The 70,985-nt window shown below is 33.6% G+C and overlaps 4 protein-coding genes across 5 annotated transcripts in view; 2 read left to right on the top strand and 2 right to left on the bottom strand.

Moving 5' to 3' along the window:
- LOC140982964 (uncharacterized) overlaps window positions 1-885 on the bottom strand; it is a 1,002-nt gene extending 117 nt beyond the window's left edge. Inside the window, exons 1-2 of the mRNA XM_073449767.1 lie at window positions 687-885; window positions 1-617 (exon numbers count right to left, since the gene is read on the bottom strand). The exon at window positions 1-617 is cut by the window's left edge and continues 117 nt beyond it. Coding sequence (XP_073305868.1) covers window positions 1-617; window positions 687-885 — 816 coding nt within the window. The remainder of the gene's footprint in view (window positions 618-686) is intronic.
- A 33,266-nt stretch (window positions 886-34,151) lies between these two features.
- Window positions 34,152-35,855, top strand: LOC140982317 (uncharacterized). Its single transcript, XM_073448793.1, has one exon. It carries the CDS (start codon window positions 34,388-34,390, stop codon window positions 35,663-35,665), a length of 1,278 nt encoding a protein of 425 aa, XP_073304894.1. The 5' UTR covers window positions 34,152-34,387; the 3' UTR covers window positions 35,666-35,855.
- Window positions 35,856-55,310: 19,455 nt separating this feature from the next.
- On the bottom strand, window positions 55,311-61,495 carry LOC140982802 (protein decapping 5-like). Of its 2 annotated transcripts, XM_073449516.1 has the most exons (8): window positions 61,183-61,494; window positions 60,075-60,175; window positions 59,698-59,769; window positions 58,668-59,618; window positions 57,140-57,202; window positions 56,177-56,377; window positions 55,969-56,082; window positions 55,311-55,739 (listed from the first exon to the last, which is right to left on the bottom strand). In XM_073449516.1, the coding sequence occupies exons 1-8, from the start codon at window positions 61,352-61,354 to the stop codon at window positions 55,587-55,589; spliced, it is 1,827 nt and encodes a 608-aa protein (XP_073305617.1). In that variant the 5' UTR covers window positions 61,355-61,494; the 3' UTR covers window positions 55,311-55,586. The 2 variants fall into 2 exon arrangements, with proteins under 2 accessions (XP_073305617.1, XP_073305618.1); XM_073449517.1 differs by lacking the exon at window positions 57,140-57,202 and having other exon boundaries at window positions 61,183-61,495.
- A 1,319-nt stretch (window positions 61,496-62,814) lies between these two features.
- LOC140982291 (nuclear matrix constituent protein 1-like) lies at window positions 62,815-70,820 on the top strand. The gene is made up of 8 exons (XM_073448757.1): window positions 62,815-63,378; window positions 64,481-64,690; window positions 66,198-66,451; window positions 66,529-66,799; window positions 66,881-66,964; window positions 67,552-69,539; window positions 70,024-70,219; window positions 70,310-70,820. Exons 1-8 carry the CDS (start codon window positions 63,073-63,075, stop codon window positions 70,538-70,540), a joined length of 3,540 nt encoding a protein of 1,179 aa, XP_073304858.1. The 5' UTR covers window positions 62,815-63,072; the 3' UTR covers window positions 70,541-70,820.
- The last annotated feature ends 165 nt before the right edge of the window (window positions 70,821-70,985 follow it).

Below are 70,985 nucleotides of genomic sequence, written 5' to 3'. Positions count from 1 at the left end.
TGGATTTTGATTTTTAGGAACATCCTTGTATGCTCTTCCATTCTGCCCCTTCCTATTGTTGTTAGCTTTGTACAGCTTGTGACCCGGAGGATATCCAACAAGTTTGTAACAAAATTCCTTGGTGTGACCGTTCCATTGAAAATAGTCACATGTTAAGGTATCTCTTTTCTGATTATTCATCTTGCCTTGTACTGAGAAAAGGGCTGTTGATGGCAATTCAACTGTAGAGAGTGACCTATGTGATTCCTCTTGGAATATAATAGAGAATGCTTGTCCTACAGAAGGCAGAGGGCTCATGATCAAGATTTGGCTTCGAATTTGAGCATAACCGTCGTTTAGTCCCATCAAAAATTGTAGAAGCTTGTGTTGCTGATCATGTGCAATGTATTGTCTCGCAGTATCACATTCACACGACGGGAGCGCGACGAATGATGAATATTCATCCCACAACTGCTTCAACCTACAATAATAACGCGATACAGTATTGCTACCCTGCGTTAAGCGTCCAATTTCCCGGTGCAGAGCAAAAATCCGTGAACCATTGACTTTATTGTATTGATCCTTGAGATCATTCCAAACAGCAAATGCATCAATTGCGTAAACAATGCCCCCAAAAACTTATTTCGAAACTGAATTCATGATCCACGCCAACACTAATGCATTGCATCTCTCCCATTGATGCAAACCTGGTTGTTCAAGAGTAGGCTTTCTACATGTACCATCGATAAATCCAGTCTTATTTTTAGCACGCAATGCGATAAGCATTGCTCGGTTCCACACCCCATAAATTTCAGCCCCTGTCAAGTGATCATTAACAAGGCACATACCAGGAGTGTCGGATGGATGAATGTAGAGTGGATCGTTGAATCCAATATTATTCGCCATTGAAGATACTCGTAGATAGAGAAATCTCAACCGAAACTCCAGAAAAGAAGAATTGAAATTGCCGTTCACAGATCCTCAAATCTGTGCTGTTACAGAGCAATTCTTTGAAAAAAAAATTCAAACGAACAATTCAAATAAGGATCAGCAACCTTTGCTCTGATATCATTTTAAGACTCATAAGAACTTTTCTCAGAAAAGGAGAAGTAGCATTGTTCAGCTTACAGTGAGAAGATGAGCTTAAAACTGTATCCAAAGGAAGAAAAGGAACTATTTATACTAAACTAAAAATAGGAAAAATGTGTTTTACTAAAAGCGTGTTTTGTGAATCTTATTCCACTAACAATAACATTTCATGAATGACCTCAATCTGCAAAACTAAGAATTAAGGATTGCTATTAATAGTCTAGCCAAATTGTGTGGATGCTATTAAAATCACAGTTAAATGTATGCCAACAAGGATTAAAAAATATAAATACAACTATTCATAGATTATACTTAAGAAAAACAAAATTCTTATTTCTATATTTAATCTCCAGAGTAGTACCTTCCTTTTCTCAAGACCAAACCTTTAACCAGATCATGACCACAGCAGAGGCTATGAGAAAACGATAAAGCAACAAGTTGAAAATTTATGACCTGTAATACAATATTTATTCAATAACAAACACAAATAACAGCAACACAAGATTAGAATAAACACATTGTTTATAAATGTCATGAAAAAAGAATGTAAAAAAATATAGTAACAGCACAGATTCTTACATCATTCTGATCTGTCCAACTGTTATCTTGTGGACATGGTTTATTAGATTGTATGAAAATCAGATAATTACCAATACATTGCACACAAATAATATTAGATTATATGAAAATCAGATAATTACCAATAGATACACAAAAAAGATGAGATAATCGTTTTTTTTAAAAATTAATTTAGATAAAGTGAAATTTCACATACCTCAATTAAATGATCCATGTGGGATGAAATAATTGGTAGCGAAAACTCTTTAAACAAGAAGTTGCAGTCAAAGGGCATTGCCACATATTCCTGAAAACGGAAAACCATAACCAACTCCATGGTTATTTTGAATTATGAATTATTGGTTATCTACGATTTCAGTTTTGAAACTTCCTCCTATCAAAACAGCATGGCGATCCCGGATAGTTTTTCGTTTTCTGATTTCTTCTGTAGTTGGCCCATTATATACGGCCTAGTTGCAAATCTTTTCAGCAATTAAAAAAAAGGGGGGAAAATCATTATTTTACATCAACAACATACACAAATGAGCAATTACCTGCAAACATTTAAGCATGTTGTCATATGGAACTATGACACTAATAACGGGAAAGGATTTCAAGCATCTGATCACCTCATGCGCTTCCAATGCTCTATGCGTACTTATACGGTATCTAGTTTTACGGTATTTACGTGGCTATAAAAAAGATTATTGATTAAATGCATTGTTACATAAATTTAAAACACAATAATTTCTTACCTTTTCTCTGTCAGTGTCAAAGTCTGATATGGCCATCAAGTTCTTTTCCTGTGGATTTCTACAAGATGAACATGTAGCAAACCTTTTTCGGCAATAAATAAAAGAACATGTGGTATTCTTGTTCCTTTAAGACCCATCGTTTTGAGTTGTTTTTCTTGAGCATTTGGGTATGACTTGTATAAATGATCAAAACTATCGGTGATATAAAAAAAGAACGCGTCTGAGCAACCACAAATGTTTATATTCAAGATTCTATAAAGCATTTCAGTGCAAGCTACTGCTTGAACATATAAGCATGCACTCAAACCTCTCTGGTTTCTGACAAGAGATAAACTCTTGTGGAAAAAATTAAATTCTGTGATTTATGTACCAACATCTATAAAATATTCCTCGATCCGAAAATACATATCATCAAAGATAGTGCTGTACGTAAACAAAAACAACACATCGTTAGAGATAGTGCTACATATCATCACATGGAAATTCACATTTTGAACAAAATACGAAAAGCAAAAAAATAATATAATATTCATGGAAATATTGCACCACTCTTTAACACATACACAAAAAACCAAACTATCAATTTTTTTAAAAAGAAAATAATAATAAAAATAAATAAATAATAGTTGGGTGTATTGGTGTGTTGGAGAGCCATGATTTGGGCTTAAAAAACTAAAAGAGAGTGGTGTATTATTTTGAAATAACATTGTAGTACCTGAGTTGGATTGCAATCCTTGTAGAAGTCGACCGGTTCTAAAACGAAGGAGAACAAACCAAGTTTAACGAAACTGTAATAAAAAAGATATGGTTAGATATTATTATGAAGTAACGTTAATTTCGTTACCATTTTCTGCACTAAAACGAGAAGCGTGAAAGAAGAATTTCTCAAATTATGGTGATGGAAGACGTGGGTTGTGAGTGAGTTGTTTGGCTAGAAAACCAAATTTGGAATAACCTCCGTAGATAATGTTAAAACTAAAAGCAAATTGAAAAGCATTTTCGGAGATTTTGCAAGCCGAAGTTCTGTCTATTTTCAAGTGATATATTCAGGTCATGATTCTTTCCAAATCCGATCTTCACCGTTCAGAACACACTATCAAATGTTTTGAACATCATATCCAAAATTTAGCAAAATCCAACGGTTAGTTATGTATATAGTCTTCGCAAAAAAACTGCTCAGATTTTAAGCATAAAACAACATATCTACGGTTTTTTGTCCGTAAACAGTGAAAATGAGTTCCAGATAAGATTTCCACCGTTCATAATTTAGTTGATGTAAATTTGAATGTAGTGTGAAGTTTGAGCCCGATCCAACGATACAATAAGTCACAAATAATTCTGCAAGACGACTGATTTTTCGGTCGAAGTATTACTGCGTTTTGGAAGTCCTGTTTGCATGATTCTTCTTCTATTTTCGAATTTTTCAAACAATACTAAGGTAAGTTTAAAAGTATAATTTTGTTTATAAATTATTTCGTTTTTCGAAAATTACGATCGAGTGTAATTCTCTGCCATCCCTTCTTGATACGATTATTGATTGTTTTATGTTTTAGCACTGTGAGGATTCAATTGGAAATGGGTGAAAATCTCAATATAAAATATGTTTATAGCCCTTACACGGTGGGATTGTAAAAGTTATACGGTCTCGTCACCTTAGAGGAGTAAAAATCAGGGACTAATATCAATGGACTTTAGAAAGTAGAGAAATCTTATTGCCTCAGCCAAAATTATGCTTATGGTTATGATGATGACATGTTATGAGAATCATGTTATGCATGATATAATACGTGGTTTTCGAAATTCATATGTATTTGTTATGTATGTGCTCGAACGACTCTCACTTACTGAGTGACAACCATATCATTTACCTCTTACTCTACTCGCCCCAGATAAGTTAGAAGAAGAATAGAGGAAGAAGAATCAGACACCAGTTTTTGGGTTGATAGTGGACGCATGAAAAAGTTTAATTAAATTTTTGTTCTTTTAAGTTTTTAATTTAAGTTGTAAACGCTTCTGTATATTTTTATCGTTTTAAAAATATACGTTGAAAAAATAATTTTATTATTGTTTATGAGTAATAAACTGGTTTTTGGTTTATTTTTTAAATATAATATTCTACAAATTAAATTAATTGTGATATGAGATGATATGCAGCACTATCTTTGACGATATGTGTTTTTTGTTTACGTGCAACACTATCTTTGATGATATGTATTTTCGGATCGGGGAATATTTTATAGATGTTGGAACAGAAATCACAGAATTTAATTTTTTTCACAAGAGTTTATCTCTTGTCAGAAACTAGAGAGGTTTGGGTGCATGTTCATATGTTCAAGGAGTAGCTTGCATTGAAATGCTTTATAGAATCTTAAATATAAACGTTCGTGGTTGGTCAGACACGTTCTTTTTTGACATCAGCGATTGTTTTGATCATTTATACGAGTCATACCCAGACCTTCCAAATGCTCAAGCAAAACAACTCGAAACGATGGGTCTTAAAAGCACAAGAATACCATATGTTCTTTTATTTATTGCCGAAAAAGGTTTGCTACCATGTTCATCTTGTAGAGATCCACAGGAAAGGAACTTGATGGCCATAACAAACTTTGACACTGACAGGTAAGAAATTATTGTGTTTTAAATTTATGCATTTAAGCAATAATATTTTTTATAGTCATGTAAATACCGTAAAACTAGATACGGTATAAGTACGCATAGAGCATTGGAAGCGCATGAGGTGATCATATGCTTGAAATCCTTTCCCGTTATTGGTGTCATAGTTGCCTATGGCAGCATGCTTAAATGTTTGCAGGTAATTGCTCACTTGTGTATGTTAATGTTAATAATGACTTTTTTACCCGTTTATTAAATTGCTGAAAAGATTTGCAACTAGGCCGTATATAATGGGCCAACTGGAGAAGAAATCGAAAATAACCATGGAGTTGGTTATGGTTTTCCGTTTTCAGGGATATGTGGCAATGCCCTTTGACTGCAACTTCTTGTTTAAAGAGTTTTGGCTACCAATTATTTCACCCCACATGGATCATTTAATTGAGGTATGTGAAATTTCTCTTTATCTAAATTAATTTTTTTAAAAAAACAATTATCTTATCGTTTTTGTGTATCTATTGGTAATTATCTGATTTTCATACAATCTAATATTATTTGTGTTGAATAAACCATGTCCACAAGATAACAGTTGGACAGATCAGAATGATGTAAGAATCTGTGTTGTTACTATATTTTTTTACATTCTTTTTTCATGACCTTTATAAACAATGTGTTTATTCTAATCTTATGTTGCGCTGTTATTTGTGTTTGTTATTGAATAAATATTGTATCACAGGTCATAAATTTTCAACTTGTTGCTTTATCGTTTTCTCGTTTCCTCTATAGTGATCATGATCTGGTTAAAGGTTTGGTCTTGAGACAAGGAAGGTATTACTCTGGAGATTAAATATAGAAATAAGAATTTTGTTTTCTCTTACACCTTGACACTAACAACAAAATGTTCTATCAAGAATATTTTCATTTTTATCCTTGTGACAATTGCGTCTTCTAATGTTGAAACCGACCACCCTTACATAGTCATTATAAAAGTTATATGCTGCTTCTTCACTATCAAATTCCATAGCAATTTGCGGAATTATTGTATCGAAATATTGGTATGACAATCATTATTTAAATTTTCACTAACTTCTTGTTGGATATTAATTATATCTTCGTAAAGATTAACCGACGTATTATTTTCTTGTTCAAAGTTCAATGTACGAGATATAAGATTGTCTTCTATGATAATATTTTTGTCCATCACCTATCACTTGTTCGATATCTAATAAGAACTTTAATTAGTTATATATGTGTTGGAATTTATGAGTTTCAGAGTTTGACAAACTAATCCGCAAGAGAACTGAAGAACCAAACTGATCGAATGTAACTAAGAGAACGTAACTGAAAAAAGACTTATCGGATTTAAATATATTAAGAACTGAAGTTCTTATAAGTATAAATAAGTCGTAAAACCGATGACTCGAAGATCAGTAAACTGATTGGAAATTATAAATAAAGACTTCGCAAAACTGAACTGAAAAGACCTATATCAACTGAAGTGTTCAAAACTTAGAAGACATCAGCTAGAGCTGATATTGTCCAGCTAAATTGATATGTCGACTAGCTAGACTCCTGATCAGTTAGTCACGTCATCAGTTGTATCAACCGACAAACTGAAAATCTGTACCAAATCAGAACAGATGAATAAAAAAAGTTTGATACTTTGTACGGCTGTCAGATAAATTCATCTACATGTACTAAACGATGATTCAACGTATATTAGTCATTAAATACATTCAATATGACCGTTGGAATCAAACACTATATATAACTGATCGATTCAGTTGAAGAAAGGTGGTAAAAAACTCTGAACGAACTTTGTACAATCATCAACCAGTTGCGATACATTCTCTGCCATGCCCCGGGCCCGCGCCCGCATGACTGCACAATGGGCCCCTATAGCAACTACTTCGTATTCGTTCTCGTTTTACGAAAATGATTAACCCAAGTTGCTATAAAAGTCCATTGTAGTCCATTGTAAACTCATTTTAAATCTTTAATTTTTACCATGTGGGACAAGAGGTATCACAATCACCACTCTTTCAGAACGCGACATCGATGTCCTTGTCGCGACCTGATCCCTCGATTCACGAGTGCCGAGAATCTAGAGGTGGCTGCTATAGGTTCAAGAGGTGGCTTCCTTCATGTAGTACTTTGTCTCGCAGGTTTAAGAGGTGGCTCTAATGCACGTAGTACTTTCACCGCATAGCAATTATTTCTCGGTGTTCCTGACCAGTGACCAACTCTGATACCATTCTATCACGCCTCGAGCCCGAGCCCACGCACGCGTGACTGCACAATGAGTCCCTATAGAAACTACTTCGTATTCGTCTTCGCTTTACGAAAATGATTAACCCAAGTTACTATAAAAGTCCTTTGTAGTCCACTTTAAACTCATTTTAAATCTTTAGTTTTTACCATGTGAGACAAGAGGTATCACATTCTCAAGAATTTTCAGTTTATAAATCACACACTTCAGGTCTCACTTCATTGGATTTATTCGTAGCATTCAGGCTACTTGTTAAAGCTATTCAGTTATCTATTGTAAATTGTGGAAAAGCTAAGAGTTTCAGTTTGGCAGTGTATAAGTCCAATTGAAGTAGATTATTATAATCTATTGTAATACATCAAAATCTTTTACTAAAAAAACCTATTCATGAGATAGAATGGGTGACATTGGAGCATTTGAAGTCTCTGGAAATCCACAAAAACGGTGTGTTCTATTATGTTGTTTATTCAGTTTTCTTAGTGCCACAGTCTTAAGTATTCAATCTATATCTCAGTCTAATTCCGCATTTTCATTAGTTCACTGACTTATATTGACAAACAAGATTTCAGAATCAGTTCAATAAAAAACTGATTCACATCCAAAAAGATTTCAAAAAGTCAGAATGTTTATTCAAACACCCCTTCTAAAAATTCCAACAGCATTAACCGATCCTAACAAGTGGTATCAGAACAGTTAATCTTGTCTTGAATACCTTCATGCGCTCAAACTGATAACCATGTCTTCGTTCAACAAAATTCTCATGTTCTCCAAAGAAGAGTTCGACGATTGAAAAATCAGGATGTAGACTCATTTAGCTACTCAGGACGATGCATTTGGTACGTCATAACTAACAGACCCATAAAGATCATGAAAGCAAACATGGCTGTTGCTCTTACTGACGGAGCACCACATCGTATAGAAAAACAACGAGATGAGTGGACCTCAGAAGATAAAAGGAAGGAAAACTTGGAAAATGTTGCCAGGGATATTATGTACAAGACGTTGGATAAAAACACATTCAGCAAAATCAAAATGTACAAATCAGCTAAGGAAATTTGAGAGAAGCTGATTCAGTTGTGTGAAGGAAATGAGCAGACTAAGGAAAACAAAATTTCAATTGCTGTTCAGAAGTTCGATAACATTAAGATGAAAGCAAGAGAATCAATGAATGAATTCGATGAAAGATTAAGATGCATCATAAACTGTAAGAATTATAATTTCGGAGTTTGACAAGCTGAGCGTGAAAAAATGGAAGAACTAATCAAGACAACTGAAGATAAATGAACTGAAAATATTTAACTGATAGTTGCCTGAACTGAAGATTAATGCGCAAATTATTAAAAGCAACTGAAGTGTTCGAAGCTAATTGAAGCTGTATAGTCAACTGGACTATCAGTTAAGACTGATTAGTTAACACAGCAATCAGTTACTCCTATCAGCTATAAAGAGTCAACTGATAAATCAGCTAGACACGTCATCAGTTATGAAACATAGCTATCAAGAGACAATTTGTACATAAGCAGACTGCAACATGTAATGAGAATGTCGCATTTCAAAAGAGCTACAGTGTACGGTTGTCAGAAGAATGTTGACGTGTCTAACGGATATAAAGTTTCAAAATGCATTCAATATTACCGTTGGAAGCAAAGCCTATAAATAACCGAGAAGTTCAGCTGATAAACAGTTACCGAATCATCCAGTTACTAAGTTAGCAAGAACTCTGTGCATATTCATCCTCAGTTAAACTTCAAGTAAAAGCTCTCAAAATCTTACGCTTATCATAAATATCCATAGCTTTCAGGCTATAATTTGAGCTTAAGCACAAACACTTATTGTTGTAATATTCGATCATTTTGAGATCACTTGTGCTTAGAAATTGCGTCAGTTGAGTACTGATAAAATTGTAGTGATACTAAGAGTTTCAGTTTTGACAGTATTAAGTCCAAATTGAGGTGGGTTTGTACAAAAGTTGTATAGATCAAAGCCTTTTAGTAACAGATCCTCGAGTTAGAAGGGATGACATAGGAGCATTTAAAGTCTCCGAGCATCCATAAATCTTGCGTCTTTTATTCTATCTGTCATTTCGTTTATTTCTGCACTTTCATTATTTAACTGATTAACATTGACAACAAGATTCCTCATCGAAAATTAGTTGAAAATTGTCAAGTGTTTATTCAACCCCCTTCTAAACACTTTATCACACCCAACCGATCCTAACAAGTGGTATCAGAGCAGTTGAATCTTGTTTCTGAATATTTCCATCCTTATATCTGAATACCATGTCTTCCTTCAATAAGATTTCAATGTTCTCCAGAGAAGATTTTGATAATTAGAAGATAAGAATGCAGGCTCATTTAGCTGCACAAGACGATGTTATATGGTACGTCATAACTGACGGACCAATGAGAATAATGAAAGCAAATACTGTTGTTGCCATAACTGATGGTGCATCACACCGCATCGACAAACCACGTGAAGAGTGGGCAGCAGAAGATAAAAGAAAAGACAATTTGGTCAATGTGGCCAAAGATATTCTGTACAAGACACTGGATAAAATTACTTTCAGTAAAATAAATATGTGCAGAATAGCGAAAGAGATTTGGGAGAAGCTGATCCAGTTGTGCGAATGAAATGAGCAGACAAAAGAAAATAAACTCTCAGTTGCTGTTCAATAGTTTGAAAATATTAAAATGAAGACTGGAGAGTCCAAGAACGAGTACGATGAAAGAGTCAGCATCATTATAATGAACTGAATGCACTTGAAAAAGTGTATTCAAACAAAGAAGTTGCCTGAAATTGGTTCGAGATCTTCCCAAGAAATGGGATGTCAAGACCATGACTATGAGAGAGTCAAAGGACTTGAACAAAGTTGAAGTGCATGACTTATTTGCTGATCTCAAAGATTATGAGTTCGAGCTACATACGAGAGAAGGAGAACCTTCTACACCAACAGTTACAACTGCTCTTAGTGCTCACAAACTGGAACCAACTGGTTCAATTGAGAAAACTGTAGATCAGCTGAGTAATGATGGCATGTCATTATTTGTGAAGAAATTTGGTAAATTCATGAGAAGAAACCAAGGTTCATTCCAACGACATTATCAGAAGAACAATTCTAAGGAAGAACCAAACTCTTGCTTCAACTCAGAAAGTAAGGGCACTTCATTGCTGACTGTCCAAAACCAAAGAAAGACAATAAACATTCAATTGAAAAAAAAGAAGAAATCAGTTGAATACAAAAGAAGAGATATGAATGATAAAAGATCATTCAAGAAGAAGCATGAAGTCCTGCTAGTTGAAGAAAGCAAATCAAAATGGGCAGAGACTGACAGTGAAAAGTCAGAATCAGAGAGCTCAAGCACCTCCAGTGATGATGAAGAAGAAGTTAAGTGCTTGATGGCAAATGATGCAGAACTGGAGTCAAAAAATGAACAGGTATTTGACATAGCTCTACTGATTTTACACGAGAAGAACTCAATGCCACTTTGCATGACATGGTGAATGAGTATAACAAACTTGATCGCTCTTTCGAAAAAAGCCAAAGCTGAGCAAACTGATCCCAGAAACAACAAAACTGAAACTGATGAGTCGGTTGAACTGTTGAGTCTGAAAAAGAAGATTGCAAAGCAAAAAGCTGAAATGATCGAGAATCAATCCTTGATTCATCAGTTGAAAAATGAGATTTCAAAACAAACTGACTTGATTCAGGCTTGGAATAAGTCATAAGTCAATCTGACTGAAATGCAGAATTTGCAAAAAATCAGTTGCTGATAAAACTGGTTTGGGCTTCAATAGCATTGATGTAACCTCTGTAAGTGATACACTGCCAATAATTCAATATTATGATAATATTCATATATAATAAATCAAGATATTCACTTTAAATTGTTGATAATATCTAACTAATATTTAAGTAGTACCAAGAATTTGGTATAACATATAGCATCAATACTTCGGACAAAACAGGATATCAGTACATCAGACAGTTTTCCTTAAAACTCTACACGCAAAACTAGTTAATTTTCGATGTGGCTGTTTCCTATCAGATTTGGTAAATGTCAAATTGTTAATTAATTAAATTGTATGATATATAAGGAAAAGACGGAGACATCAGTTGAATGAAGATATGCAAGATGATGGATCGGTTCTGACACATGCGAGGGTGCTTCAAACACAATATTCTCAATGAGCTTCAATAGCTCGTATTCAAAGAATGTAAACACCGATGAATTAAATCGAGTTTGGTTTAAAATCAAGCGAAAGACACTCGAAATAATCATTTGTTAAGAAAGCTGACCAATTTGAAAATCTTTTAACTTGTGTAAACTGAATAACTGAAATAAGGAGAATCATTTCTTGCATATATCAGTTCAGTTATGGTGAGAACTGAACTGATAATTGCTCGAACTGATTAAATCAGTTTGAAAACAATAGTCAAATAGTTAAGTACACAAGATATGTTTATAGATGTTCGGAGACTTCAACTGCTCCTACGTCAACCCTTCTACCACATCGGGTAGGATTCACTAGAAGACTTTGATTTATACAATGCTTTGTAAAAATTCACTCATCTTAGAACTTACCCTACTACCTAACTGAACTCCTAGTCTAAACTGAATGCAACACCTTTCAGCCAACACTTGTTTAAAGTCTATGTAAGGTCCAGGAATTTAATTCACGTAACCTGAATGCATGCAATCTAGGATTTTTGTTTAAATTATGTGTTTAATTATTCTTATGCATTTAATGCATAATTCATGCATGATAGGATTTATTTCATGAAATTTTAAAAGTTCATCTTTTAGGGTTTCTAGATGCATTTCACGCTCGAACGAGGAACGGAGACCGAAGAATTTTCAGGAAAATTATTTTAATTACACGATTTATTTTTATAAATTAATATAATATGTTTTAAAGATATTTTTCAAAAAATGAGATTTTATTGGGTATTTTTACCTGTAGGATTTCTATTTTTAACGGTACTCAAATTTTATCGAATCGGGGGATTTTTTGAGGGTTCGACTAATATTTTCAAAATCTTTCCAACACGAATTATTTTTCGGGAGTGTGTTTGGATTTAATGGGCTACTTTTAAGCTTGTTGGGCTTAAAACCCTTTTTCAAACCTTTGAGTGACATTTTAGGGCCCATTAATTGATTGATTAATCATGTAATATTATATATTAAACCCTAAACCTATTTTAACCCTTCCACACCAGCCGACACTCTCATTTTCAGAACCCTTCCCCTCGGTTTCATCACCCTAGCAGCTGAAAGCATCGGTTTTCCACTTGTTCTTGCAAAGAAAACTTCATCCGGGTTCCCTCACATCGTTTTTCTCTCCAAACATCTCAAGACACGCAAGTATTCTCCTTCTTGTATCATTCACGCCATATGTAGGTTAAATGTGTGTAATATCATGTAAAAGCTTTCGATCTAACAGCTGCACACAAAGATTTATCGGTTTTGTTTTGTTTATGCATTTTCATCTATCACCACTCACGTTTTTCTGAATTTTGTGCAAGGGGCTGCGATCCTTGTGTGTTTAGGGGCTACTGGTGGTGTAAAGATGTTGGCTTGGGGTTTAGTTCTGCTGTTGGATGCTGCAAGGGAAGGGCCGAGTCGAGGGTTTCTTTGAGGGGGCTCGGTTTGTGAGTTGTTAGTGTGCAAGGGTCGTCTGGCTGCGCAAGGGCCTAGCCGAGCCTTAGACCAGACCCTGGTTGGTCTGAGACAAGGCTCGGAAGGGCTTGACACGCGCTGAAACCACCTGGGTGAGTAGATCGCATGCGTGGAGAGAGGAGCTTGCGTGGGAGAGACTTTGGGTTCTTGGGTTCGGGTTCGGGTTCGACGTGTAGGCTGCATGGGGTCAGTGGCGTGGGTTCAGTAGGTTCTTTGGGGTATGGGCTAGGTCCTAAAGGGCTTGGATCGGGGCTGGTGCGAGCTGGTGTAAGTCGGGAGTGCTAGTGATCGTGTGTGGCCATGGGAGTTTTGGGAAGGGAAGTAGTTGCGGTCCAGCAGCTTGTAGGACTTGGCCGAGCGATCTAAGTGACTGGTCATGAGGTTTTAGAGCATTTTAGGTGTTTATTAGGTGTGTAATAAAGTTGGAAAATTTTGATTAGGTTTCGATTCGATTCGGGTTAAAACCGGGACCCCGGCCCAAGTTTTAAAACGAATCGGTTAGGTTGAGAATTTGGCTCGAGTTTACGTCTAGGAATATTTATAAAAATGTTTTGGAACATTTAAAGTAGTTTGATAAGCTTCGGGTCAATTTTAGAGGTCCAGGGATAAAATGGTAATTTTTGGATTTCCAAGGGCAAAATGGTCATTTTGCACCCGGGGTGAGATTTTGGTCATGTCAGCGCCCTGAGCACAAATTTATTGTATTTTAAATATTTATACATCATGTTTACGATTTTTACGTAATTATGATAAATACGGTGTATGCTTGGTTTAAAGGAAAAATTACGTATATGCATGCTTTTATTTAAGTGATGAATATGATGACACGTTTTGAAGGAAGTGATTTAGCTGTGACTAACACGATGAGACGATGACACGATGACATGTAGGCCGGGACTCAGTGGGCGGGTAGTGCTGTAGTTGATGATCCTCACCACCGGGTACCGCGGTTACACGTAGATGAATCCATCGAGTGACATGATGATACGAAAGTCACAGATAATGAACGGAATTCAAATTCAGAAATTTAACACATATATGCTGATATGATGTTACATGCTATGATCATTACCATGTTTTGACAGGACACGTTTACGTATACGATTTTTACTGCAGACATGAAATGTATGTTGATTATGCTATTTTTCGATGTTGTGTGTTACGTATACGTACTTGTTATTACTGGTACAAATGTGTTGAGTCTTTAGACTCACTAGACGTGTGTGATGCAGGTGAGCATTTTGAGCAGGAGCTAGGAGATGCCTTCGTGTTCTGCAAACTGGTCGGTTCCTAACTGATGTCCTGAACTGGTCATGAATTGGTTTGGTGAAATCAGCTGGCTCGTCAGCTGAACTGATTTTACTGCTTCAGTCGAACTGGTCAGTTGGGCTCTTCATCAGTTGAGCTCTTCATCAGCTGGCCGGGCTTCTGAAGGTCTTCTGCTGAACTACCTATCAGCCGGTCAATCAGTTGAACTGGTTCAGTTTTGGGCAATCAGTTGACGCTTTCATTTTGCGTTTCGAAAGCTTCAGTTTTGGCTCGGTAGCTTTCTGCGCACTTAGGTAAATTTATTAGAAACAAAATAACAAGTTTTTTTTAACATCAAAATCAAGATTGCAATATGAAATGTTCTAACACAAGATGAACTATATATAAAGGATGCCAAGAAGAGAGAACAATAACGAGAGCTTTACACACTTGAAGCATCTATGAAAAGATTTCTGGCATTCTTACTACTCAAAAGATATACATTGCCCAACAGCTCACTCATCAAGAACATTCATCATATCTTCAAGGATCTTTAAAGGCTTTTGTCAACTCACTCGCCCGTTTTTCCAAAGATCGTTTGAGGATTTTTTGGCATATTTATTCGAATGAGTCACTACTTTACTTCATTCATGTTGAATTATTTGTTAGAATGTGAGTCTCAACCTTTGTGAGAATATTAGGAGTTTTGATTTAGGTAGTGGATAAGTTCTAAGATTGAAGTAGGTTGTTAAAAAATGTTATAAAACCAAATTCTTCTAATGAAATCCTTCCTAAGTGGAAGAAAGGGTGACGTAAGAGTTTGAATATCTGATGATCCATAAAAATACTTGTGTCATTTCTTTATCGTAGTTATTTATCTTATTAATCCAATATATTTGAGTATATAATCTTCATAAGAACCATCGAACCGTTTGCCACATAAATTTGTGACCCGACTGTTTATTATAGTTTCAAAAAAATTAAGCTTTGTATAGTTAACACTAACGAGACTGGTCGTATTCTTTGACATATTTTAAAGAAAATTTTAAAAAGAATTTATTTATTTTTCTCTAAACTCTAACCTGATCTGGTCCCACATAAGCAACAATGGATAGATTTATTGGTTTCGAGCGAAAAAACGACAAAAAATATAAATTATTGAATGAAAATCAAATATTAATAAATTAAATTACAAAAAATAAAAACATATTAACAAAAAAGATTAAAATTGGAATTTTTCATATATATTTGGGGTCGGTTAGAAATTAAATGAAACACGGTTTTCATGAAATAAGACAAAATATATATAAATACCATTAACCCTATTATAATCTGGCCCATCATCTGTTATTTAGGTATCTATCAAATATGGTGTATCATACTTTGGACACGCAGGAAAGAAAAGGATGTTTTCGATTATTCGGCAACACATTTACATCATATTAATTATATGTTGTGAGAAAAATCACAGAAAACAATGTATACTCATCAAAATAATTCTTATTTGTGCCACACAAAAAAAAAAACAAGTAAATCATATATATTAAATTAAAGGTTTTTAGAAGATAAACCACACATGCCCCACTATTTTGCATGATTTTTACACTTGATTTTTTATATATAAAAAAAAAACTTGTGGTTTTAGAATATCATTAATTTCTTATAAGAGGTTATGTGTTGTTCTTGTTCATGAAAATAAAAATAATTATGGGACCGAGTTCGTAGCCCAATAGTTTCACTTGACACCAAGTTTAGTGGCGAGTCCTGTCCCCTTCCCATGTCAATTTTTTAAAAATTATTTTTGACTTATATAATCACATTTATTTTAGTATTATATTGCTTCATCATTAATTTTTTTTTAAAAAAAAAATCTATTTTACATTCATAATTCATCATGAATGCTCATATAAATCATAATTCTTATTATTTACTTAATAAAATATTAACTCGAATANTTTAGGCATGACGATTAATACAGTCGATAGAGTATTAATTAAATAAATGGTACCTTCTAATATTAATTATATCATTAGCTGGTAAAATAAAAAATACATATATATTGTAACTAATCATTATTAAGGGACCGTAATTAAGGATTCTTTAATAATATAGCAAGAAATTTTGGTTGTCCACCAAGTACCTAGCTAGTTAGAATTTTAAACAGTAATATCTATAAGAGTTAATCCATGCTCTCCATCGCGAGCGATTTTTCCAATTTCTCAACGCACCAATATTCGATTACTTAGGTTCTCATACATCAGTAGAAGTTGACATCATATGTTGATGATCGAATTTATACAATTTCACCACATCATAGAGAAAAAAAACACTCTAAATACAAGTTAGAAATATATGATTTATGAGAACCTCGGAACGCTGAGCTTTAAGTATCTTCATTATTATATTTTACCAATTTTATTATCATTCAACTAATTAGATTTAGCTTTTTTTTTTTAGGTTGAGGAGAACTTTGTTATAATTGAGTTCAAAACTTGTTATATGATTCGGTGCTAAATGAACTATAAGTCATCGAGGATTAACATTTCTAATCCTATAGAAATGTCATGATTATATAATAAAACGACTGTTAAAATATGTGAATATGAGATGGAGGTAAAATATTAAGTTTTATATACTGAAAACGACAGTCAATGAAACATGGTCTTAAATGAAAATAAAGGAAATTAATTACTGCAGACTGTAGGCGTGGGGGGACACCTACACATCCTTCCATATCATTTCCCTAGGAGCTTTAATAATCTGTCAAAGGGTTCCACACTAGGTCTATTATCTCTTGCTTTTGTTTATAGTTTTATTATCTAAAAATCATAATATTTCTTATTAATTGGTGACATAATTAATATATAATTATTGGAAAATCATAAGTTCCTTAATAGCTTCTTTCAAAAGGGCTTATGCATTTTATTTTATAGAAAAAAAGAAATCGAAATATTTCATGATTTTATTGACCTTCATTTGGTAGTGAATATCCTAACGATCGATATACTACATTCATCCCAAATATATAAGTTGTATTTCCTTTTTCGGTTGTCTAAAATATATAATCTAAGTTTCTATATTTAATAATATTATATATATATATATATATATATAACACAAAAATATGATTTTGAGGATTTTCATGGAAACATGGTTAGATTCGAAAATTTTGATATGATATTATATGTCGTAGAGTAAAATAATTCATATAATATAAAATAAGTTCCTAGAAAATGGGGTTAACATTGTTCACAGAGTTAAATTGAATCTTTTTTTAAAAAAAAATAATCAAATGGAGTGTATTACTATCATTTATTTGTTTGACTGTGTTAAATAAATAAATGGAAGTCTTTGGAATCCAGTCAAGAAGTTAAATTTTACAAAACTAAATGAAAGATAGAATGCATTGAGAGTTTGAATAACTAAATAGTGGTAATAAATTATTTTAGTCATTGCATGCTCGAGAATGCTAAGATTTATTTTATATATATTTAGTCAAACTTTATTTAAGGAGGTTCAAATATCTTTAAATTCAAGTCAAAGACAAATTTTCCAGAAAAAAACAGTAACTTCTTTTAAATGATCTTATGAATTATTGTCTTATTTTTTTTATCAAATTATTGAGGCATATTAATATATAATTCTTTAATTACTTTCCAAATAAGAAAGCATTCTATTTTATTTTATAAATCTACTCCCTTGGTGGTAACTAGCAAGAAACATTGAATGGCGCTCTTTGGGAAAAAAATGTCCGTACGTAAAACCAACTTAAACTCAGGACTTGTTATTTTATTTGGAATTTTCAGGGAATAAGGCATATATATCTTAATTGATTTTTGGAAATATAATTATTATTTTAGATATCGAATCATAACAACATTCTTTGATAAAATTATAAGAAATATTTAAAACCCATGATTATACAAGATTATAAAAATGAAGAAAATATATCTTGAGTAAAAAAATGCAATAATGTTAGGATCGGAAATATGTTTAGAGGAGGTGAATAATTACTTTAAAATTTTCTCTAAAATACTGCCAATATATGCGACCGGTCTTGATAGGATTAACTATGCAAGACCTGATTATCTAACACTTCATAAATGGTTGGACCACAAATAATACGGAAAATAGGTCCGATGATTCTTATTAGGATTATATACTTAAATGTGGTAAATCAGCCAAATAAATAAGTGCAGTAAAGGAAATAACAGAAGTATTTATGGATGATCGGAGACTCAAGCTCCTATGTCATCATTTCTTCCAATTAGGAAGATTTTTACTAGAAGACTTTGATTTTACAACATGCTTGAGCTTTCGGACTTATCTACTGCCTAAATCGAAACTCCTAGTTCAATTTTTACGACTGGTTGAGATACACAATCAAAGAACCAATACAATACTAATGTAACAATATAATGAATCCTCATATTCAAACTATCGTTCAACTCTTCAAACATTATAGACATAAACAATGGAGTTTTTTTTGAAAGGAACCATTGATAATCTGATAAAAGTTTTTTGAAGTGAGAGTTGTTGAGCAGTAGTTTATGAGAGTGGAAAAGTGCTCAAAAATCTCTTAAAAATTCAAGCTTAGATGTTCGTTGTTTGCGTGTAAAATTTCTTTGTTGACGCACTTCAGTTCTTCTTGTTATTCTCTATTTATAGTATTTTCTTCATCTTCACGTTTAACTTTCTATTATAGCTTAATAAATGAGCATTAATGCAATAATAATGTTATCGCCGTCATTTCTTGATTTATTGTACACTTCAATTAATGATAATTTTGAAATTTACCAAATGTGAGAGGAAACGACATCTGATAGTAAAAAGTGACTAGTTACGCACTATGTTTTTTTAGGGGAACAATCCAATATTCTGATATCTTTTTGTGGTGCATTATCAGTCCTCCTCCATGATGGTCTTGAACAGGACCGATGTGCGATGTTCAAATCATCCGTCAAAATCTTCATTTTCTTGGCCACATCCTTCAACATTTGAGACAGTGTCAGAGCAAAATCTGTCTAAATGGCTATAAGAGTCTTGGATGGAGGTTGTACATTCCTCTTTCCCTTATCCTTGGGGTCGATTGGGGAACAATAGAGGCAGTTGAAGGTGCAACTCCTTCAGATATGTGGATGCCAACCACTAGTCGAGCGGGCTGGACTTGTGGGATCGGCTCCGGTTGATTCACCTCGGATACCAGCTTGATCTTCTTCTTTTTGGGCTCCTTATTGTCCTTCGACCTCTTTGGGTCAACAACATCCAACCGTTTGGATGTAACGGTAAGTGTTTTGGTTTTGGTGAAGACTTTTTTTATAGAGATGTTCTCTTGAATGTCCTCTTCATCGGTCTCAGAGTAGACCATTTTTAACTTCACTAGTGCCTTAACCGGTACCTTTTTCTACTTCTGAGCCTCTTGCTCAACATCTTTCACCACCTTGATCTTCAATAAATCATCCCCGGTGGTATTATTCTTCTTCAGAAATTCTGCAACAGTCGCATCATTGAACCGTTTCTTAGAATGTAGTTGTTCATTAATACCAAATGTTACCTTCAATGGTCCACACAGATAGCAGACATGCAAAGTGAACCCTACATGTTGACCTTTACCCTTAGTCGTTTTGCCGAAAGCCCTGAACAGGATGTCAAACCAGTTGACGTCAATCTTTGATGCGGTCGGTGCCATGTATAGGAACTTCTCCTATGTGATCTTGTTATAATCTCCTGATTTGGCCAATAGGGCTTTGGCGACAATGGTGGCCAAAAAACGGAATTCAACATTCAGATTATGCTTCTCTGCCAAAATAGAGAAGGCTTCCATCCAGAGAGAACCAAGCACTCCAGATATTTGCGTTTCCACCTGGAAGATCTGAAACTTTCGCATAACCAGTTGTAGGCAGTTCCAGGCCATCTCCGAAGAACTGTTGAGAGATGATGTTGTTCGATCCACTGATGGTGTAGATGATTCTTCCATGATCCACCATTGCAGAACCGAAGAACCGTTTAACCACAGAAATATTTAGAATAAACGTGTGTGATTAAAATAAATGTTTGTGATTAATGACTTTAATCACGTGATAAGTTCACAAAAACGACATAAGGTAAACAAGATAAACATGAACCTCATTTCTCTCCAATCAATATTTAAATATAATAACGAAAATATTATGTATCATCGGTCGGATGAAGTCAAAGTTTTCAAAATTCATTCAACTGTTTTGAATGAAAAATTGTGTATCAGCATGATGATTTTTTTATTGATCTTGAAACATTTGTACTTCATTATGATCCGAAATGTCAAGAAGTATTCTCCCTAAACATATGCACTAAGGTAAATCTACCAAACCAAGAATATTTCTAAAATAAGAAAATTTAGCATCCTATAGCGGTTTGGTAAGAATATATATTGTTTGTTGATCGGTTGAGATGTATTCAAGTCGAATCTCCTTCTTCATGACATGATCCATTATAAAGTGATATGTAATATCAATATTCTTTGTTCTAGAATTCATCACGGGATTTTATGTTATGACAATAGTACTTGTGTTGTCACAGAAACTGGGAGCTTCATTCGATCGGATCCCCTAATCTCTGAGTTCTTGTTGAATCCATAGGATTTGTGAACTACAACTTCCAATCGCAAGATATTTTGCTTCAACAGTTGTAGTGGCTATGGATATATGCTTCTTGATGAACCAGGAGATCAGTCTGTCTTCAAGTAATTTACTTGATTTGCTGGTGCTTTTTTTTTATTTATCAAACTTGAAACATGGATAATCTTATCAATCTTGCAACATGCGTAATCTTGACCGGACTTGAATATTCTGTTTCATTGTAAAGCTACATGTTAACTTGACCCTATGAAACTGCGATACATTGTTAACTTTACTGGAATTCTCCCTTTATCTTTATTGAACTTGATTGATACGCTCAAGGGGGTTGAAGCAATCGAGGAGTTGTTCATTCCAAACTTCTCGATGAGCTCTTTAATGTACTTGGATTGATTGATGATAATTTATTTTTCAACTTGTTTGACTTGCGATCCAAAGAAAAATATAAGCTCGTCAATCATGCTCATCTCAAATTTCCGATGCATAAGCTTAGAGAATTTCTCGCATAATTTGGTTAGTGTAACAAAATATAATCTCATAAACATAAATTTGAACTAACAAGATATGATCTTCTTTAGTAAATTTGAACAAGGTATTATCAACCATTCCTATCACAAAATCATGATCAAGTAAAAATTTAAAGAAAGTGTCATATCAAGCTCGAGGTATCTGCTTTAATTCATATAGAGCTTTATCTAATTTAAAAACATAATAAGATAAAAAAATATTGATAAAACCTTAAGGTTATTCAACATAAACTTACTATTGCAGGAGATCGCTTAGGCATGCTAATTTTATATCCATTCGATATACTTTGAAATCTTTGAAAGCAGCATAGCATGGAAGATTCAGACAGCCTCAAGTATTGCAACGTATGAAAATGACTCATAAAAGTCAATACCTTCTTCTTGCATGTATTCTTGGGCATAGGACGAGCCTTATTCCTTACCACTGTTCTATTCTCATCCAGTTTGTTTATGAAACTTCATCAAGTATTTTCTAATGCTTCATCAACCTTATTTGGCTCAAGATAAGAGATAAAAGTTGCATCCAAAAACTCATTAATCATTTTCTTTTTAATTCTAAGAGGTGTAGAAAAATGTTACCAATGACCAAATTGGGTAGATGATTTCTGATCCACCTGTTGTTTGGCCTAGAGGATGTGGATCTTGTTGGAGTTGATATTCTTTTTCGATGATAACATCTTCCTGGATCATTCTCTACAACTAGTTCCACGAGCTCTTGATCTAGACCGGTAGGATTATTTTTTGTGATTATAGGACCGATTTCAGGAATCCCTTCATTGTGTTTTCTTATATTAATTTCACCGGTTCAGTGCGATACATGAACATGATAAGCCCGAAATCAAAGCAGACCAGAAAGTACTCTGTGATAACAAGGCTAAGCATAAAGGACTGAAATACGTTGAACCTCAGGACTCTAATTCTAGGAAGAGCTGGCTAAAACCAAGACCAAATGAGAATGAATAGGGTAACCGGTCAAATCCTAATCAGTCTTGGAATAGGCCATTTCTGCCTAGACAAAGTGTTTCAAAGGGGAAATTAAGATAGTAGTACTATAACTGTAGGTCAGTTCAAAAGAGGTACATATTGAATGGTAAGGACAAACAACCTAAACAACATTTTGTTAATTCTAGAACACATAGCACATCAAACAACTTTACTCGACCGCTTGAGTTTCTGTACACACACAGAGCTAAGCTCATAAGAGTAATTCAAGTGTGAGTCCCAAAAAAGATTAAACAAATCTGGATCCAACTAGATGTGGGTTCGACAAGTTTTTTGTATTGTTGACAGGTACAGAAGACAAAAATGATTGAAGAGTCAACCTAGTACCTTGACAGTGGATAATCAGTACTTTGTTAATTCAAAAATCGTCGCTAAATTACTTTTATAATTTAATAAATTTTTTAAAAAAAACTTGCAATCTGATTATGCTAACGATATTCATGATCTTAACTAACACTTAAAAATAACCAAAAATTGAAACGAAAAAAAGTATTCTAAATCGAATGAAAATCGTTTAAAAGATAAAAATTTTAAGTTTTGTGAAGTGGTGTGGAGGAAAATGGATCGAAAATGAGAATATTTAAAGACAATTTGCGACAGTTTTTGGTATAACCGTCGCTAATAGCGACTGTTTTTTATTAAACTGTCGCGCGTATCAACGGTTGTTTATTAAACCGTCGCTATTTGCGATAGTTGTTAATACGACTATTAGCGACGGTTGAGTTAAAACCGTCGCTATTACGGTTTTCGAAAACCGTCGCGAAATGTAGCGACGGTTTTAAAAAACTGTCGCTAATTTAAAAATTGCGACAGTTTTATTAAAACGTCGCTAAATAATTGGGCGCCCATTTTTCGCAGCGTGCTAATATGCATGACATGAGTAATAATATTGACGGCGTGCGATTAATGTACTCCGTTAATGTCTAGACACAATTTTTTTAAAAAAAATGATTTACTATTAACAACGCACATAAACATGTACGCTGTTAATAATACTATTAACGGCGTGCCTTTATTATGCGCTGTGAAAATTGCATAAGTTATTAACAGCTCACATAAACTGCACGTTTTCGTTTATATAATTTATTAACAGCACACATAAATGCATACTGCAGATATTACTAACCGCAGCGTGTTTTTAATGCACGCCGTTATTTCTGTCAAGTGAAACAATATTAACCGTGCACATATGGGTGCACGCTGTTAAAAGTAATATTCGCAGCGTGCTTTTAATGCACGCTGTTGATGATGTGCTGCGGAAAATCATTTTTCTTGTATTACTTACTCAGCCGTTTATAAATGTACTTCGATAAAGTGAACACTTCAGTAATCCTTATGTCACAGACTTGTATGCTTGAGCGTTGAGTAGATCAAAGACGTTGCTGATGATAAAATTGTTGGATAGCTTTGCATCTTGAGACTCGTTGAACTATTTCTTCTGAATTTTTAACGGGTGGTCGAGTACCTGTAATACATTGCAAAAAAATTTGATCTAATATAATAAATTATTATTTGGTATCATCAAAACTTAAAAATTTAACAAATAATAACTTTTATTTTAATTTTCATTGACAAAAAAATAATCAACGAAAAGAAGAAAAAAAAACGAGTGGGTGTCAATGGTATGATCTTTCCCAATCCGTACCTACTCTTGCAGAAGCTCCACAATTAAAATCTCTGCATCTTCATTCACTGCTCTCAGAAATTTCAAATATGTTAGAACTTAGATATCGACAAAATAATTCTTAAATTTTTAAATAAAATAGATATTTTTGGGGGCAAAAGTAACTCTTTTAATGAGCTAGACATGTAAAAATATTAAATATTGCAGATTTGAAGGATACATATGAAGACATTTTTTAAGCTTATTTTGGCGTTGTCTTTCTTCTTTTTTTAAAAAATAATAATAATTTCTTTTGGCGTTGTCTTTCGATTTTTAGTACTAGCTGCCATATGATATGTCACATATATTGTGGGATATATTTTTTAAACATTGTAGTATATTATTCTATTATGGTTTAAACCAAAGTCAATCTGAAAATAAATAACGCATATTGAACCAAAAATTTTGATCGATTTTGGTTCAAATCAAGTTTTTCGGTTTTTTTTAATTTTTTTTTTAAAAATAAGTAAAATAATCGAATACCTTTTGAAAATTTTATCAACTTTTCATTAAAAAAAGTTAGATAATAAAAAGAGTGGGTCTCATGTGAGACCGTCTCACGGATCTTAATTTGTGAGACGGGTCAACCCTACCCATATTCACAATAAAAAGTAATAATCTTAGCATAAAAAGTAATACTTTTTCATGGATGATCCAAATAAGAGATCCGTCTCACAAATACTATCCGTGATATCGTCTCAAACAAGTTTTTATCTAATAAAAATATTGTATAACAATGAAAAAATTAATTGTTTGTTTGGCTTGATTTCGTTTTAGTTTGAGTTATTGGTTTCAACCATAGAAAAGGGTTTATGCTTTTATTTCAACTTCATCAATATATTGGAATCTACAAACCTTAAAATGCAATTAAAAATTTTCATTTCGGACTTAGGTTTTGATTTAAAACTAAAGTAGTTCTTTTTTTTATTATTTATTTATTTTTATTTTTTTGATTTCATGAATGATGGTTTGGATCAGTTAGTTTATTTATTGTCTGCATCCCTAAGAATTAATCTCTTAGCTTGTGTTCGGTTTGGAAGATATAGATTTGAGAGAGTATTTGAATAATTAATTTAAAATGATTTTATATTGGGATGAATTTGAAATTCATTATAATACTTTAAAAGGAAAATATTTTTTTTTTATAAATAAAATTTTTCAATTTTGGGTTTGGGTCCATTAAGTTTTAAAGTTTGTTTTTGATACACTAACTATTCATTTCCGGTTATTTTGGTTCAATTACAGATGTGGTACCAGAAAATGCTGATATAAAATTGGAAAACACTGACATGAAATTGAAAAAATGTTGTTGTGACATCGAAAATTGTTGACTTGTCAGATTTCACATCTTCATATGGGTCAAAATAGCCGAAATTTTAAAGTTAATGTACCAGAACAAAATTTTGAAAATTTAATGAACCAAAACCCAAAATTAGATGAGTTAATTGACCCGAAAAATCAATTTTCCTGCCTTAAAAAATAAAATAATTGAGATTTGAAATTCACTGTCAAATAGATTTATTCAAACAATCTGATTAACTTGGAATCATTAACTTTAAATGCATCAATACAACTTTATAAATTTTGGGGTTATTGTATGATTTATGCTGGGTGCAATAATTGTCTCAACTTGGTAGAGCGATCGAACCGTGGTGTTTGTCCTGTTGTGCGGTTTAAAATATTTGAGTTGCACAATTACCACCACCTATAGCTTTTGGTAAAACGGTAAGCGTTTGGTCCTACCATTTATATGCTTAAAAAAACCTAATTTTTTCTCTTTGGACATAATAGTGAAAGTCGTGGACTCAGAAAACCCGATGCCGGTCTGGTCCAATGAAATCAAGCCCGGAAAGGATAGTTTGTCCATTGCATTTCGCGTTTGTCACTTGTTTAGTTTTAAATTGCAAAATCAACCCTCAATTAGAGTTTCCATCCATTTGAGAAATAAAGTTTCTTGAAGAGCCAATACTTATTTAATGTTATATAATGATTCAACATTTAGATCGAGCAATTCATATTTCTTACTGATCATTTATTGATTTGTTAATGATATTAACTTGTCAACTAAATACATTGATCCAATTCAATTTAAAACATCCATTGAATATTAAATGTTTTTTTTAAAAAAACAAACAAACAATTGATTAATTAATTCATTCATAAATTTTATTTATTACTTAATGATATTTGAAACTTAATTATCATAACTTTTCAGAATGTTAAACTTGCCTCTTCACAAATTTTAACAAAAAAATTTATTACACGGAAATTAAGAAAATTCCAATCGAAAATAAATTGCATAAAAATTTCCATTTTAGACTAAAATGTCCTAAACTAAAAAAACGCTGTTTCAGTGACGGAATTTATAAAATCGTTGTTAATTTTAATGATAGTTTTATCAAATTACGTCGTCAATTTGAATTACCTAATTTGATTTGGCCCATGGTTTTACTAAAATTGTGGGCAAACTACCATGGGTTTAGAAAACCGTGGATATATTAGCGACGGATTAACATAATCTATCGTTAATTTAACAAAACTGTTAAAAATTCGTCGCTAAATTAGTGACGTCATAAAAAACCAATCTGATAGGATCGCTTAAGAGACGAGCATCGAGTTACAATAGCTCGGTTCTTGAAGATATTGAACACCGAGAAATTAAATTGAATTTGGTTTTCAAACTAAGTGGAACACACTTAAAATAATCACTCATAAAAATAGATTAAACATTTTGAAAAGTATTTAAAAGATATGCAAGTTGAATGAGAAAAAACATTTTGGCTGAAGTATTTTATCAAACATTTTGTATGCAATATTTTGTTGTTTGAAGAACACGTAAAATGTTTCAACAATACATCTTTAAAACAGTAGCAATAGTAAGTAAATGTGATAAATTAATAAACACGAATTTGTTTATGAATGTTCGAAAATTAACAATTTCTCTGTCGCTCATTCTTCCAACTAGGATTTATACATTGAATTGAAACTCCTAGCAGACTCGATTGTAGGCCGCAACCTCACAATCTGCATAATGTTTAACGTTTCTTATGTCAAGACTACAAACAAAATCTTTAATATCATTCTGTGAAGACTATCACTCAATTAAACTTTGAAGCTCAACTCTCATGTATATGTGTGAATGATTGTGTGTGATGATTTAATCATTTACAATGTATGTATATCTCATATGTATCCACATACCTGGGGTTGCTCTAATTCTAGTTAATTTCTTCATGCAGGCTATCTCATGCTTTGAATTCCTTCCAAAGCTAGTATTTGATCTTCAATATGTTGTATTTATGACATCCAATAATGATATAGACGTTAGAATCACTCAATTCCAATTTGGTATGAGAGAGATATGATCGACAGATCAGACTGTTAGTAATATGGAACTAGTTCTTCATTCAATGCATAACCAGCAATTTTTTCTTAGTTTATCAGCTTCTTCTGATCTATTTCAGACTTTTACTTGTGAAGAAGATTTTTAGATCATTCTCTTAGCTTCATAACTCATACTGAATCATTTCATTTGAATAACCGAGCTGAGAGATATGACCAGAATATCAGAACTGGTCAAACTGAGCTGATTGCTTTTTTTGTTTCCGTCATCTCGATCTTACGACTAATATTTCACCTATATAATATTCTAACCAACTGAGTTGTTATGAAATATGACTTGTGAAAAATTGAGTTTTCTAATAAGTATTTTCGGCAACTCGTCATTTACATCATTGAGCTATGAGATATCATCAAAATACTTTAGCTCGCCATAAATTAACTTGTGCTGAAACTGTATTTCAGAAATTTTTCACTTCAAAATTGACAACTACCAATTTTACACTTAATGAAATATGTTAGAAATATAATTAAAAAAATTTTATTTGCAGACCTGCCTTGGTGGGCATTCTTGTAAGTATGTCACACCTGAACAGAAGCAGTGGTACTGGGATGAGTTCGTTGTACGTACTATAATACTGAAACTTTACTTTTCATTTTTAATTAATCCATTATATGCTATATCACTTTCATTTAAATTTAAATTAATTTGTACTGTTAATATCATGACGATGGGAACAGACAGCTATGTTTTAGGCAGTGTGGTAACATTTACCACCACATAATACACTCGTGGAGATATGCTGAGCAACATCCTCAAACAGTAACCGAGGAACGGTGGGCCACGTGGATTGTTGTTTGTTAGAGTGAAGGTTGGAAAGCCAGGGCGACCAAGAACAAGGAAAGCAGAAGCAACGACCCTGCAGGCCCAGGGACTGGCACGACCAAGTATATTGTTGGATCGAAGTCCTATGCTACACATGGAACTACGCTGGTAATTAATTTGTTTATTAACAACATTTTCATCATACATAATTGTTAAAAACAAACTTATTACAATAAGTAATATATTATTATTGTTATTCAAATTTAAATGCAGTGTCAACGGATTGGACGAGACCCTACATCATGGGAGCTCTACGTGCACACACACACAGGCACGTTGATGGATTGTTCGTCGATGAGCGGTCACGACTTGTTAATGCAAGCTTTATGTTTGAAACTGACAATAATTGGATGAAGAGATTTTTAAAATAATAATAACTAAAATAAGTAATAAATATTATATTCTTCCTCACAGGAAAATATAGAGACATATATGGCTAAGTCGTTGACGTCCTACGAGGATGGGATGATTCCATATGCTTCTAGTCCACATGAAGTCAACATCACGTTCAAGTTGAAGACAGGTGGGTTCAAAAAAAAAGGCGGATGTATGAATGTGGTTCCATGGCTTCAACGATTTATCCTGAGAAGATGGCTCCACGTCGACGTGGAGGTTTTCGTAGCGCTTGAATTTAAATGCGGTTATACATGATGAGACTAACAAATTGAGTGAGTATTTAGCCGCAGAGAAAAAGCGGTCTGATGTACTTCAAATGGAGTTTCAAGAGTCGAAGAAGGAGAACGAGTTGTTGGGGAATCGAACGTCCTCTTTAGAAGAGCAAATACATCTTCTAGGGGTTGGCTTGTCTCAAAGAGCACCTATGCAGCTATAAGTGCAGTCTTACGGGCATGCAGTCCAACCACACAGCTCATCCCATAGCGAACGCTTCACAGGAAGAGGATCACACGATGGTCTTTTCGCTTTCGGACCATCACACGATTTTAGATCCTTACATAGACGCATGTACTCATAACAGTATATCGAACCATCACAGGACTTGGGCTACGACGATCCTGGTCGACACGAGGATGGTGACCGTGACGAGCACGACGATTATGACAACGACAAGACTGATGCACCATAGTAGTTTATTATATTTTGTTGTGGATATTTATTGCACACTTTTATTATCTATCTTTATTTCAATATTAATATCAGTTGGATGTGAAATGTTTTTATTCATTAAAAAAAATCTAACTTATTATTATAGGTAACGCAGTTTAATTTAAACAAATATAAATATTTGGTAATTTATAATATCATTTTTGGAAACTTTTACACTTATTTTATTAATTCGATCAATATCCATCGTTATTTGATAATATTATTTTTTTAAAAAAATAACGACAAAATTAAACAGTCGTTATTTTGTAAACTAATTTATATAAAAATAATATTTAATTAAGGATAGTTTTCGACAAAACCCGTCACAAATCAGCCAATCCATACGTTAAATAAACATAATGGTTTGGAGACAGTGTTCTTCTCAAAACCGTCGCAAATTTTAAAGGCGGGATTCAAAATCGTCGTTATAATTAAAAATTTAAAATTTTAAAATTTTATTTTCAAATCTATTTGAGGATATTTTAGCCACTTATAAAAAAAAAGTTTTTATTTTGAGAAATGGATACATCTGTAATAGAGTTTGTTTCATAAGTATAGAATGTAATTAATTGTGGAAATATTGAATGTTACCTGTAAATTATTTTTGGATGAATGCATCCTTTTGTTAAGGAGATGTCATTTGCAAAAATAAAAATTCATATTTGGATTTGGCAAAAATTTGTGTGAGACGGTCTCATGGGTCGTATTTTGTGAGACGGATCTCTTATTTGGGTCATTCATGAAAAAGTATTACTTTTTATGCTAAGAGTATTATTTTTTATTGTGAATAGCGGTAGGGTTGATCGATCTCACAGATAAAGATTCGTGAGACCATCTCACAAGAGACCTACTATTTGGATTTCATCACTACACCTAATGAAAGCGCCCATGTACGTTGATAAGAAGGGAAATTAAAATTCTTAATTCATCCAAATAAATCAAATGACTCTGAATTAAAATACATGATTTCAAAATTTTCAATCCAAACCCTTACAAAAACAATGTCATATTCCATAATTTCCGTATTCGGATTCGATTCCTTCGGATCAGGCTAAAATTTGCTCCTCGAGCCTATTAAAACACCTTGTTAAAGTTATGGTGTTGTATTTGTAAAGGGAGTGATTTTAGTTACAGGGCATCGTGTATGTATGTGAAATAAGCAGTATCGATACTATGACCTTAATCTTATGATTAATTAATTAATTAAATATAATCATACATTTAGATACCAAGAGAATTCTCTACCAACTGATGTGCTATAGATTTATAAGTTTAGGCTGAATTGGATGTGTTAATTTTGTTCTTAATGGATTATTCAATATATAAGTCTCACATAATTTGAGAGTTTGTTAGAAAAATTGCTAACAATAGCGTAGAAACGAACTTGTAGAGATAAAGCAATAACCGAAACAAATGTGATGTTTACAGTATGACTATCGTGTAAAAGAAAGTAAAACCAAACCGAGGCATGAGTCATTAAAATTCGGTCCAAAGATTAAATTTCGTTTCTCTTGCTCGGGTGCTCGGAATCTGATCTCTACCGTTCAGAATATGATTCGGTTTGTAGCCATAATTAAAATACTCTTAAAATACTGAAAAACATGACCATAGGGCTGTAATACACGAAAATTATGCATGGAGGCCAAAATCATGAAACGCTCTTTTGAGAGTCACTTTGGCACATTGCACCGTAAATTCTCGTACGACCTCTAAACTTAACCAAATCACAAATGGCCAAAAACATACCTTCCTAACTCAATAAGGTACTGTCCAGTCCAAGGCCATAGGCTAAAAGCCAACCAAGTACTCGAAACACACCTCTGAACCGAAGGCAAAGTTGCAGTAAAATTCCAGCGGCAGTAACTGTGCTTGCTTCGCTTCGATTGCAAGGCTAATGGTCATTGGGGCTTGAACCACCGACCAGAGCCTCTTCCCAATATCCTAAGGTTTGGTTTGAACCATGGCTAAGGGCCCTAGGCCAACCATAATCAAAACAAACACCTACGACAATCCGACGTTCCACCCGAGAACACCATGCTGTACCATGGAGGGTGTTGCTTCATTTTGTTGTCATATATCATTCCAGTGGCCATTTGATCAACCATGGCATGATCTAGACATCTTAGTATTTTTTTCTTTTACTACCCGTCGCTAATTTTAAATCAATCGTCGCTAATTTGAACTAGCGACGATTTATGTAACCGTCGCTAATTTCATACTCGTCGCTATTTTTATTCGCGACGGTTTTTAAAAACCGTCGCAAATTTTATCTACCACAACGGATAAAAACCGTTGTCGTTGAAAGGACTTTCAACAACACCCTCAGTTACAACAGTTTTAAAATGGCTACGACAACGGATGCCGTTTTTGTAGTAGTGGATTAAGGAAAAATATCAATAGAGAGTTACTAAAATTTATCAAATCTTCCAAGTGTGATGGCCGATTTTATCTTTCAAAAATATGGTAGAAATATTGCTTATTTAATAATTTTGGTGATTAAAAAGAAGAGATTATCATACCAAGAAAAAGATTAAGAAAATGAATCAAGATGGTGAGTTGTCAACTATCTTTAAATCCTTTGAAGTGGGGTGGCCGAAAATTGCTATTAAAATGGGGTGAGAATATTGCTTAAATCTTGTATTTTAAATCTTTAAAGTTTTATCTACCCATTAAGTATTTTAGTGAATTAAATAATTAATTTAGCATAGTGATTATCTTGCATGCATGGCTAATTTTTAATTTAAATTTACTAACATGTTAAGTTACAATTTCTTAAATAAAATAAGCCTAGATTAACTTATCTCAATTGGTCACATATTTTAATTTAGGCTTTTAATTAAATTATTGGACATAGAAGAATTTATTTACTACATAACTCTAATTAATTAATTAAATTCTTAAACATTCTTTTACATTAAAATAAATTATCTTCTATCATGAATAAATTCAAATGCCTAAAATCACATTGGTGACATTTAAATCCATAAATCATTCAACCTTTTGTATGGAAGGGGAATGCCAAGAGTCACATTTGTGACATTTAAGTTCATAAACCATGTAACATTTGGTATGGAAGGGGAATGGCAAGAGTCACATTGGTGATTAATGCCATAAACCATGCAACATTTGGTATGGAGGAGGAAGGCATAAAATCACATTGGTGCCTATAAATAGTGGCAAAGGAATGAGTGAAATCACACCAAAACAACGTCAAAAGTTCTCTCCAAAAGTTGTAATTTTCGAGTACAAATATTCTGCTCAATTTCAGAAGGTTTTGCTAATTGTTTTACACGTCCAGCAATATATCCAAAATTCAGATCGATCCAACAGTTCAATTAGGCGCAAACATTTTTGCAAAATGACTGGTTTTTCAGTGTCAAACTCCAACTTGTTCATTCCAAGATTTTTGGAACAATCTTTCAAGTAAATGGGTTTTTGCTATGTATTTCTTTCTAATTTAAAATTTGTATAAGTATGACATGCTTGTATGTGTGTCAAACCATTTTCGAAAAATGCTATGTTATGTGTGATAAAAATCTCGATAAATGTACGATATGTTCTTTTGGTCTTGACGTTCTTTGAATCTACTGAGTCCTCTCATAATTCTGATAAGTACTGTTTGATTGATCTGATTTTGTAATACACTGTTATGATTCGAGTTGGATATGGAACGACGATTGTAAATTCTGTTATGGCCCCCATCAGTGGGTATAAAACTGTGTTTTGGCTTCACCCCATAGAGGACTAACATATGAGGGACAATTTGACCATGGATGACGAGATGAATAACAGTGTTCCGTTTGTTCTGATCTGATCTGTTCTGAATTGTTCTGATAAGTTATGTTTCACCCTTCGAATCTGATTCGGTTAATGTTTGATATGATAAGTTTTGAAAGTCTGTTAAAAGATTTTTTAAAATTATCTTTATATGTATCTGTGGTAATCGATCGGCCCCTACTTACTGAGTGTTTCTCAAAGCACTCACCCCTTACATCTCTCCCCAGATAAGAATGAAGAACAATGGAATGAGGAGGAACATGAGACGTTCTGGGGCTAGTGATCGCACCAAAAGATCTAGACTCAAGACTTTGTATTTATTTCTCTTCCGTAATCCTGATGTAATTTTCATTTTGTTGTCATTGTAAAGACGATATTTATTTATGGAAAAGACTGGTGTTTGGCTATTTGCTACGAGGCTTAATTGTTTTCATGTAAATTGATAAACAATGGCGAATGTCACCGATGCCTCAGTCTCGGGGCATGACATTTAAGTTTATTTATTAAATCAAATAAACAATTGTTTAAAAACATAAAAAATGTACAAAATAAATATTAAATGATGAAAATTTATGACATAAATATATAATAAATTTTTTTCAAACATACGATATATAAAAATGTAAATAATATTTATTAATTATATATTTTTAAAAAATTTTAAATTTTTGGGTAAACCCAACCCGGACCCGATTACATTTTCGGATCAGATATCGAGTCCAATCCAATTTTACCCGAACCGAGAAACCCTAACTCAAACCTGATTTTGTTCGAATTGCTAGATCGTGTAAGTTTTTGACACCCTTACTTAATAACTAAAATCTACACGATGATGTGTAATATTTTTCTCTCTAGTATAAAATTTAAAATGTAAATAAAATCATTTACAGTCCAATTGCATCTAGTCAATACAATAAAAGGTTAAACTCTAAACACAACTTGGGTTTATATACACTAACTAGAGTTGAAATTCAAGGGAAGCTCGACGTAATGACATACGTCTATATAGGCATCATTTTCTTTGGTAAAATCCCACATCAACCGCCCTCTCTTCTGCACTTCCCTTCCATCACCATCACTAGGGATGCATCAGACCACATTCATGCCCTAAATTTCATTCACTCCCACCCCCCCAAAATAAAAGTACAATCTCCTTAATTTTTCTCCATGGAGTTGAATTCTTCTTCATGATGTGGTTCCTGTTTCAACTGTAGGGAACTTTATTCGAATTAGATCGCCTTAAAAAAAGGGTTAAAAGAGATCATAACTGGTGCATTTACAGAGATATAATGTTTCCTTCATCAAAGAACGACAAGGCTTTCGATTTCTTTTTGAGAAGGTCCTCTTTCCTCAGTGATCAACAAATCCCTAGCTCCAAACAAGATGAACCAGTCCCCTTTTTCTTGAACTTTCCTTCTCCATTTTTCGATGAGTACGAAATGCCCTTGAATCAGATTTTATCGCAGAGCCAGATCATGGCCACAAATCATCATTTTGTGGTTGATCAGATTGAGAATAACAGCACTGTGACCAAACCAAATATTGCGGCCTCAAAGTCGAATGGGAAGGAAGCTGATCAAGGGATTAGTCCCAACGGGATTGATCTTACACCACCTCGGAGACGAAATATGAGCATGGTTCCACGGAAAAGAACTGGCAAGAAAGACAGACACAGCAAGATTTGCACAGCTCAGGGTATTAGAGACAGGAGGATGAGATTATCCCTTCAAGTGGCGCGCAAATTCTTCGATCTTCAAGACATGTTAGGCTTCGATAAAGCAAGCAAAACCATTGAATGGCTCTTTACGAAATCGAAGAAGGCTATTAAGGACCTGGAGAAAGACCATCCACACATTTCTACAAGTGAAGCGAGGAGTGAATCATTTCTTTCTGAATGTGAAGTCATGTCAGGAATTGAGGAGACTTCAAACGATGATGTCAAAGAAGGTATGATGAATTTTGCACAGGCCAAAATTATTACGGGGCCATATTGCCTAAACTCAAGCGAGAAAACCGACAAAAGATCGAAAAAAGCCGAGTGTAATTCCACGAATAGGGTGTCAAGAGACAAGGCAAGAGCAAGGGCAAGGAGCAGAACAAGAGAGAAAATGATTATCAAATGGTGCAACAAATCAAACCCCAACCATGAAAATGAAGATGTCCTCAAGTTAGAGTCTTTAACCAGCAGCTGCCCATTTGAAGGTGTTGATCAAGAATCAAGATCCCATGATCAAGAAAATAAGGTCTCGCCATTTATGTCTGATTTCAACTCATTCGGGGAGCAGATATCATCCGATGCGGGCACAATAGAGAAATTGCTTGGAAATTCAAGAACACCGAGTTCTTACCCTATTTCTGACTACAGCCACTTCTCTGATTCTGTCGCAGGTTGCCTAGATTCCAACGCTCATTTCATGGGATTCCTCGGAAATTGGGATCTGTTCAACAGTGACAAAATCACTTCATCGCCAAGTGAATATTCAGCAACAGATCAAGTTCCATTTGCAGGTAACCCTATCTCTGTATACTCGGATACCGCCCCGAATTTCCAAGTATTTCATCAATAAGCTTATTTTTATTAGGGAGATTAACTAAATTATCCTGCCGGTGTAGCGGTTATGGTTAGTTATGTTATATATGTAAATAATTTCAGGGGCGTTATGCATTTCAGACTAGAGAACATTTGAAATTTGAATCCCTGTAATGTTTTCTTGTATCATTGGAGGTAAAATAAATATATGATATTATTGTATGCTAGTATTCATTAAAACCTAATATCTTTATGTTATAATTATATAAGATGACCAATATGTAGGCTATATATTGACAAGTATGTTATATTTTCGATTTCTTAAATTTTCATTGTTTTTTAGGATGGAATGGGTGATTCTAACCAAGATTTTCAAGATCCCATGTTCCAGATCCAGAGAATTATAAAAAAAAAAACTATCCAAATTTTTTTTATAGAGATTTAGTAATCCACACAAGGGTTAAATGGAAGAAAGTGTGTTAATCAACTTATGTACTTGTATACAGTAAACTAAGTTTTCAATTATTATTTATGAAGACATCTGAAAACATCTAAGTAGAGGTACATCAAGACTAATGATTAACATATCTGAGAAAGCAAATGCACAATCAGAGAGCAACTCATACCATTAAGTTTAAAATGTATTATTGAGAATAATATTCCATTTGCAATGATTTAAATGGCATAATAACTATGTGTTCAATATATTGAACGTACGTATACATGTATATGTATTGAATTTGTGATGGTATTTTTTTTGGGGGGTTTTTTTTAGAAGAACATTTCATGTATTTGGCATGAGAATTATTGCCTATTTTATTTCCACTAAGAAATGTGCAAAAATTGATTTATCGACAAAGATCTTTGACCTATAATTATATTCTGTATCCGGTTTTTAACTTTATTGATTCATAAGTCTGTTTCTTGTATTATGATAACCTGTCATTATGTTATTTACTCTATTTGAAACCCTAGAGATGAAGAAGATGATCATTTCGCTAGGAATCAAGCTTTTATCATCAAGATTCTGTGATTGAAAAGCATAGTCGTCCTTCGAAATCATAAGCCAGAATTCCAAAAATCGTCCTATAATTAATTAGTTAGTGTAAATAGGGTTTTGATCATCATCTAATTGATCAAACTTTGGTTTCATTGCCATTAAATTGGTGTGTTTTACTACGTTTAGTTGGATTTTCTCCGGGATATTGATTAACCACTACGTCTAGCATCGTGACAGATCGGGTAAAAATTGGATTAGATGTATAAATAATTCAATTTATCGCACAAAGAAAAAAATAACCAATTATAGAAGACAAAAAATATATATAGGTCAGCTTACATAACTAATTTTAGAATTTTCCTTTATCATTAAAATATGATTTTTTTTTTAGTGATCCTTTTTTTTTAACAAAAAGGAATTTAGATACAACAACTCATTTTGCATATATTAATAAAATTGTGGCATATGAAAGTAAATTAAAAGCAAGTTCTTATACATAGCATTTTCATTCAATTTTAAAACATAACCACTAATGCTAAATTATCAATTTGTGCCGCAAGAACCATTATAGAGCCGATAAAGTACAACGAGCTCACATTGAAATTAGTTATTGTATTAATTAAATGGTAGGTTTTAATATAAATGTATTATTCATTACAAAAATTAAGGACAGATATGAAGGAGATATATATTTTTAATTCCAATAAAAGGGGAAGGTTCGTGAGTTTATACAATGCCAAGAATTAATTAATCCTTCCAAAACTGTAAAGGCTGCTCAATTTAATTTTTTTTCCAACGGCGATTGTATAATTACTCGTTGAGGGTTTTCTCTATCTCCAATAACACAATATACTTTTTTTTTTGTATGTATCATATTTTTTATAAGCAAAACATAAATTTATATTGGATTTTATGTTTTATCATTATATGCCACGTCCAACCAATTATTATATATAAAAAAATGTAAAATAAAAGGTTATGTTTCTACTATTTGATTATGCTTGATTAAGCGTATGTAAGTGATATATAGTAGTATTGGAATGAGTGACCTCGTGGAAAATTCTCGTGTGTCAAGCTGCTGACGTCGCGTTGCTTGATCTGGTTGATTAGGTGGACAGTAAAAGAGTGACGTCAGATCTTAACGAATAATATTGTCTCTACTGAGGACATGGTAGACGGTAAAAAAATGGTAAAACTGATCTCTAAGGGATATGAGACAGAACCAACAGATAGATACGCACCTCTCCGGACTCATGGACCTAACAGCATGACACATTAGCACCCAAGTATATGCACTCTGAGCTGCTACGAGTGTAAGGAAATAAAGTTGCATTTTGACTAACAGTTATAGATTTTGACCTAATGGTAAACACTTGATCTAACATACTATGATTTTATTTGTTATTGGTTATTATGTACTCGATAAGAAAAATAAATTGTGCCATTAATGAAGGTCATATTCAATTATCAATAAGTTCAACTTTATGTTATGGGAGATATTTGAAATTATGCATGCTGAGTTATTTGGAGATATGAAAAGTAAATGCACGATTGGCTAAAACAAACTAGCTAGTTAATATTTATGCGCAATATAGGACTAAATAAATGTTTTCATTATCATTTTTCTTTGCATCATAGCTTGAAGATTTTCTATTTTTCAATAACAATAATGAATAATGTCGGTAATTTGAAAACTTAATGAATAAATATTCAAACTTGTAAATAAATCGAACTAAGATTTGATTTGATGGAATTTATCTATAATTAAAATACAAAAACTATACGAAATTTTCTCATTACATTGATGGTGGAGCGACTAATGTCCCCTATAAAAATAGCAATGGAAAATTATAGAGATCGAAATACTTAACTTTTTAGGTTCTTCTTACAATATAATGAATGTGGTCAATGAAAGACAAAATAATGTAAACCTAATTAATAAGTAATAGAGAAGATGAAAACAACTGATTGGAAGACTCTATTATCATTGCTTCTCAAATTATAATAATGATATTATTTTTATAAGTACCTTTTACATATTTACTATAAACGAAAAATTATATTTTTAGTCATGTAAATTGGTCTGATTTGGATTTTAGTCCTATAACTTATTAATGTTTGATTTTCATCCAATAACTTAGATTTCATTTTTGTTTTGGACTATATCAAATATTTTTTATTTGGAATTGACAATCTTCTACATGACTCATATATAAAAATAAATAAAACATATATTGTACACACAAAAATCTATCTAAGAAAAAATATAATAGAAAACGTTTTTTTCTCTCATTTTGAAATATTAAGTGTCAATTTGTTTTATTTTTATTCTGAAGAAGGCATTTAATGCATTTGAATGGAAGGCCATAGTGAATTTATTATTCATGTTTTTATTAAATGATTTAAAAATAAATTATAATTATGATGATAAAGATATGACGATCACAGCGAAGAGATGATAATTATTGGAAAGATAAGTATGAATAGGAAACAAAAATTATAAGTAATATGATAATATAACATATTCAATTGATCACGCAGTCGGACAAACATATCACATTTTAATTGTTGTGTCGACGACATGAGATAATAATATAACGCGCAAACTCCCTTCTTGGATCACGCATCAGTTTTATTCTTCATGGGGCTAGGTAATTGAACTATAAAGTGTAATGTAACTTAACCATCAAATGAACGAAAACCTAAGTTTGAATTTGGATTGATAGATTTCAAATATATTAATCAAATGTAATTTTGTAGTTTTAGATAATCAAGATTATAAATTTCAAATCAATCATTTACATATTTATAGAGTGTTTCATGTTAGAGTAGGTCTTTTGTGAGACGGTTTTACAAATCTTTATCTGTGAGACGGGTCAACCCTACCGATATNCTTGTGAGACGGTTTTACAAATCTTTATCTGTGAGATGGGTCAACCCTACCGATATTCACAATAAAAAGTAATACTCTTAGTATAAAAAATAATAATTTTTCAAAGATGACCCAAATAAAATATATGTCTCACAAAATACAACCCGTGAGACCGTCCCACACAAGTTTTTGTCTTCATTGTTAATTAGAATGGATTTCAAGTCCACCCAATAATTGATCCCTTTGAAAAATATTGTATTTTTTGAAAATAATGTGTAAATAAGTAAGGTATTGATTTAAGATTTTTTTATTAAAAAAATACATGTAGATTTTTTTTATTAAAAAAAACAACAGTATAATATTGTTCAAGTTCAACACGTTGGCCCTTTAATGTCATTATTGAATAAAAAAATATAATACCTAATAAAATTATAAGAGAAGAAATAAATAAATCAATCAATAAATAAAGTTGCGATGCATGGAAATGGGTGGCCAATTAAATGCGCTGCCGACTCTGGTTCGTGCTGTATTATCAAGTTGTACATTATGCTTCATCTGTCGTTTTCACTCTGACAGGAAACCCAACCAGCACCTCTGGTTCAACCGACTTCCCAACAAACCAATTCTCCAAATATCGTCCAACCAATGACACTTTTAACTATTTATTTTTTTAAAAAAATGAATTATTTAATATTGATTTTAATTTGTAACTTAATTGTCGTAATAAGAATAAAGATCTACGAATTGCTTTGATTTGAAAGAATGCATTTGAATAATGAATTTCATCGTGAATTTGAACTTAACTTGAATTTAAAATATTGAAAACAATGAGGAATTTTGAAATTTAGTTTATTTGTGGTGCTAGTATGGGATAGAAGTAAAATCTTTACTAAGATGGGCTCAAGCCCAATCCATTTAGCAATGGTTACACAAATTGTGGCCCGATAACCTCATCTAACATGATTAAATTCAATCAATTTAAAATGGATGTGATTTAAGAAAATAAATGGTGTTTTATACTAAATCTATCTATAAAGAAGAAATTGGAAGCAATATGAGAATTTAATTAAAATATTAGAATTATATATCATATGCCTACACAATATTATCTATTCAGTGCAGTCTCTTGAGTGGGCCGAGCTATTCCCAAACTTTTCGTCTAAATAAGTTCTCTTCCTATAGCCAACGTACGCTACTAGGAGAGTAAACAAGCTAGTAGTAAGGCTTCAAGGAAGCCAGTGCTATGATCTATCTCTAACATTAGGGGTGATCACAGTGTGGTTTTGCGGTTTTTTTAAAAAAATTTAAACCGAATTGTCATATGCGGTCGGTTAGTATTTTGAAAAAATAATCACGGTTCTACATGAAAAATTAGCCTTACGATTTTGAGCGGTTTCAAGCGGTTGCGGTCAGTTTACGGTTTTTTTTAATGAAAAATATGAGAACATACATTCTAATTTATTTGAAAACAACAACAATATATTGTCTTCAAATATAAAATATAGTTCAAAGCATATAAAGATCAAAATAGATAAAATAATAATCAAGATTCAAAACTAAGTTAATAATTTAACAACACAACACATTTACAACAAAAATGACATTTACACTATTTTATCTTTTTTTTACTTTCAAACTTCAAACAAAATATTGTAGCAAAAGAAATAAATACTTTAATAAAAGACTAATATGAAGAATAATTAAGAAAAAGATAAGTTTTATTTGTAAGAATAATAATTTTGAAGAGAGTTATGATATAATGAATGATGACTTCTTTATTTGAATATGTTGTTTACAAATTATTATAATTCTAGGTCCAATATTATGACAAGCGGTTTAGACGGTGCTGTTTGGTGCGGTTCTTGGCAAAAAAAAAATAACCGAATCGCGTATGCGGTGCGGTTTATGATTAATATTTTTAATCGCGGTTTTTATAAAATATTATGAAAAACGATGTGGTGTAATTCGGTTCAGACGGTTCGGACGGTTAATAAAAAATTTTGATCACCCCTGTCTAACACATCAAAGTTAATACATAAAAAAAATGAATTTCTTATTTTATCTCTCTCCGTTTTTTTTCATGATTGTGTATTATTAACAACTAATTAAGATGAACCGTGACATAATTAAATTAAACACAAAAACTCATATGAGACAGTCTCACATGTAAATTTTGTGAAACGGATATTCTATTTGGGTCACACATTAAATTTTATTATTTTTTATGATAAAAATATTACTCTTTATCGTAAATATGAGTAGAGTTGACTCTTCTCACTATCGTCTCAAAAGTGACATTTCAAATTGCTCTTTCTTATTGAATCCTCAACTTTAAATGAGTTGCAATAATTTATTCCCCTTTATGAAACAGTGCATACATTGCTTGGTCCAAAGTGTCTCAAGATTGTGTCTCCCCACCGTCACACAATGTGTCTTATTTACTCAAAGTACCATAGCTTTTTAAAATGAAAATATCAAAATTTCTACTGGAATTTTTTCAAATGTATACCTTTTTTTTTTGTTATAGCAGGGTGGAGGGTTTTGTTTCAACGTAAATTCGAATTTATATTTTTTTATATGAATAATATTTATGTTTTGGTCATTCGATATTCCACCACTATTTTGATTTTAAATAATAATTTAAATGGCATGCATTTATTAAAAACTTAGAGCCCCAGTCCTAAATTCAAACCAGTTGTTTTTTGCCATAGCTAAATAAAGGAATTTAACTATAAATTTTCAACTTCTAGATATATTAAAAGATACAATAGTACTAATCAAGAAACACAATCAAACATTATATAATTAGGGTTTGACATTCCACATAATGACCCTTTTTGTTTCTTGATTTTTAAGAAACATTTATTGGGAAACCTCCACCACCATTCCTTCTCTTTTCTCCCACATTAAATTTACAATATAAACTAGCTCATTGGTCTCCCTTGGAAGCAAGCAATTACCATCTAGTTAATTCTTCCATTCTCCTAATTAATCAATTCCCAAGTATATATCTTAGCTTATAATAGATAATCTATTAGGTCAAGCTGTCAACCCTTCAAATTTTCCCAATCCCCACTAAAATATTTGCCCAATTTCTCACTTCATTTCTCCTTATTTCATTGCTCAAATCCATGCCTCTTCAAATTCTTCTACTCTACCCTTATTTTCTCCATAATCATGAAAATCCCACGTCAAATCTATTCATTTCTTTGGCTCTGTCTACTTCTTAAATTTTTTCATGAATTTTACAAACACAATTACCCCAAAAACACCTACATTAATACACCATCTTTAGGGCATCATCATATTTTGATCAATCATAGAAAAGTATTGGCTAGCACGTTTGATTTCACCCCATTTCTCAAGAATCGCCACCACCACCGCCACCACCACAAAGATCTTGCACCGGATTTTCACAGACATCCTGCCCTGCCAGGTGCAAGAGATATTGATCCACGGTATGGCGTCGAAAATCGTCTTGTTCCTACCGGTCCAAACCCGTTGCACCATTAGTTGACAGCACAAAATTGGTTGGTAAAATGTGATTTTGTTGTTTTAAACTTTAGACGTTGTGCGCATTGAAATAATCTGTTTTTAAATTATTTTTGTTGTGATCTGGTTAAGTTTGAGTAATGTTGATTAGATATAATTATATTTTACCTATATGTTCGTTCAACTTTATTATTATTCTTCTAAAGATATGATGAACAATCAATTAAAGACTACGAAGTTTGAAAACTTTTGTTGATCACTTTTAGACTTGATCAAATTTCAAGAAACATGAGTAACTGCGACGGCACGGTAAGGAGGACGAAAATGTGTGTATAAATTATATAAAATAATGTGGTTGGTCAAAATATATTGGAGATTTTAATGATTACTTCGTGGAAAATATATATTATATAGCATATTCACTACTGAGATTGTTTAATTAATTAATTTACAAGCACCAAATATTTAAAATGTTCGCAATAAACCATATTTAACAAGATTTTACATATTTCCTTTCTCATTTTTAGAACCACGACCACTTAATATCTTTACACTTTAAAGAATATTGAAAATTGGTTATTTTAGTTGTCCCACGTCGGTTGGATAATATACATGAGACTTGCATATATGGGCTTGAAAAATCCACCCCCTTGAGCTAGCTTTTTTGAGTTAGCTTTTGGAGTTGAATTAGGTCAAAGTTCCAATCTTAACATGGAATCAGAGCTCATGTCCTACCGTTATGTATTAGACTGCCCATAGTTGGGTCACCCGTTCTGCCCATAATTAGATCATTTATAAAACTTCACACTCCAGATGTTTATTCCGGGGTTGAGAGGGTGTGTTAGTTGTCCCACATCGGTTGGATAATATACGGAGTTGTATATATGGAATTGGACAATCCTCCCCTCTTGAGCTAGCTTTTGGGGTTGAATTAGATCCAAGTTCCAATCTTAACATGTTACAACAAAATGTTATTTCCTTGAACGAGAATATGTTTTGCATGCATCATTGATAAGTGAGAAAAGTCAAGACTTATTTTCTCTTTTGCAAACAAAATATATCACACATTTGATTAAGCATTTGGATTGCACAAATTCGATTTCCGTTTGTGATTAGTGTCGGACTACTGTGAAGCATTAATATCATCGGAAGGAAGATTAATAAATAAACTACAAAATATCTTAAATCGAATTATGTTTTTATTTTATTTTTATACGATATCCGAGTTAATGTTATGTCGGTTAGTTTATTTGTTTTTTCCCCTTTAACGAGAATATGTTTGTAGCTGGTCTCTGAAACAATGAGCCACTTCTGGGCTACAATGTATTCATAAATATTACGTATATAAAATAATCTTTGGCAGGTGTATAGCATTCTCGAATTCTTCAATTCGAGACTAGCTATATTTGGTTATGATTCTTTATAATTTGGTTCTTGATGAATTGCTTGATTTTCATTTTTACTCATCTTGTCCGTTAATTTATTGTTTTAGTCTTTTTTTCAATTTTAGATATTTTAGTGTTGGCGTGACGTTGAAAAATAATGACGTGTCGTGAAAAAATGTTGATGTGGTGCTGGATATTGCTAATATGTCCAACGTCATATCAAAACTTCAGCCAAAAAAAGTACTAAAGTTAAAAAAAAAAACACGAATTAGTGGAGTAAGATCATTAATTGAACGATAAAAGATGAAAAATACACAACTAAATCTAAATTCCCTAATCTCATAGTTTCTGATAATTCAATCGATTGCTTTTCAAAATCAATAATAGTTATTTTGACGAGCTGCATATCTATGTTCGACCTATGGTATTTCATTCTTTAAGGAATTTATTTTAATAAAAAATTTGAATGAAAACTAAATACAATTTAGGCCAATAATGAAATCGAAGCCCAAAAATAACAACAACGCAGGCGGACCAATCTTTAACACATTTTCAACATAGTCATGTACACTTTTGGGCCTACTCTAACAAGCAATCTATTGGGCCAGAAACACCGATTAGGCTAAGGTTACTATAAAGTTTCTTTTTTTTAGTTGTAATTTGTTTATATATTTATTTGTGTTGTGCAAAAAGTAAAAATTTACGGTAAAAAGTAAAAATATCAAACTTTCAAAATTATCACACTACACACTTTATAATATTTTTCTCTCAACTCAATTGTTATTTTCTTCACAAATGAGAGATCTATTTATAGAAAATCTTTACAAATAATCCAAAAATAAATTACATCATCACCTTCATCATCACATACAAATTTCAATATTCAACACCTAATTTTACCTAATTTTCAACATTCAAATATTCAACATTCAATATTCAAATATTCAATATTAAAATATTAAATTTCAACACTCCCCTTTGTGATGATGATCATAATGATTGTCTTCATTACGTGTTTTTATACAGTGTCGTTAAAAACCTTACTAGGAAAAACCCATTAGGATAAAAACCATAGTAAGGGAAAAAGAGTGCAGTCACGTAAACTCCCCCCATGTTGACACGAACGGTTCTTCACAAATTTCGTAGATTGCGCATTCCAATATTATATATGTGCTTTCTGAATATTGTTGTAGGAAGTGCCTTTGTGAAGAGATCTGATGAGTTTTCACTTGATTGAATGTGACGAACATCAATATATTTATTCTTCTCAAGCTCCTTGGTGAATGCGAAGAACTTAGGAGAAATATGTTTAGTTCTGTCGCTTTTTATGTATCCTTCTTTCATTTAACCAACACATGCAGCATTATCTTCATATAGTATCACAGACTTCTCGTCAAATGATAATCCGCATGAGATTTGGATATGTTGGGTCATTGATTTTAACCACACACATTCACGGCTTGCTTCATGTAATGCAATAATCTCGGCATGATTTGATGAAGTTGTTACGAGTGTTTGTTTCTGTGAACGCCAAGAAATTATCGTGCCTCCACGAGTAAATACATCTCCAGTTTGAGAATGTGCCTTGTGTGGATCAGATAAGTATCCAGCATCGGCATAACCAATTATACTTGGATTAGCATTTTTTGAATACAAAAGTCCCAAGTCTGTCGTTTCTCGTAAATAACGGAATATATGTTTAATTTCGTTCCAGTGTCTCTTTGTTGGATATGTGCTAAATCTTGACAATAAATTTACGGCAAAAGATATATCAGGCCTTGTACAATTTGTAAGATACATAAGGGCACTGATAGCACTTAAATATGGTACTTTTGGACCAAAAATATCTTCATCATTTTCACATGGACGGAATGGATCCTTTTCTATGTTTAATGATCTAACAACCATTGGAGTACTTAAAGGATTTGATTTATCCATATTAAAACGTTTAAGGATCTTTTCTGTATAATTTTTCTGGTGAACAAATATTCCACATTCTTTTTGTTCAATTTGTAAACCTAGATAATACTTGGTTTTTCCAAGATCTTTCATTTCAAATTCTTCATTCAAGTATGACACAACTTAATGAATTTCATTATTCGTTCCAATGATGTTTAAATCATCAACATATACAGCAATAATTATGCATCCGGACGTTGTTTTCTTAATGAAAACACAAGGGCATATTGAATTATTTACATATCCATTTTTCATCAAGTGATCACTTAGCCGATTATACCACATTCTGCCTGATTGCTTTAACCCATATAATGATCTTTGTAATTTCACAGAATAACATTCTTTGAGTTTTGAACTTTGTGCTTCAGACATCTTAAATCCTTCAGGGATTTTCATATATATATTACTATCAAGTGATCCATATAAGTAAGCTGTAACAACATCCATAAGACGCATTTCTAAATTTTCAGATACTGCCAGGCTAATCAAATACCGAAACGTAATTGCATCCATCACGGGAGAATACGTTTCTTCATAATCAATTCCGGGCTTTTGAGAAAAACCTTGTGCAACAAGTCGAGCTTTATATCTTACTATTTCATTTTTCTCATTTCGCTTTCGAATAAAAAACCATTTGTATCCAACAGGTTTTACACCTTCAGGTGTAAGGACTATAGGTCCAAAAACATTACGTTTATTTAGCGAATTCAATTCAACCTGGATGGCATCTTTCCATTTTATCCAATCCTGCCGATTTTTACATTCACCAAAAGATTTTGGTTCATGATCTTCATTATCATTTATGATGTCGATTGCCATATTATAAGAAAATATATCATCAATTTCTTTTATATCTTTTCGATTCCATATTTTTCCAGTATTAATATAATTGATAGAGATTTCATGATTCTCGTCAGTTTGTGGTTCTGACAGAACATTTTCATTATCATGTGTTTCTTCAAGAACAACATTCTCTATTTTGTGATAATCATGTGTTTCTTCGGGAACATCATTTTCTATTTTGTGATCATTGTGTTTCTCTATGAATTTTCTTTTTCGAGGATTTTTATTTTTGGAACCGACTGGCCTTCCACGCTTCAGGCGTTATACGACATCATGACTTTGTTCAATTTGTTTCTTTGGAATTTTAATTCGAGCAGGAGTATTTACAGCATGTATATATGATTTAGTTACCCTTTTTGCATCTATAAATGCATCTGGTATTTGATTTGCTATTCATTGCAAGTGCACAATTTGCTGTACATCTTTTTCACATTGTTGTGTTCTTGGATCCAGATGTAACAATGATGATACATACCATGTAATTTACTTTTCGTTATGTTTCTTGTCTCCCTCTAACATTGGGAAGATTTTCTAATTAAAATGACAATCAGCAAAACGTGCTGTGAAAACGTCGCCTGTCTGAGGTTCAAGATATCGAATGATTGATTGACTATCATAACCGATATAATTCCAATCTTTCTTTGAGGTCCCATTTTCTTGCGTTGAGGTGGTGCAATAGGAACATACATCATACATCCAAAAATTCTCAGATGAGAAATGTCTGGTTCTTTACCAAATGCAAGCTGCAATGGGGAGTATTTATGATATGCACTTGGTCTGATGCGAATTAATAAAGCAGCATGTAAAATTGCATGTCCCCATATAAAAATAGGAAGCTTTGTTTTCATAATCATTGGTCTAGCAATCATTTGCAGACGTTTAATCAATGATTCAGCCAATCCATTCTGTGTACGTACATGAGCAACAGGATGCTTAACAATGATTCCCATAGACGTACAATAATCATTGAAAGTCTGGGAAGTAAATTCACCAGCATTATCAAGTCTAATTTTCTTGATTGTATAATCGGGAAATTGATTCCTCCATTTTATTATTTGAGCAAGTAATCTTGCAAATGCAACATTTCGAGTTGACAATAAACATACATGTGACCATCTGCTGGAGGCATCAATCAATACCATAAAGTATCTGAATGGTCCACATGGTGGATGGATTGGTCCACAAATATCACCCTGAATACGTTCAAGAAACATTGGTGATTCAGTTTGGATTTTGGCTGGTGATGGTCTTATAATAAGTTTTCCAAGAGAACATGCTTTACATTGAAACTTATTATTCTGAAAGATCTTCTGGTCTTTCAATGGATGACCATGTGTATTTTCTATAATTCTTCGCATCATTGTTGAACCAGGATGTCCTAATCGATCATGCCAATTGGTTAATATTGAAGAATTATCAATTACCATGTTTGATTCAATGGGACGTATATGTGTATAATGCAATCCAGTAGGGAGCATTGGTAGTTTTTCAATCACATATTTCTTTCCTGATTTATATGTGGTAAGACACATATATTTCTCATTCCCTTCATTCATTGTTTGAGTATCATACCCATGGGAATATATATCATTAAAACTCAACAAATTTCTTTTCGATTGTGGTGAATATAAAGCATCATTGATCAAAAATTTTGTACCATTAGGTAACAAAAATTGTGCTTTACCACATCCTTTAATCAAGTCTACAGGACCTGATATTGTATTCACCGTTGTTTTTGTTGGTTTTAGTTCCAAGAAATATCTTTTATCTCGGAGGATAGTGTGCGTTGTACCACTATCGGGTATGCAAACTTCAGCTTTGCTCATAGCATTTTCCATATTTGAACTTCAAAAAATATGCAATGAAAAAAAATTAATGACAATACATATTTAAATATAACACATATCATAATTGTACAATAAAACATTATCATATAAATACATGAAAAATAAATTATTGTACATTTATATTCTACCACTATATTGTTCATTTTCAGAGAAATCATTGAGAAAATCTGCAGCATCAATATTGTTCATTTCTATCCCACCAACATATTGATCATTTCCAGAGAAATCATTCATAAAATCAGCAGCATCAAAATGAGTTGAATCACTCAAACGGTCACTTCGCTCAGTGAAGTTGGTCTCCTTTTCTTTCCCCTTTATCGATTCTTTATAAAGTTTGCAAAGATGCTCAGGGGCTCGACAAATACGAGACCAATGTCCTGGAGTACCGCATCTGAAACAAGAACTTTCAAATCTTTTCGAGTGATTTTCATTAACACTCATGTTTTCTTGATGCCTTTTCTGTGGATGGTTTGGGACGTTATTTTGAGATGAGTTATAGAAATAACTATCTCGATTATTTTCAAAACCACGGCCGCGTCCACGACCACGACCACTTCCTCGTCCACGTCCACGTCCACGACCTCGACCTCGACCTCGACCTCGACCAAAACCTTGTCTTTGAATTTGATTTTGGTTTCCAGGTTTAAATTCATTTTTACTTACAGCATTTACTTCTGGAAATGCTGTTGATCCAGTGGGTTGGTACTGATGATTTCTCATTAATAGCTCGTTGTTCTTTTCCGCCACAAGAAGACAGGCGATGAGTTCAGAATATCTCGCAAATCAACGCACTCTATAATGTTGCTGTAGAGTTATATTTGATGCGTGAAACGTGGAAAATGTTTTTTCAAGCATTTCTGATTCTGTAACCTCATGTCCACAAAATTTTAATTGCGAGATTATTCGATACATCGCCGAATTGTAATCACTTTCTTTCTTAAAATCTTGGAATCTCAACATATTCCATTCATCATGGGCGGTCGGAAGTATAACTTCCCTTATATGTTCAAATCTTTCTTTTAATCCTTTCCACAGAGCCATGAGATCTTTTTCAATGAGATATTCACATTTCAAATATTCATCAAGATGTCGGCGCAAAAATATTATAGCTTTTGCTTTTTCTTGTGATGAAGATATACCATTTTCTTTAATAGTCTTGCTTATACCCAATGACTCAAGATGCATTTCTACATCGAGAGTCTATGGCATATAATTTTTTCCCGTAATGTCGAGTGCAACAAATTCGAGCTTTGTCAAGTTTAACATGGTGGTACTAAAAAAAATTATGATACATTTTATTAGTTAATGAATATTGCAATACAAAGTAATGGATAAACAACAAATACAAGCATTCGTAAAAATAAAGAAAACACACGAGGAGGATATTCTCCGATAAGTACAAGATTCGTGAATATTATAACCAAAATAATTAAAAATAACTTTTTGAAAGCCATCTTCTTTTTTCTTCAAAAATTTGATGAAGAATAATTTTAGAGAAGAAGAGAAAGTTGGAGTGATTGAATGTGTTTGTGAGATCATATTTATAGGGCAAAAACTAGCCGTTTTGTTACCGTTTATGACCGTTGGTGTACAAGAAAATAAATGTATGTATTTGTATAATTTTATGGTAATAATATGGTGTATATAATATTAGTAATGTTTTAAATAATTATGTATATCATATCACAATATTATAATGAGGTGTCATAAGATATTTTGTTTAAAAACCTTATAGACTTTTATACTTGTCGTATCCCTTACCGGGAGTGTGGGATGTCGTCTTAACATCCTCCCAGGATTTATAACAAGTTTTTGAAAAATTTATTTTATTATAACATTATATTATATATTAAGTATATACACAATAAATAAATAAACAGTAAAATAAATATTATTACTTTTGTTACCTTTTTCTTCTGTTTTGGAGCTTGGAAAAATATGGAGGACTTTTAGAGCTTCGTGATGATAACGTGTTGTGAAAAAGTAAAAATTTACGGTAAAAAGTAAAAATCTCAAACTCTCAAAATTATCACACTACATACTTTATAATATTTTTCTCTCAACTCAATTGTGATTTTCTTCACAAATGAGATATCTATTTATAGAAAACCTTTACAAATAATCCAAAAATAAATTACATCATCATCTTCATCATCACACACAAATTTCAATATTCAACACCTAATTTTACTTAATTTTCAACATTCAAATATTCAACATTCAATATTCAAATATTCAATATTAAAATATTAAATTTCAACAATTTGTTTTGTTTTTGGTGTGTTTCCTTTGTATTGTAAACTGTAAAATACTTTTTGTAAGGTCTGAATTGGATTCTTCACATGTTTTGACAAACAAGGAATTTCATAATTTGCTTTCCTTATCTTAAAGCAAATTATTCATGGATTTTATTGTTGGTTTCACTTGAATAAGTTAAATATCAAAATGTTTATAATATCAAAAAGAACTAATTAAAGAAGGTAAAATTTACCACAATTATAATGCAAAATTAAAATTCATCCTTAGTATAAGGATAACATGGAAATTAGAAAATATATGTTAAAAGAAATATGGGACTTTTGTGAAGTTTGAATTAAGAGTGAGAGATGATTCTGAATTTTCTTTGTACCAAACAATATTTGGAATTCAATAAGAAGTTGCCATTTCAAAACATGGCCTTAGGTTTGGCGTTTGGTCCTTTGGCAATACCGCTGCAAGAATCACGAAGCTGCTCAGAAGAACCAAACCGAGTCCCAAACCATTCACAATGAACGACTCAGGACCGCGCTTTGTTACATCTTGATTGGCTTGCAACAAAATCAACTTCTGAAGAAGCCCCGTCTCAGCTGTCACCATTGCCAACCCGTAAGTGTATAGACCGACGAAGACTTGCCAAGGGAGCACCTTTAGCCTTGTTGTTCGAACTTCTCCTTTATGCCAAAAGCTCACAAAACCAAACAGCCACTGCAACATTATTAACCCCTCTCCATGATGAATATATGATAAAACAAACAGGAGATAATATCACGAATTTGGACGACTAAAAGTTCTCTCAATGAAACATATCTAAGACCGGCTAAAATTTGATGTTAATGAACATATATTGTCATTACTCATTAGTCATTGAATTATAGCTATAATCGGCTTAATACAGATGTTTTGCAACAGTCTTCTGCATCTAGTTGAATGTTTCCTAGGCAAACGTTCGGCCTACAAATATTGTAGCATAGAGTAGTTTGTTAGAGTTAACGCAAGATATAATAATGTCATGTTTAGAATATATATGATTCTATAGGACTGGCCGTTTGCAGCTTTACTAAAAACTATAGCTTGTGGTAATTGTGCAAATCAAATATTTTAAACTGTATAGCAGCTTTAGCGTCATAGCTCGATTGGTCTATCCAGCAGAACTTAAAAGAGAAAGAACATCAAACATAGAGATACAGATCAAACCCATCCATGAATTCAAACTATAAAAATTAGCCACAATCCCATCTTGCCCATGAAATTTAGTCCAGATGACCGAAAATCCCACAACCTAGAGCTACACCTTGAAGACACAAATTCGCCGATTTCTTCAAATATCTTGAACTAGGGAGCTATCTGTACACCAAGATGGCTGTGAAAAACAAAAAATGAAGCAAAACTCACTTGTCAAAACTAAGTTTAAACTTAAGAATTTCATTTTATAGAACCCAAATTTGCAGTATGTTGTCAGAAACTCCTACCTTCTTCACTAATGAGTATGAAACCAATCACCATTAACAAAGGATGCATCACCTGCTCAAACAAGAACATACAAATCAATTTTACATTAACTTTAGTGTATATGGCATTTTGTCCGAATTCAAAACATTTTGTCTCGGCCAATCTTGAAAATTAGAGTTCATTTAGCTTGTTTTAATCAAAAATAACATAAATGGATTACGTGACGACATCGTGGAACAGATAATCATTGCTGACTATTTTAAAATATTTTATAAGACATAAAATATGGACTTTTGTTTTTATTAATTGACTCTCTCTATTTTGACATTTTCACCACCTCTAATGAAAAAGAGGAATCCAATTTCTTTAATTAAAACGTAAGGTTTAATTGCAAAATTACAATCCCGAATAACACCAGCACATCGTAATTTTCAAAAGGTAGAGCCCAATTGTAACCTCTTGCAACCCTCACGTATTTTGCCTCACCTTTGATTAGGGCTCAATAATATGATCATCTTTCTCTTCACGTGTCGAGCCCGACCAATCAATGTTGATCTTTAATGGAAGGACGGTCGCATGATATTCCCCAATAATATAAGCCGAAATCATGGGAGTTCCATGTAATTCACTTTAAATATATTAGCAGAAGTCACAACTTTCTGGCGTCCAGACCTCCCCAATAATATGAGTCAGACACTGATCGCGGATAGCGTTCATCATACAACCACTGTTGATGGAAGGCAAAATAATATTAATCTTTCTTTTATTGTGCTTGATTTAAATTTTGAATCATATCCAAAATGAGATATTTTAATTTTGAAAATTTGGATCATTAGTTTTAAAATCTCGTGTCATGTTTGATTGTATGTTTATTGGATTCATGGAACTCTTGTTATTATATTAATTATAACGTGTATGTTGATTATTTATAATATGTTACATGCATTATAAATAATAAAAGGTGATCGATAATCGAGAGCTAATTGATCCGTATGAGTCTGGATCCATGTCCAAAACCTAAGTAAGTCAAGGATCCTTGGAAACAGTTTTATGTCCTGATTCTTGAAGCACCGTCGGAACAGACAATTTGTTTTAAAGAAATTGTATTCCGTACTGACCTTGGTGTGATTTACTGGTTTCTTATTATCTTACATACTCGATATTTATACTTCCAATAACATACTATTTTTATTTAGTGTTATATCTGTATCTATACGATCATGCTTTCGTTTATTGTTTAATACCTTTTGTTTGTCATACTTTGGATTTTGGCATTTTGGCTAACAAGTAGCAGATCAATTACGTGCATCTGGTCATTTCTGCAGTCAGTTGCATGTCGCGTCTTACACTTTGCACTCAATTGCATATAGCCTCTTACACTTACACTGTATTCTACAGCTAACAATGACTCCCAAGATTTTGTTGACTTCAACGTCGTATTGTCTATAAAAGTAGCAAACAAAACTAAACAAAAAAAAAAGTCACAACATTGACTATATACTCGATAATGATTTGGATGTAATGTAATAAACCATAAATTAATATTTGATACATTAATAATTTCCTTGCTAATAATTTTATAAAGTCCAGCTTATGGACTATGGTAACATAATAAATTTATGTTGTTAAATTAAAAAGATAATATTTTTATGAGTGTTCTAAAAAACGTCGATATTAGACGCAATTCAACGTGAATGTTTAGGGAAAAGCTTCGCTTTAGACGCCGAAAATGATAAAAAGTTGTCAACCTGTTGGTTAACCATATTAAGCTTGTAAAAAGTGCAAAAAAACGTGAACACTCACTTTCTTGAAAATAACATTTAAATTTAATTTTTTAGTCTTTATTTTAAATAATATAAATTTTTTTAAAGAAAAACACAAACTGCATTAAAATAAATTGTCTGAACCACCTTCGTTTTTACGATTAGGAATGACATTGGACCAGAACGATTGATAACAATTTCTCCTAACACCTTGTGATGTAGAGATTTGTGTATTTGATGGATTGAAAATTTATTTATTCTTAAAAATTACATATTTATGCAATATTTATTCTATTAATTATTAGATATAATTAAAATTATATCTAACTAAAAACAGATTATCATGCATAATCTTGTACTAAGCTTGCTTTATCTTATAAAACTTGATCATAATGTTTAGTCACATTTGGCGTTTTTTAAACTTTATTATTTATTATAATTTACACAAATAAATAAATTGTCAACAAAAACATTCAAATTCTTCGAAATATGACAAGACAATCATATTCCTCTCCATCAAGTAACCAGATTACAACAGGTTCTAAATTTTCTCCAATCAAATGGCAAATTTCAATCAACATAAGCAAGTTGTAAACGACACCATCATTAGCAAAAAGATGGAAAAAAAGAGGCAGAGAACATTTCATTCTTTATTCTTTATTTTTTTTGTAAGAAACAAATACAATATAAATAGCATAGAAGGATAACAGAAATTCAACCAAACACGAAACTGAAAGCTAATCAAAACCTGATCTAGTAATTTCAGATTTTACTTTTCCAAAAATGAAAAAACCCTAATTTATTTCCTACAAGTTCAGCACATGCGCATCCCCAGTTTTATACATGAGAGAGATAGAACGACGAATATTAGTGAATTAGCACAAAAATTCATTTAACAGACATCATTAAACTATCTAATCCCGAACGGATAAGGAGTCGACAAACTGTTAATTTTTATTACTCGGAACAACCAGAGTAAAGCACTAGAGCATGTCCTAAATCAGTGCTCATCCCAGCGGGGCCAAGATTGGCACACAGCTTTTACTTGGGTTTCAATAGCACAAACACAGAGCTTTATTACTCTAGGACTCATGAATCATGATTCTGGCCACCTCGACCACGAGACCTACCTGCGTGACCATATCCACCATAACCTCTTCCACCATAATAAGAGCCACGAAACCGACCACCACCACCACGGCCAAGGCCACGACTCCGATACCGGGGAAATTCTCCAAATGTCTGTATTAATTAGATTGAATAAGCAGTCGAGCAAACTTAAAATTAAAGGTATTTATCAAACCCAAATAGGATAGAGTTTATAGTAGCTGTATTCTGGTTCCTTGTTTCATATATAAAGGTGAATAGCATGTGTCAATTAAATTTAAGAATACGTATCATTCATTGGCATTAGGGAATACAGTATTTGAACACAACGTGTAACATGGGATCAAGAGTAAATAAGATGTACCTGGGTATCCACTTTCATTTGTTCTGAATACCTAGTCCTTCCATGATTATGGTTGTTGTCAGAAGTATTAGAAGAAAGCGAATCAAAAAAGTCATCCTTCTTATAAACAGCAGGCTGCAAAGTGAAATATTATGATAGTTCGCGAACATAAAATCCTGCCGCAATTGTTGATATTAAACTTGATAGCAATTCAAAATACATAGATTACCTTGATCTCAAACTTCGACAATTCAGAATCGTCCTCATCATGTAAATCATATTCATCACATGCACTTCCATTTATTTCTTTATCCTTAGATTGGGATTTATTACTTCTTCCTAAATGACCCCACACTTCGTCCTTTTTAAATTTCTCATTCATTGCCATGAAATCGAAATCTTCGGTAAATTTTGTTACAGGGCGTGAGATCTGCAAGGCCAAAGATTGATGCTCCACAGTCAAATTGTTTCACAGATAACGAGACCAGTTGAAGACAAAAAATGTAGCCTAAATTCCTTAATTTATGGAAAATATTAACCAACGTGTTGGACACCTCACATTTTGTAAAATCAAGTCTAGTACGAGAAAATTAACCAAAATTTATAATATCAATCCTAGAGTTATATTTAGTCGTCTGTGTACTTTCTGCTAATTAGGCATCATGGTGCTATAATACAGAGTCAGATGCTTTAAATTCTCAATTTATTGTGTATATCGAGAAATAATGGCACAAAGAGAGGACTTCACACTTCAAATTGCTTGATATTTTTGTATCTAAATTTTTTGAAGAAAATCTTCTTCGCCAAAGACCATTTTTGGAGTGCCTTGAATTCTACTCGTGAAGCAACCTTGAACTACATCAAGTCAGTTTCACGGTTTTTAAAAGGCAACATATTCCTTTAGACAAGTCAATAAGTTGATAAGTTAGTTGAATGATTTTTAAAAGGCAACATATTCCTGTACAGAATCAATAAGCTGATGACATAGTTCAAAAAACTAGTGAACAGAACATACTATTAAACGGATCTATGCGACTGGGAAGAAGCAAATCACAGATATTCAAATATCCGTCAAGTTGTTTATAAATGAAACACTGAAGACATAAAAGTACAGTGCGTTCATAAGTAAAAACATGTAATAATTTGTCCGGAAAAAAAAGACTGATCATATGCAAATACAAGCAGTTATTACCCCAGATCCTCTGCCATCACGCCCTCTAAAGTTGTTACACGTGTGATAAGCAGCCCCATTGTGCTGAACAATAACATACAGATGCATAATTAGCTCCAAACCACGTTCTCTCAAATGATTAAACAATTAAAAATTTAAAGAAAGTTTCCAATAATGGTAACAACTAACAACATAGTAGAAATGATGGAATAACTCTAAGTTACCCAAGGGCCAAAAAACATAAATTTCAAGGCAACATTTTCTTCTCACGACTTGTTTGGAATAATTTTATGTTCAACTGTTAGGGACCCAAATATTGTTACAGGCTCTAATATATTGGGCCTAGACAAAAACACGCCCAAGAGTCTCAAGCCCTTGGAAGAATCTAGATGCGGGGGAGGGGGGTGAGGAGACGGAAAAGTTATGCATTATGTCACTTTCATTTTTGTTTTGTGAGGTTACCAACATCAGCTGGGGAGGGAAGAGTGATGTTGTACAGAGTATCAACTATGGGAACATTATTTTATTAAATACACTGTATTTCAGTATTTTACCATGAATCTTTTGTTCTTCCCACTGATAAATCAGTACACATATTATGTGGCTGCATCATCAATGGTTGTACATTTCCGAAGAATGATCTTCAATCACAATTACAGATTCATATTTCATTAATATCTAGGACTTAAAATGTTCATCTCCCTAAAGATGGCATGCCTATATAGTCGAGACTCGATATTGCTTTTAGTGTTTGTGATTTAGTAAACTGGTGGGGATTATACTCTTTAAAAAATTGGCCATCACAGTAGCATTTATAGGAATCCAACACATAATATTCTTATGTAGCTCCTTCCCCCACATAAATCCCACACATACCCCAGCTGCACACAACGATCAACTCCAATTAAAACCCAGATCTTCCATCCCATAAGGCAAAAGCAACTACATCAGTGTCAAAATAATGCAACTCCAATTATGACAGATCCGCAGACATACGTGGCAAACCAAACAAGTAATATATTTAACCAAAGTAAAATGCTTAAAAAAGATGGCAAAATATGATGGAACTGGGTAACAAATAGAACTCTAATTTTGAATATATCACAAATAAATTCAGAAAAATCAAAATATGAAGTTTCAACTGCCAAATCATTAAGCATAAGCTTGAAATCCATGTTGCATACCAAAATCAAGGGCCTCTGTTAGCTCATCCAACGACCATAGACCAAACATATGAAGGGATTATAATTCATGAGTTAAATTTCAAGGGGAAAAAAACAATGAGTAAAATATGTTACTTTGTCATTTGTAACCTTAACTCAAAGTGTCAGAGAATCAGGTTCATCCTGCATGGTGCACAATGATACCTAAGATTTTTCACCTTAATAGAACACACGCAAAACACCTCATTAGCATTTTAACATTTAGCCTCATATAGCAATGACATCCTATAATTTGGTCAGATTATTAGATCAGAAATATCAATTTGAGAACACTTAATTAATGAAAACATGCCCCCGTGTGTGTGTATAAAGTAAAAGAGAAAAACCTTATGACTTCTAGTGTTTGTTGGTAAAGGTAATATCGGGGGCCGAGCTTCTGTTACAACTGGGGCTGGCGGTCCAGATGATGACTTGGGTAACGCTTTGACTACTTCCACATCTTCCTGAGTTGTTTGAAGAAGTTGAGGGGAAGAAAAACTAGCTGGCCCAGATTGCAACAGCTGCCAAGGAGTTACAAGTGGAGGCAGCATCGTTTCTGCAGGAAATGAAACAGATGCCCCAGTAGCTGAAGCTCTTACAGGTTGAGAAATTGTCTGCTGGGATAATGTTGCTGGCCCAGGCATTGCACTGGGAATGTTAGCTACAGAAGGTACACCTGCATTGGCCAAAACTAAAGTAGAGGAAGGGGCCAAAGTGGGAAAATTAGAGATTGGTGTAGATATAGGGATAATAGGTGCAGGGGCAATGTTTGGTAATAGATTGGGTGTTGTTCCAGATGCTAGTGGTGAAGGCTGCAGAGGATGAACATTCAAAGACAATGTTGAAACAGGTAATGAAGTAGAGGTTAGACCAGCAGAAGTAGTGCTGTTTGGAACCATGGAAGGGTTAAATTCAGGAAAATTAGAACTGGGAAAGCTTGATGCTGCGGTCGGCAATGATGAGTTGAAACTAGAAAATTGCATATGTTGCATGGAGGGAGGAATTGCCAAGACTGGAGGTGGTCGAAGTAAGGATTGTTGAGGTATTTGAGGCATCCCACTAGGGGTACCATAAAATCCTTGCCAATACATCGGCATGGCTAAGCCACTTCCATTTGCATTTGGAGGAGAAGATCCCCATGAATTCAAGTTTGCTCCAGGCTGATATAAAGGCAGAACACTTTGGAAATTGGATCCAGGGAGGCCCAGTTGTGAAGAATGGGAACCAAGATCAGTAAAGGATCCACTAGGAGCTGTGGGCAAGCTTGTGGAGGGGTTTGTTGGATGAGGGAAGTGAGACTGTGCCAGAACATACAAGGTTAGCTAGCAGTCAAATCAATCCGGTACCACATTACTACAACAGAGGTTTCCCGCTTACTTGGATAATTGCAGGATCGCTATTTATGGGAGGTGTAGTTTGAACTGGAGGAGAAACTTTGACCTGTAAATCCTGTTCAAAACAGAAAACCTAATTACTTTAAGCAAACTGAATAAAAACGGAAGGAAAAAAGGTTAATTCCAAACACAAGGTACTGGAGAAACAATGGAAGGAAGAAATGATAGTCCCGTTCAGGCGTATGAAAAGAGAAACGGCCATGAAAAAACAATGGAAGGAAGAATGATACTTTCAAAAGAATAGTTAAGTCCAAATAGAAGGTTACAGAAATATAATGGAAGGGAGAAATGAGACTTGTGCACAAAAGAGAAACGATAATACATTAGACAAACCAACTGGCATACAAATCCAACAGATACCTTGATATCACTTCCTCTGAACAGTATGTATTCATAAGTTTTGTCACTGGGAGGGACTTGTTGGCCGTCCTTTTTCCGTCCTTCTGTTCCAAAGGATCTCACTGTCACAGGTTATTTTGAAACTAAATATTAGTTTGCAACAACAGTTTACATAGACACAGAAACATAAGCATTCTGCCAACAGCTGAATGTAGAAAAACAGTTACTTAAATAATTAGACCAGTTTAAATTATGAAGATGCACTATGAATCCCGCTTCTACTTAGACCAGCTCAATCACACTCTTATTCCATCATGCAGCATAAATCAATTTCACCTATATCATTTTCGATCACCGAGGACAAATGAATTGAGGAATGAACCACGTGAAATTCGTCTAATCTCAAGACTTATGCAACAGGTTACAAAGAAAGAAGAACAAATCATAAGCTCCGAATCCCTTAAATCTGTAAAAGAATTGCTGTCCTACTGCAGTGCAACAAATTTAACCACCTTTTAGCACTGTAACTAATCAAAGACCTCCTCATTATTCAGAACCCAAATGCCTAGAACTAAATACGATATCCATCCTCATTGTGAATATGAGAAAAATAATTCAAAGCCTATACATCATATCTAAAAACAATAATTGAAAAAAAACCGACAGTTTAAATTTTCTTGCAGATTACATACACTCAACTAGTACTAGGGCACGTCAACCGATTTCATATTGCATTTAGCATTCTTGAATTGAGCACTCTTCACTCCCTAAGTGTAAAAATATAAAAAAAACTCTATCCACAGAAACAGAAACATTAAAAATCCAATCTGTTATAACCGAAGTCAGTCACTAAAAGTTTCTACGTTGAGAAATGCACTCAATAAATTTCAAGCTGTTAGTCCCCAAATCCCTAAATGTACCGATAAAAACACCGAAAGAGAGAAGAGAAGGAATAATCCAAATCCTAATAATCGAAAAGTAAATATATAAACAGAACCAAATTAAAACGGTGAAAACTACTAAGATTCTTTAAAAGAACAACAAAAAAAGACAAAAAATATGCGACACAGCCTCACGAATTTAAACAAAAAGAAGAAAAGAAATAAACAAGAAGAAGTAATTTTCTCACCATTGCGCAAACCGATGCTGGACTCTTCTGTGTTGATGTTGTGCAGCACGCCTTCATACCTAATCTCACTCTTCGACGTCAAGCTAATCAAGCTGCCGATGTACGAGTCCGCCGATGCTCCAGTGCCGCCAGATCTACCACCAGACGCCGCCGCCGAACTCTCTGCCTCCATCCTTTACGACGATTAACTACTTTATCCTATTGTTATTATAAATCAAAACAAAAGAGAAATCACACCCAAATATTTGTAAGAGAGAAAGGGGGGACCGAGTGGAGGGGATATATGTAGGGTTTCAGTTTCCCGTTTTGATCAATTTGTGCTTCGTTTGATCCAAAGCAATACATAATAAATTTCTTAATTCATGTGATCGGCCCGTTTAGTTTAACGATTTCATGGATTTTTTATTCGTGTGAGATGGTTTAATTTTCATATTTATAATATTCATTTCACGTGAATTTTTATGATAAAATTTTTAAATTAATAATAAAACATTTTCAAATTTTATACACTTTTGAAATAATTTATTTATTTACAAAATATAAAAAAAATATATTTCTATAATATTTATATATTTTTTAAAAAATTTAATCGTCTTTAATGATGAACCGGCATAACTCAAATCACTTCTTGGTATCGTGACTGCTTGCATTGTCAATAGTGAGTTTGTCGATAAAATCATTCCGTGAAAATCTTTGTCCACGACAATCTTGAGACCTTCTCCAATTGCTAGTAGTTCTCCTAAAACTATGGAACCAGGCTTTGGAAAAAACACATCTGAATGCTGCCAACATTTGACACTTGTGGTCACGAATACTCATACCGACTCCATAGTAATCTCCCATTTCTGAGAAATTAGCATCAACATCTAAACGAAGGTGATCAATTAGAGGAGCTTGTCGGTGGATTTGCGAGGCCTGCGGATGTAATGCAGGATATCGAGCCATTCTTCTTAGCGACGGTATTCATCCAAAAAGCCAGGCACATTCACTTCCAGGCTTCTCAACTCTTTTCTCTCGCTATTGTGCATTGTCCAGCATCTATCATTCCAAGTCGCCCAAGCTTGGCAGCAGAACTCTTCTGGCAGCAAAACTTAAAAATGTTTTCTTGAAAAGTATGGTGAAAAAAGTTGTTTTTAAAAAAATATTTTTTAGAAATTATAATTTTTGCTTTTGGGTTTCTACTTCTACTTGTATTTAAAAATAAACATATTTTTCAATATTTATCCAAATGCCAAAAACTGTTTTTTTTTAATCAAAACATTTTAAAAACCTGAAATTATTTAAATACACTTTTAAAATACAATCTTTTGTATCCAAACTCGCCATAAAATCTAAATTATAAGTTTACAGCACTATCTCAATCTTATTAAAGTTCAATTATAAGAATTATTGTTTTAATTTTGTGTAAATTTAAATCATCTAATAAATAAATACTCCTGATAATTGTTGTAAACACCATAAATGAAATTTTAAAATGCATGAAATTTTATTAAAAAATGTAAATTCAAAATTTATAATTTCAAAAGACGATTTCTTTTTCTAGTGTATAAAAAGAAATGAAGAATTATTGATTCCGAGGGGTAATGTCGTCAATTCATCTCAGCATCTTCACTAATTATATTCGTCACCACTGAATTTCACTCAGCGTCACAGATTTTTCTTCCGCACACATTCTCTATAATCTTCCTACCATCCGAATATACCGTTCCCGGGGAATGGAATATTCCGTCAACGAACTACTGTCCGTCGACTTGCTAAATCTTCTTACCGTTTGAACTCTGTAGCCACCCCTGCTTTCGGTTTGAGAAATTTTCGAATTAGGGTTTTCTGCGAACCTCTTTTGTGAATTGACGTAGCTTTTCTGAATCATCAAATCCAATAAAATTACGGATGTTTACTCCGAAAAGGCAGTGGCCAGGTCTATCAATTAACCCGAAGAACGAAGCACAGCAGTCCCCGTTTCCCGGTAGGCAGAACCCTACTGCTGGCAAGGGCAAAGAGGTGGCATTTATTGACGGCCCACCGGATCCGCCGCCGCCCCCAACGGGCTTGCTGAGTGAAGACAGGGACAGGACTGATGTTGAAAATATGGAGGATTGGAGGCGGTTTCGAGAGGTGGGCTTGTTGGATGAGGCAGCTTTAGAGAGGCGTGATCGCGAGGCGGCGATGGATAGGATTCAGAGACTCGAAAGAGAGGTTTGAAGGACCAACTTTGTACTTTTAGGAGCTCTTTAAATGTGTTTGTGGTTAAGTTGTTTAAAGCGTTGCAGAGATATGTGGGTTCAGTTAATTAGTTATTATAGTTGCGTTTGAGAAATTTTTGTGGAGTTCGAGGGTGATAGCTTGCTCTTCTGTGAAACTTTTGTAAGAATTGTTCCCAGAAGATGAGAATATATCTTGGAGAAATTCCTGCTGTGGTAACTTGTACGTTAGCAAATAAATTGGTTTTGTTTTTTGGTAATGAAACAAGTTGCATGGTGCCTCCAGCGATTCTTGTGTCTTGATTTTATATGATTCTGGATTACACTATTGCCACGTGTTCCATGATGATGAGTCTGAAGAATTAATTGTTTGGAATGAGAATCACTTAAGAACCGAGCCATTGATGGCTTACGGATACAAAAGTTTTTCAAGACCCATTATGCCGGAAAAAGGTGTTTTTTGATGGGCTTTATCTTTTTTTTACAAAAATATGCACTTCAAAAATCTCGAAGGCAGAAAATCTAGCTATTGAACTTCTGAATTTGCTGTTCTTTATTTTTTTTTAAAAAAAATAAGCTATTTTTCACTTCTATAAATAAACACGACTGTTTTTGCCTCCCTTAAAAATAACATCTAACAAAAACCCTGTTCATGAAAAGGTTTATCTAAATAACATCTAACAAAAACACTGTTCTTTATTGTTTATTTCTAGGTTTTTTTGAAAGTAGGTTCCTGTTCCTAGGAGATAGATATGGTAGTTTTAAATTTTTTTAAAGAATAAAAAACAGTAGGTTAGCTTTTTGTGATTCTATTTTGGGGAATGGCATGGAACAATGTTGGAATTGATTGAGCATTTTTTCCTGCCAGATAATATCAGTGGCATTTTCGAGTTACAAATCATGGATGACCACTTATGAGAGACTCGATTTTTTTCAATTATTAACTTTCAAATGTTGAAATTTTGAAATCATTATCCTGATTGTTAAAGAGCTTTTAATGCCCTTTAAAGAAAATATGTAGAGGTTGAAATATATTAAGTTGCATTATTTGATGTGTTGTCTTTCTTAAAGTATTCTTTGAATCGTTCTTGTGGCAGCTTTTTGATTATCAATATAGTATGGGCCTTCTTCTGATTGAGAAAAAGGAGTGGGCTTCAAAACATGAAGAACTTCAGGAATCCCTTTTGGAACTTCAGGAGGTCCTTAAACGTGAAAAGAGGGCTCATTTAATAGCAGTTGCTCAAGTGGAGGAGAGGGAAGCCAATTTGAGGAAGGCTTTGGATGTTGAGAGGCAGTGTGTAAATGAGGTGATATAATTTTTCATATGGCCGTCATTTTTAATTTCATAACTAGTTTTCTTTTTCTTTTTGTTATTCATATTTGTCAAGAGAATGATTTTAATACTGTATCTTGTTCTATTTAAATAGTGTTCCTTATGTGGAGATATTAATTCTCTATTTTCTTGTTTTAGTTTGGACGGTTGCCACTTGCCAGTATCTTCTAATGTGTATTCTACAGTTCTTTGTTAGTACTGAATTGCTGATAAAATACATCTATAGAAAATTTGGGCTGTGTGCGGCAAGGAAATGGCTTGTCACCTTTTTAGGTCAATTATCAAATCTTCGGCAAGAAGTGTGCCATATAGGCAACTCATCATCGGTTTCTTTCTTGAAAACAACTCTCTTCTTAGTCGTTACAGTAAACAACTGGGGAATCCTCAAGCGGAGACCCTAGGCAATGCGGATAGCAGCCCTTTTCTCGATTCCTTGTAACTTTTTTCTATAATCTTTATTCTCCACTCCAGCAGATAGGGTTTTCTTGGCTGACTGTCTTAACTGTCGCCACCCTGACAGTTTGGTTATGAAGTAACTTACTGAAGATTTGTGTAACAAACTAGAAAATTTGGCTTTTGCAGTTTCCTTGGGTTGCGTCACATTTTTATTTTGTGGTTAAGCATTAAAAGAGTTCCATTAATCACATTAACAACTGGAACATACGGGATCACAATCTCCAAAATCCATGCAAGACACATGTTCTTTGTGACCAGTGTTGTTTCTGTTGTTAAACCGTTGTTAGGAGTTCATAAGTTTAGTATGTTTTTAGTTTATTATTGAGATACATATTGCTATTGTTGCAGTTGCTATGGTTTAGGCTGTCAACTAGACTACAGGTGAATTGGTTTAGGGTAAGAGTTTTTACTTTTATTTTTTAGGAATACCTCGGGAAGGGGCACATTCTCATTGCCACGAGACTTTATCATTCTTTTATATCATTGAGTAGGTGCCTAGAAATGCATATCTATCACTTGGTGTTGGTCTTTTGGTAGGGTGAAGGGAAGAGATGAGAAGGGATTAGAGGCATATATTCACTCGGGGGGAGGGTTTTCACAAGCTTGTAAGTTGGTGATGGTGAGGAGAAGACATTTTTTCCCCTTGTTTACAATTGAAAAAGAAATATTTCCGTGTTAACCAAATGGTTCAACCTTAGAAGAATCAAATTAGAAGTTTGTATTATTGAGATTCTTATGAACTTGATATAGTTCAATTTGTGAACTAGTGATTTGGAATGCTTAATTTTATGACCCAAGATATACTTTCCTTCACATTTCTTGGACTTTTATGATTCAGAAGTGTTATAATGTCAATTTCGTTGTATGTATAATTAGACTGTGAACTAATAGTTATTCCTTTTGTTATTAATCATTTAACTTAAAATGATAAAAAAATTCATTATTAAGATCATCAAACTGTGGGTACAAATCAAGGAAAATCATTATTTTTATTGATGACAAGTTCAAATGTTTGCTTTCTGCAGCTTCAGTCATCCCTCCGTCGAATACACGAGGAGCACGACAGAATCAAGGTGGCATCTGAAACTAAGCTGGCCAATGCAAATGCTATGGTTGTCGGAGTTCAGGATAGGTCTTTAGAGGTGAATGAAAAGCTGTTTGCCGCTGATGCGAAGCTTGCTGAGGCAAGTAGGAAGAGTTTGGAACTGGAGAGGAAATTGCAGGAGATCGAGGCACGTGAAAGTGTTCTGAAGAGGGAGCGGATGTCCTTTAATGCTGAGTATGATAAATGCTCAATGAAAATGGTTATATTTATCTTGCTAATGTGGTAACTAAAGTTTATTTTTAATCCATTAGGCGAAATGCACACGATGCATCTGTGTTGCAGCACAAAGAAGATATGCAGGAGTGGGAAAGGAAGCTGCAGGAAGGGGAAGAGAGACTTTGCCAAATTCGGAGAAATATCAATGAGAAAGAGGAAAAGGTTAATGAATTCAACAGAACATTCAAGGAGAGGGAGAGGGAACTTTTAGAAAAAGAGAAGTTGATTGAATTGGCAAATGTGACCCTGAAGAAGAAAGAAGACGAGGTTAACCAAAAACTAGCAGACCTATCTGTAGAAGAGGAAGTATGTTTGTGAGTTATCTCTAGTGTATGAGCTATTGTGTATTCTCTATAAACGCTTTACAATTTGTCTAATCTGTTGCAGAAAGCTGATTCTTTAAGGAAAAGTTTAGAGATAAAGGAGAAGGAGCTAAATGCATTGACCGAGAAGCTGAGTACTAGAGAGAGAGTAAGTAGCTTTCCAGTAGTTTATGTGCATAGTAGTTGTATTCTACTGCATTTAAGATTATAGCATCTGTCTAACTCATGCTTGAGGTTATCAGGCGAAGTCATTCAATAGAATATTTCCTTTTTTCTGTACCCGTGTCTGATTGCTGGCTAGAGACTTTTGCCTGGAGTGCACTTGTATCACACTTTGACTAAAAATATATACCTTATAACTCTGATTACCCTTCTCCACTTTGACTAAAAATGTATGCCTTAGAACTCTGATTTCCCCCCTGATTTATTCATTGATTACTTAGAGCTGCTGCAAGCAAGGCACATCGCCATAGTACCATACATCGAGTGTTTGGCTCTGAAATGAGTTAACCTATTGATTATATATTGACAAGGAAAAGATTATAAACAGTAGTTTAAATATGTTTGGTTTATAAAATTTCCTCCTATTATGAATTTTCCTTTCCTTTGTTTGATGTTATTGCTGTCATTTGGAGTCAGTTTTGAGTTTCTATCTGTCTTCAAAACTGTTTGACGATTATCCAATATCACAGTGTCCAAAAGAGAAGCTGATAACTAAATTATGTTATTTTGTAGGTGGAGATTCAAAAGCTTCTTGATGACCACAGGTCTGGTTTGGATATACTAAGGCAGGAGTTTGAATTTGAAATGGAAGAGAAAAGAAAGTCTCTTGAGAAGGAGATGAAGGGCAAGCTCGATAACTTGGATCAGCAGGAAAGTGAAATCAACCACAGGGAGGAAAAATTAAGAAAACAGGAGCAAACGTTGGAAAAGAAGTCTGAGAGGATTAAGGAGAAAGAGAAGGAAATTGAAATAAAGTTGAAGGATTTGAAAGACAGAGAAAAATCCCTCGAAGTCGAGGAGAAAAGTCTAGGATTGTTAAGGAGAGAAGTAGCTTCTGACAAGGAAATTTTGCGAACTATCAAAGACGGGCTTGAGAAGATGAGAGCTGAAACTAAACAGAAGGAAATGCAAATTCAAGATGAAACTGAAAAGCTTCGAATTACTGAGGAAGAGAGGAAAGAACATGTCCGTTTGCAGATGGAGTTGAGAATGGAGATAGAGAGATACAAATATCAGAAGGATTTGCTTTTCCAAGAAACTGAGGATTTGAAACAGGACAGGAAGAAATTTGAGGAAGAATGGGAGGCTCTTGATGAGAAGAAAGCAGAGGTTAGTCGAAGTTTACAACAACTTAATCAAGAGAAAGAGATTATTGAAAAACTAAAATACTCGGAAGAAAAACAATTGAAAGAAGATAAACTTGCCACCAAGGAGTACATTGAGAGAGAGTTGGAGGCTCTAAGACTAGAGAAGGAGTCATTTGCTGCCACAAGTAAACATGAACAGCAGTTATCTTTGGAAAAAGCTCGAGATGAACATAATCAGTTACTTCATGAGTTTGAGACTCGTAGAAGGGATCTTGAGGCTGATATGCTGAATAAGCAAGAGACAATGGAAAAATCTCTGCAAGAAAGAGAGAGAGCATTTGAGAAAGAGGTGGAAAAAGAGCGTAGCCGTATCCATCATTTGAAGGAAGGTATCCAAAATGAAATGGAGGATATCAAGTCAGAGAGGCGCAGCTTGGAGAATGACAAAAAGGATATTGCCTTGAACAAGCAACAGCTGGAAGAGCAGCAGCTAGCAATGCACAAGGACATTGACGAGCTTGGTGTTTTAAGCCAAAAGCTTAAACTTCAGAGACAACAATTTATCAAGGAGAGAAGCCAATTTCTCACATTAGTCGAGACCCTGAAGAGTTGCCAAAACTGTGGGGATATGGCGAGGGATTATATGGCTTCTCATCTTCACATTTCAGAAATAGTCAAAGAATCCTCTCCTCTTCAGGCCAAGGGAGAAGAATTACTGGAAAAAGTTGATGTTTACAGAGCGAATATTCAGAGAACTCCAGGTAAGATCGATCCAAAATCATCAGGATCTGGTGGTCGTATTTCTTGGCTGTTTCGGAAGTGCACTCCCAGAATCTTTGACATTTCTCCCAATGAGAATGCTCAGCACCTGGCTTCTCAAAACTTGGACCAAGCTTTGTCAGATGCACTGGTTGATGAAGGACCCAGCATCCCCGTCGATACTGCGTCTAGAGCACAAGATACCACTCAAGGAGATCATAGAATAGAAGAAGTTCAGGAAGATTCCCAGCAATCGGAGTTGAGAAATGTTCGACGCAGATCTAGTAGAAAAATAAGAGATGGAATCCGCCGAACAAGATCTGTTAAGTCTGTAGTTGAAGATGCTGAAATTTTCTTAGGAAGGAAGTCGGGTGATATGAAGTTGAGTGAGGAACAAAATAATGATTCTACTGCTTCTATGAATGAGGAAAGTCGCGGTGATTCCAGCCTTGCTGAGAGAATAACCAATACCATTCCAAGAAAGCGAACTCGGGCACAATCTTCGCGAATGACAGAGAATGAGCTTGATGCTGAAGAAAGTGAAGAACGATCTCAAAGTGCTATGGTTGGGAGTCGCCGTAAGAAGCGTCAAACAAGTGTGCCAGCTGTACAGAATGCTGGGGAGCAGCGATATAATCTTCGTCGTCATAAGACGTAAGCGTGTTGTTTTTCTTGTATAATTCTTAATATTATAATCGCTAGCTGTTTTAGTGTGTCCGGACTCCGGATGCCTGAGACTGTAATGTTCTGTCATGTGCTGAGTACATCAACAAATTATACTTGATCACAGTTAACCATGAATATGGTTTAATTGTTCGTTTGACGATGCAACTAAACACCTCAATCAATTTACTGAACTGCTGACTTAGTCGGGATTAATTTTCAACCGATCTATATCCCTGTAGATTAACGTCAGTCAAACATTTGGTTGATTTTGGGCATCAAGACCCTTATATGACAAGCTTGCCTTTTGGATAGAATGATTTTTTAAAGTTTCTGTAGTTTCTAGACTTTAATCGAAATCTATCCTCCAGCCATGTTGAACCCACAATGTAATTGGGATGGTTATCCTATATCTTAAATTGTTGATGTCCCAAGCCATATACCGGGCCTAACCTTTCGCTGTTTCTTGTTTCAGTGGTGGCAAACCAAAACCAACTGCAACAACTTCGGTGAACAGTGAGAAGCAAACGGTAAAAGAAGCTGTTAATGTTCCTGTATCGCAAGATAATGAAGTTACTTCAGCGCCATCAGTGGAAGTTGCCGGTGAAAATGGTAATTCCATACAATTAGCTCGAGCTTCGTCCCATAAAAATCAAACAAGGGTTGTTCGGGTAATTCTTTCAATTCCATAGCATTATCTTTAGTTGATGATTCCTATTTGAAATATGCTTATCTTATAATTATTGCTTTCTTTAACACAGTTTGAGACATCCGCACGGGGCATCGATGAACATGCCAATGCCAATGCTGTGAAGTCAACAGATGACATAAACTTGAGTGAGGAGGTGAATTGTACGCCAGAGTACAGTGTTACCTTGCAGGAAAACGAAGAAGATGAAAACCAAGATTATGACACTGAGGATGATGATGAAGATGAGCATCCTGGTGAAGCTTCGATACCTAAAAAGATCTGGACATTTTTCACATCTTGATTTGTGCTTCCTCCCGCTAGCGCCAGTATGAACTTGTCTATTTTTCTTGTACGATGCAGTTGGACTTTTAGAAGTGATATCATCTACACGTTTCGTTTGAAAATCGGTGGACTTTTAGCTGTCTGATCGACTTTTCATTTATAACATTCTTAGTATCTGCCTTTACTTGTCATTGCAGATGATTGTTGATTGTGAATTAGCAGTAGATATATTTTGTACGCCTCAATTGACTTTTCATTTAATCTGATCGTTTAGAAATGATTTTTTACATTTTGCGTCACTTTTAATACCTGTTTTGTTTTGAATTCTGATGCAATATTTAGATATCCTATGATAATTAATTTATAAATGGATTTCATATATTTTATAAGTCAATGTACGACACACGTGCAACAAAATAATCATGGAGCCCGTTAAATAAACTTTCCCAAGTTCGTAACATATA

This window comes from Primulina huaijiensis, chromosome 8, assembly GCF_012295235.1.
Source record: "Primulina huaijiensis isolate GDHJ02 chromosome 8, ASM1229523v2, whole genome shotgun sequence".
Lineage (NCBI taxonomy): Eukaryota > Viridiplantae > Streptophyta > Magnoliopsida > Lamiales > Gesneriaceae > Primulina > Primulina huaijiensis.
The sequence above is the reverse complement of the archived record's forward strand: the minus strand, read 5'-3'. Positions and strand labels throughout refer to the sequence as shown.

What these genes read in the sequence shown, in the direction of transcription:
- LOC140982802 (XM_073449516.1), bottom strand. Translation starts at nt 61,354, where the DNA reads ATGGAGGCAGAGAGTTCGGCGGCGGCGTCTGGTGGTAGATCTGGCGGC. An exon ending in TCAGAGGAAGTGATATCAAG is followed by an intron (nt 59,770 to 60,074) that starts GTATCTGTTGGA and finishes TGTTTTGAACAG; the next exon opens with GATTTACAGGTCAAAGTTTC. An exon ending in GTGATGGCAGAGGATCTGGG is followed by an intron (nt 56,378 to 57,139) that starts GTAATAACTGCT and finishes TTGGCCTTGCAG; the next exon opens with ATCTCACGCCCTGTAACAAA.
- LOC140982291 (XM_073448757.1), top strand. Translation starts at nt 63,073, where the DNA reads ATGTTTACTCCGAAAAGGCAGTGGCCAGGTCTATCAATTAACCCGAAG. An exon ending in TTCAGAGACTCGAAAGAGAG is followed by an intron (nt 63,379 to 64,480) that starts GTTTGAAGGACC and finishes TTCTTGTGGCAG; the next exon opens with CTTTTTGATTATCAATATAG. An exon ending in AGAGGCAGTGTGTAAATGAG is followed by an intron (nt 64,691 to 66,197) that starts GTGATATAATTT and finishes TGCTTTCTGCAG; the next exon opens with CTTCAGTCATCCCTCCGTCG.
- LOC140982317 (XM_073448793.1), top strand. Translation starts at nt 34,388, where the DNA reads ATGTTTCCTTCATCAAAGAACGACAAGGCTTTCGATTTCTTTTTGAGA.